Source organism: Camellia sinensis, chromosome 3, assembly GCF_055761805.1.
Source record: "Camellia sinensis isolate YWXY chromosome 3, ASM5576180v1, whole genome shotgun sequence".
NCBI classification, from domain to species: domain Eukaryota; kingdom Viridiplantae; phylum Streptophyta; class Magnoliopsida; order Ericales; family Theaceae; genus Camellia; species Camellia sinensis.
Window position 1 is genome coordinate 165120886 of NC_138963.1, and position 72089 is coordinate 165192974.

At 40.3% G+C, this 72089-nt stretch overlaps 1 protein-coding gene and 1 long non-coding RNA gene across 2 annotated transcripts; both read right to left on the reverse strand.

Annotated features, from left to right (window-relative positions):
• Positions 1-34269: 34269 nt before the first annotated feature.
• On the reverse strand, positions 34270-45816 carry LOC114292506 (glutathione S-transferase U17-like). Its single transcript, XM_082918566.1, has 4 exons — positions 45734-45816; positions 44839-45160; positions 36227-36234; positions 34270-34659 (listed from the first exon to the last, which is right to left on the reverse strand). The coding sequence occupies exons 1-4, from the start codon at positions 45814-45816 to the stop codon at positions 34422-34424; spliced, it is 651 nt and encodes a 216-aa protein (XP_082774692.1). The 3' UTR covers positions 34270-34421.
• Positions 45817-45917: 101 nt separating this feature from the next.
• LOC145821182 (uncharacterized) lies at positions 45918-50621 on the reverse strand. Its single transcript, XR_014363212.1, has 5 exons — positions 50303-50621; positions 49211-49293; positions 48928-49013; positions 46335-46811; positions 45918-46193 (listed from the first exon to the last, which is right to left on the reverse strand). It is a non-coding gene; the product is annotated as an uncharacterized LOC145821182 (long non-coding RNA).
• Between the last annotated feature and the right edge of the window lie 21468 nt (positions 50622-72089).

Below are 72089 nucleotides of genomic sequence, written 5' to 3' on the forward strand. Positions count from 1 at the left end.
CTATGGGGTTTCGGCGCCCTCGATCCACCATCGATTGACCATCGATCGCCCTCGTTTGACCATCGTTTGACCATCGATCGACCATCGATTGACCATTGATTGCCCTCTCTGCTCTCTCTCACTAAAATTTTCGGCGCCCTGGTCTGACCATCGATCGCTGTATTACATTATATACTAATAATAATATATATACATATATATATATTTATATACTAATAACAATAGTATATATATATTTATATACTAATAATAATAGTAATAATAGTATATATATTTATATACTAATAATAATAGTATATATTATATACTAGATATATATTTGAACAAACATCTTTTTTTTTTCTTTTTTCTTTTTTTTTCCTTTTTTCTATTTTTTAGATATTATTATTTGTTTAAATAAATTATTTTTATTTATAAGAAAATTTTAATTTGTGAATAATATTTGATATTAAAATAAATAAATAATATTTATATTTTTTAATTTTACATATAATAAATAAATAAAATTATATATATTGAACGTGTCCCCATCGTGTCGTGTCTCTTATTTTTTGAAAATTTACGTTTTCCCGTGTCCGTGTCCGTGTCGTGTCCCGTGTCCGTGTCCGTGCATCATAGACTGCACAATTGGTTGAACCCAAAGTTTTATCACATACACTCTTTTTTATTTGCCTGATAATTTCACACAAGACATAATAAAGCAACCAAAACTTCTTCACTCCACCAAGATAAGAAGATAGCACAATATATATAAGAGAGAAAGCTTGGAGGGTTATTCTTGGTGGATAAGAAAAGGATAGGGCTGAGAAAGTAATCCGTGAAATCCGTAATCCGATCCAGTCCAGTCCAGTCCAATCCGATAGGTTTGGATTGATTTTTTGAATCCGTGGTTCGATTCTGGATTGAAGAATTAAAAATCCGTAGTCTACGAATTGGTTCTGGATTGAACCCCACGGTTCCGGATTAGAACCGATCCGGACCGTATACTAATAGTCTATATTTTTATTATACATCATCCCCCATAGTATCTTCTATTAATTCTATATAAAATCTAAACTCAAACCTAAAACCGTATAATATCTTCTTTTATTACTTTTGTTTGTTGGTTTTTAGTTTTAATTTGTAATGGTTTAAATATTTATCGTGAAACCAGTTTTCTTATGGCTATTTAAATTTTAGAACAGTATGTGGCTATTATAGAAAAATATGTTGCTATTGTGGAACTAATATAGCGCTATGTTTATATTTTTATAAAATTAAAGTGTTATATATATATTTTTGTTATTTAATTATGTGAATCTGTGGTCCTAAACCGATCCAATCCGTATTTAAATGGATTGGTTCGGATTGGTTCCATGATTTAGACGGATTGGATTGGTTCCAATTTTTTAGGAACCGTTGATAACGGATTGGTCCTGATTTTATCCCAATCCGGTCCAATTCGGACCATGCTCACCCCTAGAAAAGGAAAGGAAATTGGTGGGCAATTTCCTTGGAAGATTTGGAGACTTGATAGATAAGAATAGGATGGAGACTTGATGGATAAGAATAGGATGAAGACTTGACTTGACTTGGCGGATGGAGACCTAGAAAAGAAGACTTGAAGGATTCTTCGAGAAAAAGAAAACAAATCAAACCAATAACACATTATAATATTAAAATAGTTGCTAACATATATCATTGTTACCATCCTTTTGTGATTCTGCCTTAGGCAGTTCAGTAGGTTAGTGGACCCTTTTCGTTGACTTAGTTGTTGAACTTGTATTACACTTTGATTGTCATGCTTTTATGGACCAGCTGAACATTTTCAGTACCATTTGTGGGCATCAGGTGCTCATTTGATCTGCTATCCTGATGCATTTAACATGATGATAGGACCATTGCATTGGGTGTTATTGTAGAGGGCAAGGTAAAAATATGTTTTAGTGATTGACACCGAGATGTTTTCCTCAAGAACTCGTTGTTTTGTGCCCTCTTAATATTTTAATGTCATCAAGCCACTAGTTATTGTTAGCCTATTCCTAGATTTCATATTTGTCATGTTTGATCATGTTCTCAGGATTGGGATTGCAAGACATCTAGGCTATTGATTGATCTGCTAACATTGCATGGAAAATGTCCAAAATTGTTAAAACTAATTATGGGATAGTTGTTTCATCAATCAAATCAGATGTTGAGAATGTAAAAGTAGTTACTGAAGAGATGCTTTCTCTATGGCATTGTTAGTCATAAAGTTCGTGTTTGGAACCACAAAATGATTTAGGGAGTTTGAATTGGTGGCATAAGTGTATCCTTTCCTTGGTGTCTGTGTGTTTTGTCAAACAATTATTTATGTTGCAGGTTATACAAAGGTAATATTTAAAGTTGCAGCATCTTGCAGGCTGCGTCACTCAAATTCTGTTTGTATTATTGACTTGTAAAACATAAGAAAATATATATAGTATTATAGTAGGAGCAAGCTACCTATATAAAGTATAAAACAAGGCTGAAACTAAACAAAGGCTTGAGTAAAACTAAACAATGACCTAAGCTTCCCTTCACTGTTCCTCCTGTTGTTTTTAGTTCTCTTAAGGTTTGATTTTGCTTTTCAGCTTTCTGACATATTGCCATGTCTTCTACATAAATAATTTCCATATTTGAAAATATAGCTAAAGTAAAGCATACACGCCTTTTTTTTCTTCTTTTATGTGAAAATTTATTACATCTTTTGGAAGTTGAGGTAGAGGTGTTGTCTAGTTGCGTGAGGAATTGTTTTCATTCTGTGGTACTCTGCTGAGGAAGACTTTCGGGATTTCCTTTTTGTTGATTAATACCAGTCTCATGAGAAATGTTTGACTTCTCGCTAAAAAATTTTGTTACTAGATTGTTTCTTGTTATGCTATTAATGGGAACATTCATTGCCCTTATGATTTCTTGTTGTTAAGTTGTAATTTAGAAAGGAGATGGCTTGCATTTAAGCTTCATATCCTGATAATAGAACTTTCCAAACACCCTTATGGAAGATGCAAAATGTACATAGTGGTCTTTGTTATAAACTTAAACTTAACCGAAGAAATGAAATGGCTCCTTGTCATCTAAGTTATTGTTTTTTGCACTATGAGCCAACTACGTGGAAACCAAGTCAGATTTTCTCTTACTGATTATAAATTACTTTATCCATATATATAGATATTTCAAATTTTTTGAAGAAGTGATGTAATATGGGTGAATAGTATGAGGTAGCTTATTATTTTTTGGATTGATTTCTCAAATAATAAACTTTTCCATAGGTGTTGAGAGGGAGATTTATGATTTGAGATTGGGCCGTGACGTTAGCCGGACAGATTTGGGCCGAGGTATTGGACTCCAAGATCAGGCCGTAATATTACACGGTAATGGCAAAGCCCACGTGGAACCGAGCTATATGATCTCGGTTCCGCGAAGGGCGGACAGGTAGAGGAACAGCCCAAATGAGGCTCCCCGGCTCATGCGTTGCAAGGCTGTGATGCACACACCTTAACCCGGTAGGAAGGCCGGCACTTGGAGCTTGGCCGAGAAGGTTGTTAGCTGACCGGCACAACCAATCTCCAACTCAGCTTCGCCGGAATACAGTTGAGCACGGCTGGAATTAGGCCCGGTAGTAGGAAACTATATCAACTGCATTTCGGCATGTTCAGTATGGCCGTTCATAGCTGAGATAATGTTGCCCGGCTGCCGTGCTCCCAGCAGAGTGGGCTGGCAGTTGGGTTAGGTGATGTATAGCAAGATTTGTGCTGATAGATGGGATAACAGAGCCACGTGTCGAGAGACCAATGGGAGTAGATTTGGGGCGCAGAAGGGTATATAAGCATGTCTGCGCCCCCCATACGTGACAGATGGACATTCTTTGTAAGGAAATTCTTACACTCAAACTCTCCTCTCTCCCTATCTTAAGGTGTGTGCTACCTTGATCGTCGGAGGGTTTTTTGGCCACATCGCCGGGTAGCTCACCGCTGTTGTGCTCGCAGATCGATCGAACAGACAGGAGCTTGGAAGAAAGGAATACGGGCTTGCCGGAATATTTGCTCCCCGTACAATTGGCGCCGTCTATGGGAAACTTGACAGACAAAACATTGTCTTCCAGGCTAGTCTGATCGCCGTCCATGGCGAACAACGACGAGTTTCAGTTGTCTGCCATAGACGTAGCCACACCGGAGTTCAACCGAAGGAGAGAAGGACCTCCCGCCATCCATCCAATGGCGGACTTGGAGACACCCACCGGAGGACAGACATGAGACGCGCGGGATAAGCGCGGGAGAAGTTATGGTCATTCACGAAGTCCGGACGGTCATCGGCGGCGGAGAGAATCACATGCCCGACGTCTGGAACACAAGTTGAGGGACCAAGACGCTGTCATCCGGCGAATGGCGGCGGAGATTGAGGAGCTCAAGCGGCATGTCAAAGGGAAAGGTGTAGCTGGAGTGGGTGACCACAGTGAGCGCATCCCATCCCGCCATTCAGGCGGTCAGAGTCAGTGACGCACTCCATCCATTTCTATTACCAAAAGTTACCAGGTTGGTGATTTCGACGTGCATGCAGAGAAGTCTAGCGCGCAAGACAGCACCTACCGGCCCTCACGTCCGGTGACGACGTCAAGGTACTCTTACTCCGCTCATTCAAAAGATTTGCGGGCGGTCTTAAAGGAGCGGGCTCGCCGGCACGAAGCTCAGAGGATACCGGCGTTCCAACGGCTATCCTACGGGGTTCACGCCAGCGAGGAGGTCGGAATGCCTCCACCCCGCCAAGTAGCGCCACTCCTAGTGGATTTAGATTTGGCCAGGTTGAGTGCCACCCCTTTCTCCCTGGAAATAGAAACTACACCGCTTCCGGCAGGCTTCCACCAGCCAAAGTTCACGCTTTACGATAGAAAAATCGATCCCTACATGCATGTAAGTCATTTCCGACAGGTCATGGCTGGACATAGGCGGAATGACGCTCTTATGTGCCTCATCTTTCCGTCAAGTTTGGGTGAACTGGGCTTGAAGTGGTTTGAAAGGCTGCCGGAGGGGAGTATTGAGAGGTGGCATCAGCTGGCCGAAGCCTTTGTCACGCGCTTCAAAACCAACATAAAAACACCAAAGGAAGTCGATCATCTACTGAGTGTCAAGATGGAACCGAGCGACACGTTGAAGGCATACAACTCTAGGTATTGGGAGACCTTCAACGAGATCTTAGATTGCCCGGTCAACCTTGCAATCACTCAATACAAGCGTGGTCTCCCGGTCGGATATAGACTGCGGGACTCGCTTACCATGCACCAACTGACGTCCACGGGCCAGCTCATGCAGCGCATCAATAAACACATCCTAGTTGAGGATGATGCGTCAGCATCTACCGTGAAGGCAACTCCGGTAGCAACAGACAAGAAGACAGCAGGCAAAGTGCACGCAGTTGGGCAAGAGTCCAGCCACTCAAGTGACCGAGCAGAGGAATCGGACCGTGGCTCGAATCGCAAAAACTGGGGTAGAGGACGTCGGAATGACCGGGATGACTACCCCCGAGATGACGTAGCGGATGCAAACAGAAGGTTGAAGGCAAGGACTGGCATAACCACGGTCTTCAAGATTCCGATCTATCGCATACTTAGTGAAATTCGAGACGAGGAGTATGTCCGATTTCCTGCTAAGTTGGGCGATGGACAAAAGGGCTACAATCCGCGGTATCGTTGCACGTTTCATCGGGAGCGAGGCCACCGAACTGAGGATTGTTTGCCATTAAGGCAACACCTGGAAGAGCTAGTCGCGGCCGGGCACCTAGATCTTTACATTGATGGGGGCGTTAAGGCATCAAGTTCCGGTTGATCCGCGGGGACCGGATGACCGGGATGCACCACCTCAAGGGGTTGTAAATGTCATCCACGGCATAGTGGAACCGGCGCGTGTTTGCGAGCTCCGTGGTATGATCAAGAAGGTAGAGCACATGAGGAAAGTTTTGTTAGTTCAGCCTGCGCTCAAGAGGGGGAAGACAGAAGCAAAAGATGTGATCAATTTCTCCTCAAGGGACCTGGAGCGTATTTAGACACCGCACAATGACGCCTTAGTAGTTACACTCCGCGTCAAAGATTTTGAAGTGAAACGGATCTTGATCGATCAGGGAAGCTCGGTCGAAATCATGTACCACGACGCTTTCCAACAGCTCAAGCTTCGAGATATGGATTTGGCCCCGGCGACATCGCCGTTGGTTGGTTTCAATTCACAACCGGAGTGGCCATTGGGAAAGATTATCCTGCCAGTCAAAGCGGGATCTGTGGTCAAACAGGTGGAGTTCTGGGTATTGCAGGTGCTATCCACTTATAATTTGATCCTTGGAAGGGGGTGGCTTCACGCAATGCAAGCCGTGGCATCGACTTTCCACCAAGTAATGAGATTCCCCTCGGCTATGGGGGCAATCGAGGAGATTTGAGGCGATCAGGTCATGTCAAAGCAGTGCTTCGTGGCAGTCAACGGGAGCCGGGCTGCCAAAGGATTTGTTCAAATGATTGAGGGACCGGAAGACCAGGGTGTCTTGGATGATGTGGGCACCAATGCCGAGGACAAAGCTGTCGAGGAATTGGTGGAGGTGCGAATTGATACAGAGCAGCCAGACAAGTTCTTCTTGCTTGACTCAAACCTTACAGCCACAGAACGGACCGAGATGGTTGAGTTTTTGATGGCCAACATCGAAGTTTTTGCATGGTCGCCTTACGACATGCCCGGCCTCGATCCAAGTTTTATTTGCCATCATCTCAATGTCTTCCCCGGAGCTAAGCCAGTCATTCAGCGAACAAGAAGATCGGCGCTGCACCACGCCGAGGTAGTTGCGGAAGAAGTCAAGAATTTGCTGGAGGCACGAGCAATTCAAGAAGTACACTATCCTCGGTGGATCTCAAATACAGTGGTGGTACCGAAGAAGAATGGAAAGTGGCGGGTTTGCGTTGATTACAAGACCGTCAACCGAGCTTGTCCGAAAGATAGCTTTCCTTTACCTAGAATTGACCAGCTTGTGGATTTGACGGCTGGACATAACAGGCTAAGTTTCTTGGATGCCTACCACGGCTATCATCAGATTTTCATGCATGGCCCTGACCGAGAAATCACCTCGTTTACTACACCAAGGGGACTCTTTTGCTATCGAGTCATGCCTTTTGGTTTGAAGAACGCCGGGGCAATTTTTCAGAGGATGGTGACCAAGATGTTTGCTCCTTTGTTGGGCCGGACAATGGAAGCCTACATTGATGATATGGTGGGTAAAAGCCGGCATCAGGTAGATCATTTGTCCGACTTGGCCGAGATGTTCGCCATTCTCAAAAAGCACAAGCTACGCCTGAATGCGTCTAAGTGTGCCTTCGGCGTGGGATCCGGAAAATTCTTGGGGTTCCTAGTCACGAACCGAGGTATCGAAGCAGAACCTACACAAATCCAAGCCGTGCAAGAATTAAAACAGCCTAGCTCGGCAAAAGACGTGCAGCATCTGGCCGGAATGGCCGCCGCGCATAATCGATTTATAAGCTGGTCATCAGATCGCTACCGCCCTTTCTTTCAGTCCTTAAAATCAAAGTTCTCCTAGGAAGAAGAATGTGACCAAGCCTTGGCCGAGCTCAAGGAGTATCTTTCTTCAGCGCCACTGTTGGTTACACCGGTGCCTAGAGAAGAGCTCTATCTTTATTTGGCCGTATCACAGTATGCAGTCAGTGCGGTGCTTGTCCGGGCTGAAGGAATCAAGCACCTCCCCATCTTCTATGTCAGCAAAACTTTGCTACCAGCAGAGTCGAGATACTTGCCGTTGGAGAAGCTTGCTTTGGCATTAATGATGGCTTCAAGAAAGTTGGCGCACTATTTCCATGCACATACCGTCATCGTCTTGACCGAATTCCCCCTTAAAGCTTTATTCGAGCGAGCAGACTTCTCAGGTCGAATTCTTAAGTGGGCGGTCGAGTTGGGACAGTTTGATGTGAAGTTCCAACCGCGCACTGCCATCAAAGCCCAGACTTTGGCCGATTTTGTCGCCAAATTCTCACCTGGAACTCATCCGGTATGCCCGGTCGATATTACCGCGACAGATGATGAGGTGCACGCAAGAGCAATCGAGATACAACCAGTTGGTGGAGGTAGCGACGCAGAGTTTGCGCGCACCACTGAAGCACCCTCAGTTTGTACGGTTTTACCACCTGGTAATGCGTTGACGGAGTTGAATATCACCGACCAGCTCTGTCCGATCCCGCATCACCAAGGAGGGAAGAAATGGAACCACACAGCTTAGAACCTGCGGCCGGCATAATACCGCAACCTGGTGATTCGCCTACGGACTTGAGCATTGCAGATCAACTTGCTGAGTCCGGTGCCGAATCATCAAGGGTGACTGAATTGGAACCGATCAACACAGAACTTGAAACCGCACGGCCGAGCAGTCGTGATCCCATCAACCTTCAAGCCTCTCAGGACCCCTCAGAATGCTGGAAGCTCTTTGTAGGGGAGATGTGGAAACTTTTTGTTGATGGAGCCTTGAATCGTCACGGCGCCGGGCTAGGTATAGTTTTGATATCCCCAGACGGGTTGACAGTTGAACACTCTATCACCCTTGGCTTTCCAGCATCCAACAACGAAGCTGAGTACGAGGCGCTTTTGGTCGGTCTCAAAAGCGCGCTTCAGATGCAAGCTTCCGAGCTAATGGTGTACAGTGATTCCCAGCTTGTGGTTAACCAAGTCGCTGCGATTTACGAAGCAAAGGATGACAGAATGGCAAAGTACCAAGCTTTGGTCAGGGAACACATCAAGCAATTTCAGGCAATCAGAGTTCAACAGATTGGCCGAGAAGAGAACAACCGAGCTGATGAGCTGGCCGGCCTCGCTTCCATGGTTGATTGCGCATCTCCTAACCCCCTGTTAATTGAATTTCTTTCGCGGCTGAGCATAGAGAAAGCCGGACAGACGGATGTATTCTGCGCCGTGCTAGGTCCTTCCTGGATGGACCCTATAGTCCTGTTTCTCAGAGATCGGATTCTGCCAGCCGAGAAGAAAGAAGCGCACAAAGTCCGGGTGAAATCAGAACGGTTTTGTCTCTCTCCATCTGGAGCGTTGTATAAAAAGTCCTTCACCGGTCCTTATCTGAAGTGCGTGCACCCGAGTAGTGTGGAGGCCTTCTTGTACGAAATTCACGAAGGCATCTGTGGTAGTCACATAGGGGGCAAGTCCTTGGCCTACCGCGCTATTTTGCAAGGCTATTGGTGGCCGTGCATGCAAGCCGACGCCCAGAAATATGTTCGCAAGTGCGAGAAGTGCCAGACGTTTGCGCACCAGATTCATCAGCCGGCCAGAGAACTTCTTCCCCTAACCAGCCCTTGGCCTTTTGCAATGTGGGGATTAGACATAGTGGGGCCGCTCCCAACAGCACCAAGCAACCGGAAGTTCTTCATCGCGGCAACAGACTACTTCACCAAGTGGGTTGAAGCCGAGCCCTTGGCAACAATCAAAGAGAAAGATGTGAAGCGGTTTGTCTGGCAGAATGTGGTAACACGGTTCGGCGTCCCTAAAATTTTGATCTCTGACAACGGCACCCAGTTTGACGGTCGCCTATTCAAAGAGTTTTGTGAAGATTTGAAGATTGAATTCTACAACTCCACTCCGGCTTACCCGCAGTCCAACGGTCAAGCCGAGGCGTCAAATAAGACTATTCTTGACGGACTGAAGAAGAGACTTGAGAAGGCCAAGGGAAAGTGGGCCGAGGAACTTTCCAGCGTCCTTTGGGCATACCGAACTACCCCTCGGCGTTCTACCGGGAAAACTCCATTCGCTTTGGCTTATGGCATGGAGGCGGTCATACCTTTGGAAGTAGGTATGCCCACTCTCAGAAGTGAAAGTTTTGAACCCGAGCTAAACACTGAGGCCATTGCTCTGGAAATGGATCTGGTAGAAGAGCGCCGGGAAAAGGCTCTCATCCATATCGCTGCCTACCAACAAGAGCTCTCAAGGAAGTACAATAAAATGGTGCACCCCAGACCGTTCAAAGTAGGTGATTGGGTTTTGAGGAAAGTTATGGGCAACACCCTGGTGCCAGGTGAAGGTAAACTAGGGGCAAATTGGGAAGGACCCTACAAGATAACCGGTCTGGCGGGCAATGGGGCATACCACTTGGAGGATCTCGATGGTAAAGGAATACCCTGGCCATGGAATGCGGCCAACCTCAAACTGTACTATTTCTAGCTTTTGTTTTCTTTTTATGCAAAGGAATTTTTTGCCTTACACTTCAGAATGTAATTCTTTTTGTCAATATATAGAGGTGTCTTCTTTGCCTTAGCATTTTGATTGATTGCTTTGAATACTTGAGATTCTCAACCGAGATAATTACTCCGATTGAAAGAGTTGATGTTTTGTTTAACTTAGGTATTCCCAACCGAGACGAGTTACTCCGGTTGAATGAGTTGGTGGTTTGTCCAACTCAGAGATCCCAACCGAGATGAGTTATTCCGGTTGAAGGAGTTGGTGGTTTGTTCAACTCAGAGATCCCAACCGAGACGAGTTACTCCGGTTGAAGGAGTTGGTGGTTTGTCCAACTCAGAGATCCCAACCGAGATGAGTTATTCCGGTTGAAGGAGTTGGTGGTTTGTTCAACTCAGAGATCCCAACCGAGATGAGTTATTCCGGTTGAAGGAGTTGGTGGTTTGTTCAACTCAGAGATCCCAATTGAGATGAATTACTCCGGTTGAAGGAGTTGGTGGTTTGTCCAACTAAGAGATTCCAGCCGAGATAATTTACTCCGGTTGAAGGAGTTGGTGGTTTGTCCAACTCAGAGATTCCAACCGAGATGCCCTACTCCGGTTGAAGGAGTTGATGGTTTGTTCAATTCTCATAATTAAAACCGAGATGGTGTATTCCGGTTATACAAGATGTTTTGTTCAGTTCAGGCATGCTCAACCATGATGAGTTACGCCGGTTGAAGGAGTTGATGGTTTGTTCAACTCAAAGATTCCAACCGAGATGAGTTTGTTTACCGAGGTGCCAACTCCGGTCAAGCTGGTGATTTGTGCAACTTAGTCATTCAAACCGAGATGTTTTGCTGAAGATAGAGATGGAGAAAACCGTGCAAACACTTGATGAAATTAAAGCTTTTCATTGATAAAAAGTTAATACAAAAGGTGGGGAACTTAGCCCGGTTACATTTGCAGACAAGAAAGAAAACTAAACTAAAGGGGAGAGGTCTGGGAATTCCTCCTCAGCTTCCAGGTTGACCGTTGCTGTCTGGTCCTGGACACTGGTCCCAGTCTGGCCGGTCTGCCCTTGCTCGGTTTGGTCATCTCCCTCAGCGTCTGCCTCGACTTCTTCGAGTCCTTCCTTGGCCTCTGCCTGCAGCGCGCTGAAGACGTCATTGGCGTATGGAATGAGGTAGGTCGGTAAGAAGACCGTCGGTGGAGAGGCAAACTCGTCAGTGTCAGGACCTTGACCGAGCTGTTGACAGGCAGCCTTCCATCCAGCTTTGAAATATATGTCCTGGGTGGTGAAGACTTGTTTTTTATAATTGTCTTCCGTCTCTTTGAAGCCGACATTATTGGCGTCTTCACAATCCTTCTCCCTGGACTTCTTGAGCGCGTCCAGCTCGGCCTGGAGCTCGTCCCTCTTTTTCTCAGCTTCATCGAGTTGGCCGAGCAACCAGTTGTTATCGGCATTGGCGATTTCAAGTGAGGACTTTGCTCGGTCAAGCTTGGTTTGGAGGCCTCGGACTTGGCTGGCAGTGTCGGCTGCCTTTTGCCGAAGTCGATGGATGCGCTCCATGACCAGGTGCTGCTTTTGGATGGCCTATAAGGGGAAAACTGGATCAAATTAGAAACCGTGCAAACACTTAATAAAAATTTCAGCAAAGGATGGGGACTTACCCTGGCCATGGACTTGATTGAAGACTTCACAAGCCGAGTGTCTGGAACGTGGTCGCAGCTGACCACATCGCTCGGTAGGAGCAGGGCTTTTGAGAGATCAAAGGCAAGAAGGTGCTCTTTGTCACCCTTGATCGAAACGTTCGCCGGGATGTCTTTTCCCCGGTGTTTAAGCTGTGGTCGCCAGGCTGGAGTTGGGTCTGCGGTTTCTGTGGGTTGCTCGGTGGTGAGCTCGGCAACCAGCTCGGCCGATGGGTCTGCGTGAGGCCTTTTGCTAGCCCGGCGAGCTTCTTGCTTGGATTGCCCGGCAGCCGGCAACGCCAAAGCAACTACAGGGCCGCTGGATTGACCGGCAGCTCAGGAATGGGGAACGATGCTCGGTATTTCGCCCGAGGTCGCAGTGAGCAAGTTCTTGATGCGACTCCTTTTCACCATCTCCTCGCCTTCAGTTAACCGGATAAATGGGATGTTTGGCAGAGTTGGATCTCGGGGAGGAGTTGGAGCACGAAGAAAGTCTGTAACTTTACTCCGACGGGGTGCTGAGTATCTATAAGTTGGAACGTAGCGCAGCAATTCGTTGCAATCTCGGTGGCTGTAGCGGAGCGCGGTTCGGATTGCTTCTGCGTTGGGGTATTGGTAGTTTGCTTGCAAAGCTTGAATCGCTGCAGGAGGAACAGGAAAAATGGTTAAGTGCAGAATAAAAAAAGCGAATTGACCGAACAAGACAACACGGCTTACATGTGGAACCGAAGTTCTTGCTTATGAACCAGCCCGGTACCTCGGCTGTTTCATAATTGCCGGTTACCCAGAAGAAATCGTCATCGTGCAAGTCATTGTCTGGTGTTCCGATCATGATTTTTTCTTTGCCCAGCCTAATCTTAAGGTAATAGGCGAGGCCGTCGCCGGTGTGCCCCAGGGTGTACTGCCGCAGTATCTCGGCTAAACCTAAGTTAATGCCTAGCCGGTTGTTAAGCTCGTGCACACCGTTTATTATTCGGTAGGTGTTGGGGAACACTTGAGTGGGTGCAAGCCCGGTGCGGCGGAGGAACTTGGTGATTAGTGGGTTGAGTGGAAAACGAAGGCCTCCTTCGACGATTGATAGCATGGTGAAGGGGCACTCCTCTCTGCCCCAAGGCGTTGTCTCAATTTCTGCAAGCTCAAGGTGGACATCGGCTGGGATGCCGTACTCCTCCCTAAACGCAGCTAGGGCAGCCGGAGTATCTACGAGGAAGCGAAATTTCCCTATTTACGACCGGCTAAATTAGCTGGGCTTTGGTTTGGCACAGTCAGGTGATTTATGACTGCTTGGTCTTTGGGAGCCTCAAGATTGGACAGTGGTCCCCTTGGACTCTGCAGGAAAAGGAGGGCAAGTATAAGAGGGAGCGCGGTCGCTCAAAGCGAGCTTGACTTTAGCTCGGTCGTCTAAAGTGCCAAACCACATCGGTCGTAGAGGCTGACAAGGAGCTCGGCCGCCCAAGCAGACCAGATTTAGCCCGGTTGAGCGGCCAAGACCTTTGTTGTCCCATTTTTTGCTATGGTTATATCTAACAGGTTATTTGCTCGGTCGAGATGGTTTTTTGGATCAGACGAAGACCTGGAGCCCGGTCCGCCCCAGTTTTTCGAAGTTCATCAGCGAAAATGAAGAACACCATGAACAGTGGGAGGTTTGGGATGATTTCTATGGCCTACGTCCTAAGAACTATGTTTTAGTGCCCTAATGTGTGAAATATTTAAGAAGATAGCAACAAAAGAGGAGTTGAAGGACTTACCAGTGAAGGGCAGGGACTATTCCTTTGAGCACGAAGAATGGCAGATGAGGCTTGGAGAAAGTTGCTTGAGCTCTGAAGCATCGGATTGCAGAGAGGCAGTAGGAGCGAAATGAGGAAGAGGGGGCTTGTATGTATAGACGGAGAAACCGCCAAGAATTCAAATTCTGGCGGACGGCTGGGTTGGCTGCTCGAGGTCCAATGGAAGCCTGCCACGTGTCCCCATTTATGACGACGTCAGAACTGAAAGGACAGGTTGAAGAGTCGAGGAGACAACCGGGCAATTTTTGAAGAAGAGGACGTCTACCGAGGAATATAACCGAGCAAGTTTGCAGACAGGAATGTCAACTAGCCCGGTCGCCATTTCACATTCTGCGGACTGAGGAAGTGTTATCCCGGTCGAAATAAGTAATCCCAGTCACGCTTTTGCGGACGGAATTACGGGGCAATTGAGAGGGAGATTTATGATTTGAGATTGGGCCGTGACGTTAGCCGGATAGATTTGGGCCGAGGTATTGGACTCCAAGATCAAGCCGTGATATTACTCGGTAATAGCAAAGCCCACGTGGAACCGAGCTATATGATCTCGGTTCCGCGAAGGGCGGACAGGTGGAGGAACAACCCAGATGAGGCTCCCCGGCTCACACGTTGCAAAGCTGTAATGCACGCACCTTAACCCGGTAGAAAGGCCGGCACTTGGAGCTTGGCTGAGAAGGTTGTTAGCTGGCCGGCACAACCAATCTCCAGCTCAGCTTCGCCGGAATACAGTTGAGCACGGCTGGAATTAGGCCCGGTAGTAGGAAACTATATCAACTGCATTTCGGCATGTTCAGTATGGCCGTTCATAGCCGAGATAATGTTGCCCGGCTGCCGTGCTCCCAGCAGAGTGGGCTGGCAGTTGGGTTAGGTGATGTATAGCAAGATTTGTGCTGACAGATGGGATAACAGAGCCACGTGTCGAGAGACCAATGGGAGTAGATTTGGGGCGCAGAAGGGTATATAAGCATGTCTGCGCCCCCCATACGTGACAGATGGACATTCTTTGCAAGGAAATTCTTACACTCAAACTCTCCACTCTCCCTATCTTAAGATGTGTGCTAATTTGATCGTCGGAGGGTTTTCCGGCCACACCGCCGGGTAGCTCACCGCTGTTGTGCTCGCAGATCGATCGGACAGACAGGAGCTTGGAAGAAAGGAATACGGGCTTGCCGGAATATTTGCTCCCCGTACAAGTGTGTATTCAAGTTTGGTTCTTTAGGTTCTAGTTGGTTCTTAAATTTGTGTAGAAGCTGCATTTGGATCAATGAATATTTGTAAATGACAGCAGAATTATTTTTTTTTAATGCTATGTTTGATTGGCGGATTTCGGGAAGGGGAAGGTAAAATGCGAATAAAATATACCTATATTTCATCTAGTTTCACACCTATTTTTCCTTTTCCTTTCCAAATCCCTTCTTAAATCTCTCAACCAAACATGGCGTAAATGGTTACAATTGTGTTGGAGTTCTTCATAGTCATTGATTTTTATTTGCACAAGATTGTGTATAGGAGATATGGAAGGCTTTTATTATAAAATATGTCTTGAGCACATAAAGGAATAATTTGCAACTGAAAAATTAAATCTGTCATGCTGGGAGCTGTACTTTGTACTCAGTTACTATTTATCACAAGGAAATACATTCTGATTTTTCAGGAATTTTTTTTGTATGCAACTTTATTCAATTATGTGATTAGAATTTCTTTTGAATTAGGTTACCAAAAGAGAAAGAGCTTAACAAATCAGTTAAAACTGAATCTCTTAGGAGGAAAAGATTTAGTTAAATTTATTAAATTGGTTGCTGATGCTGGTTTATATGCTCATCTAAGGATTGGTCATGCTTGTATTGAATGGAACTATGGGTAAAGCTTATAAAATTTTGTTCCAATCTATTGTATAGTATACAAACCGACAATTTATCAGTGAACTTTGCCTTGTAGACTCTATTTTTGAACAGTGGGTTTCCTCTTTGGTTGCATTTCATACCTGGAATTTAGTTTCAAACTGATAATGAGCCATTCAAGGTATTCCCTCTCACGTTGTCCTGCTGTTAAATTTTAAATTGATGGCCTAAATATGCTCGTTGGACTTCTTTCTGTTTAAGGCGGAAATGAAGCGATTTACAGCCAAGCTTCTTCATATTAAGAGTATGATATGTTTTGGGATTTATAGAGATTGAGGTCTTAATTTATGTTTATTATTTGCTGCAGCTTTTTTTTTTTTTTTGTTTTGTACTTTGGTAAAATAAATCTTAAACATGTATCAAATGAGTTGTAATACTCTGAAGTTATTGAGGTCTTAATTTATAGAGATTGAGGTCTTAATTTATGTTGATCAGTTCTCTATCAAATATAGTTGCATATGATATGCCATAGCTAGCATTTGGCCTATTGTTCCCTTTTGTTTGGCTCCTGTTCATTTGAATGTTTGGCAAAAATAAATCTTGTATGGTATCCTATAAGCTAACAGCTCTGTGGATCTGCTTCCTGCAATATGTTCTGCTTTCATTGGGGTTTGCTAGAGCTACTTGCTTCTGATTAACTCACTCTATTACAAGATTTACCTGCTGTTCTTCTTGTCGGTGTAATTGTTGTTTGTGTTCATTGTTATAAAGCTCTAGATGGTGTCCATCTCAGAGTGAGTTTTATCAGATTTTTTTATATCTGTGCTTGATATCTGAGTTTCACTAGTTAATGGATTTGTGGAAGCAATGAATATCCTACATTGTTCTAACTGAAGTTGGTTTTGTTAATTTGGTTGTGCTGCGCTGGGCGAGCAGGTTATGTGTACAGAATACCTTGAAGAAAGAAAAGTGTTAATGTAAATTGTAAATAGTAAACCTACTCTACTACCACCCACTCCACCTACCACCTCCACTACCACCCACTCCACCTACCACCTCCACTACCACCTACACCTACCACTACCACCTTCACCTACTCCCAAATCCTCTCCTATATAAATCCTTGTAATATACCTTGTAATATACAACAATATATAACAATCTTGTAATATATACACATCAATCAATAATACATCGATTTTAACATAGTATCAGAGTTATAAGATTTAGGCTTGTATTTTTTTCTCACCGGCGGGCAGCCGGCCGGCAACCTTGCCTTCGCTGCCCGCTGGAATTTTTTACACATACCTTCACTCCTCACGGATGGCAGCCACTCTCTCCTCCGTTCGATTCACTACCACCATCTTGGTGTATTCTTTTGCTACCAAGTGCTTGATCACAAGCCTCTCTCACCTTCGGCCACATTTCCGACTGCAACTCCGGCACCTCCTACTCCTACAGCTTCTCCTCCTACTTCAAATCCAGCACCACCGACAACTCCTGCTCCGACCACCAGCCCCACGGCGGCGCCACCTCCTGTGGTGTCCGCTCCACCGGCAACTCCACCACCATCTCCTCCGTTTTTCCCGAGAGAGTGAGAGAGTGAGAGAGCAGATGCATGTGTGTCTGTATTCATCTCCCAATACATGCCGTGCGTGCTATGTGCATGGTGTGTGTCGTGTCTCTGGAGAGAGCCGAGAGGAATGAGTTGTCTGTGTTGTATCTGTTGTCTCCTCTCCCTCCTTGTATCATGTGTGTACCTATATCAATTGTAGAGGGAGAAAGAGAGAGATGGCAACCTTGTCTTTTTTAATTGACCCACCCCAACACCACTCACGTGATCCCACTCAGCCATGCACTTTCATCTCTCTCCTCTTTCCCCTTTCCACCTCACAATTCTTTTTTTTATTCAACCCACTTCCCCCCATTTTCTATACACTTTTTTATTCTAAACTGTTCTCTCCCCACCGAGCCACAAAATGATCTCACACTCTCTCTTCCTGGACCCAAATCATCATGTACCCCACACACTCTCTCTCTCTCATTTTTTTTTTTTTTTTTTACTTTCCAACCCCCAGGCACATGCTTTTGCCATTAATATATTATTATTATTCTTATTATTTTTATTACAACACAAAAAAAAAAAAAAATACCACACACCGACGGGAATTGCCTCTTCCCCTTTAATACATTTTTATTATTATTATTCTTTCCAAAAAAAAAAACAACAAAAAAAAAAAAAAAAAAAAAACTCATCCACCGTCCAAACTTTATTTTTTATTCTAACTTTATTTTTTATTATCCAGCTTCAGTGGTGCTCTTGATTCGCCCTGTTCCCACTCCCACCTTTATTATTTTTCTTTATCTTTATCTATCAAACATTTCCAAATTTGCACAACAGCCCATATTTTATTCATGTCGGGGCTCACCCCGATCACCATTTTACATCAAAAAAAAAAAAAAACAACAACAACCCAACACACACAACCCCAACAACCACATCCACAGGCGGGATTTTTCTTCTCTACTCTGCAGCCGGTCTCTTCTTCTTGCCTCCGTCCTGGGCGGCCCTTGCCGGTGTTGCCTCCGTATTTCCCACTCCACTGGGCATGATCACTACTCCCTGCTCCTCCACTGCAGCATATGGCGGACCTCCAAAACGGAACATCACGGTGGCCTTCCGCTTCAGCTCCTTGTTTTCCGTCTTTAGCACGCTTATCTCTGCTCGCGCATCCTTATACATGCGTTGGAGCAGAGCCAGTTGGGCGTTTAATTGCTGCACCTCATTTGTCCTACTCTGCAGCCGGTGCGACAAGTTTGTAACCGCCGTCATGGACTCCACACATGCCTTCAAAGTATACTGATTAGCCTCCACATCCATTTGCACTGCCATTTTTTGCTCCACCGACTGCATCGGAAAGTTCAACGGAGCAAACTCCGGGGCGCTTGGTTGAGGTTCCAGTGCCACCGCACTAGTTTTCTCTCTTGTTGCCTCGTTGAGGTCGGGAAAGAGAGTGAGCAGCCCACGGGACGACGAAGCCATTTTCTGGGCAACAGAGTATTACAGACTATCTCTCGCAACAGAGTGTTACAGACTCTCTCTCAGCACAACGAAGAGTTTTTCAGAGAAATTCGCAGGTTTTTTGTCTCAGCCTCTGCCTCAGCCTCAGGTTCAGTCTTGGTTATATAGCCGAGGCAGCCACGCGCATCGCGCGCCTCTTGACGCCAGACAAACCGGGCACGCCAGCCAAGGCACTCACGTGCCTCGCCATCATATCTGGCACGCCTTTTGATGCATCGAGCACGCCTTTTGATGGCACGCCTTTTGAAAGATTGGGCACACCTTTTGAGGACACGACTTTTGAGGGCTCGATATCTACATCCATGTATATCTTTTGGGCAGCCTATATACACACTCATACAGTGTCTTCTACACCGGTTAGCTTTATCAATCCCTTTTTCAACCTCAAATAGGTTTCTATCTTCACACCTATTTGAGTTTGAGGGGGGGTTATACATATATCATACATATATCATGTATCATGGTGAGCATGGTTACACATCATGGGAACCACCCAAGCCACCCCATGGCGCACTCCCTAAGTCGTCCCCTTGGTGCACCACCACAAGCTTCTACAACGGTCCGACATGACCCCATAAACTGTCCCGACATTGATTCCGGTCAGCTTCTACAACGGTCCGACATGACCCCATAAACTGTCTTCTACAACGGTCCGACATGACCCCATAAACTGTCCCGACATTGATTCCGGTCAGCTGCTACAACGGTCCGACATGACCCCATAAACTGTCTTCTACAACGGTCCGACATGACCCCATAAACTGTCCCGACATTGATTCCGGTCAGCTGCTACAACGGTCCGACATGACCCCATAAACTGTCTTCTCCAACGATCTGACACGACCACACAGTGTCTGCTACAACGGTCCGACATGACCCCGTAAACTGTCTGCTACAACGGTCCGACATGACCCCGTAAACTGTCTTCTACAACGGTCCGACATGACCCCGTAAACTGTCCTGCTACAACGGTCCGACATGACCCCGTAAACTGTCTTCTACAACAGTCTGACACGACCACACAGTGTCTGCTACAACGGTCCGACATGACCCCGTAAACTGTCTGCTACAACGGTCCGACACGACCATACCGTGTCTTCTACAACGGTCTGACACAACCATACAGTGTCTCCTATCCTATTTTTTAATTTTATTTGTCAGCTTATTTTTCTGTTTTGTTATTCTCTCCAAACTCAAGTTGGCTAGTACCTATCCTCCTTGAGTTTGAAGGGGGCTGTTAATGTAAATTGTAAATAGTAAACCTACTCCACTACCACCCACTCCACCTACCACCTCCACTACCACCCACTCCACCTACCACCTCCACTACCACCTACACCTACCACTACCACCTTCACCTACTCCCAAATCCTCTCCTATATAAATCCTTGTAATATACCTTGTAATATACAACAATATATAACAATCTTGTAATATATACACATCAATCAATAATACATCGATTTTAACAAAAAGAATTGATCCAAGCATTTGCACAAGGACAGGAAATTCTCTGACCTTCCCAACATAACCCAGGTTTTCCCCCTCTCTCTCTCTCTCTACATGTTGCTCCTGCTCTATTTCTTGGATTCAAGGGTAGACATATGGGGGCTAATCTTCATTGCTTAAATTCTGTTTTCCAGTAATGATGCTGCGGTTCATGCATTTTATCTTTCCTTCTCATTCTTCCCACATGGGGGATTTCAGATTTTGGAGGAGCCATTTCAAGTTTATTTGATTTTTTAAGTTTTCTTCGGAATATTTTACTATATTTGTATCTATGTTTTGCTTTATGCTTCAAATTGTACATTGGGTTGTGATAAATTCGTCTTAGTTTGGTAATAAAATTAGGTCCGTGCCTTGAGGTCATTGTACTCATCTTTATTTTGGTAATGAAATTTCTTGCGCAAAACAATTGTTTAGTAAAATATAAAATGGCTGAAATGAATAGTGAGAAAATGTGTTGAGAAAAATATCTCAGTTTTTCAAAAAAATGAGATCTTTTTATTAAATTAGATCACATTTTAATAAAAATTGAGATTATAACTTGGCAAATAGTCATAGTTTTTTTACACAATAGTGAGATCTTATTGCTACTATCACTCGTACTTTTAACATGTGATCTCAGACTTTTAAGTTTTTTATCATGGTTAAAAACTGTGATGGAAAAATTGTACAAACAATCACAGATTTTATGTTAGAAAAAATTGAGATTGAGAGTTTAAGGTCACAGTTAAAACTTAGGAAAATTTACCCATAAGTCCTAGTTTCTGAAAAGTTGAACCATTTAGTCCTAAAAGTTTTCTTATGCTCCATTTAGTCCCATTTGCACATCAATCTAATGTTTGAAACATTAATCTGATGTTCGAAATCTAATATTTGAAACATTAATCTGATGTTTGAAACATTGTAATGGGACCTTTCAGTCTATAAGAAAACTTTTAGGACTAAACAGTGTATAAGTTATTAATTTGGGATTTATTGGTGCATCCCCCTAAAAAGAATATGACTCATTTGTAAAAAGATACAGTAAAAAGAGTGAAGAAAATAAAATGTCACTAGCATATACTAATGTTAATAGCATATAAATACCCATAAAAATATGCATAGAAGAATTTAATAATTACGAAATATGTGCTTACCTAGACATCGGATGCTCAGTATGCTTGGGAAAAGGAAACTCTTTCCTGAGTATATGTAGAAAAAAACAAAATCTACCATTAATAGTTCAAATAGTACAATAATCCATAAAGACATTGTGAAAAACTTAATTATAGAAATTAATTCCATCACCTGCATAATTCCTAAACTTTGAGTAATCGATCAACCATCACATGATGTAATCATAGGAAACAATTTTCAACGTTTATATAGCCCTTTTACTCAAACATTACACTCGGTTATCTTTACAAATAATGATAAATCAGTTAAAGTCTTAAGATAAAAACGGTGGTTGCACAGCACAGTATTGACTTTGTCTGCAGCAAGCGTGGCGATGAGGTAATCTCACCAACTAAGCGTGAAACTGCACTAAGTATTAAAGAAATTAATATTAAAAAAGAAATCCAAAAAAAGCAAAACGAAAGATGTAAAAATTTATATAGTGACAATCCCTTGAAATTTTGACATAAAGATAAAAATATAACTAAATTAGATATAATCGACCAAAATAAAATAATTAGAGTAAAACAAATGGTATATACTTATAATGATATAGAAGAATTCATAAAAGAGATAGAAGATTTCAAACGAAAAGGTCTAATTAGAGATAGTAATAGTCCAAATAGTAGTCTAGTCTTTATGGTTAGAAATCATGTTGAAATTAAAAGAGGAAAAAGTAGAATGATAATAAATTACAAAAAGTTAAATGATAATACCAAAAGAGATGGTTATCTTATTCCAAATAAGCAAGTCTTTTTTAATAGAATACAGGATACATTCTGTTCTCCAAAATAGACTGTAAAAGTAGATATTAACAAATCAAAATAAATAAACAAAAATATACCACTAACAGCCTTTAGTGCACTACAAGGACATTATAAATGAATAGTGATGTCATTTGTATTAAAAAATGCACCCCAAATATTCCAAAGAAGAATGAATAACATCTTTAAAGAACTAAATAATATTTGTCTTATATATATAGATGATATTTTAATTTTCTCTAAATATATAAATCATAGAATGGATATCAAAATAATAATAAAAAAATGTGAGGAACACATAATAGTTTTGGGTGAAAAGAAGTATGTGTATGCGCAAAAGGAAATAGAATTTTTAGGACTTGGATTAAAGGCAGGGTCAATAAAAATGCAAAGTCATGTTCTCGAAGAAATTAATAAATTTTTAGATAAAATCTCAGATAGAAACAATTAAAAAGATTTTAAAGATGTTTAACTTATACCTCAGATTTGTAAAAGATTTAACTAAAATAAGAAATCAATTACAAACGAGGGTTGTGTGTTAGGTAGCTGACAGCTAACACTTAAAAAAGTCGCTCGTATCTCTTATGACAAAGAATCTTACTTTGAATTGATTAAATGCTAGGTCATTCCCCTCAAGTGATGCGCTATGCCTGCCTCCGGGTGTTTCTAAAAGTGAGTAAGGGGCACCGCATCGACGCCTGGGTGTGGTGAAAAATGGGCAAATGTTCGCGCATTTTTCTGGACGAGCATGGGTAAAGAAGCTAGTCCAAGACTATAGGTTTAGGGTAGCCACTTGGAATATAGGAACTTTAACTGGTAAGACGATGGAATTGGTAGATGTTATGATTAAGAGGAGAGTTATTATAGCATGCGTACAAGAAACTAAGTGGACGGGTGAGAAAGCTAGGGAAATTGAGAATATTGGTTTTAAACTGTATTATAGTGGTAAGGATAAATGCAGGAATGGGGTAGGAATCATAGTTGCCAAGGGTCTTGTGGAAAATGTAGTAGCGGTCATTAGGAAAGTGGATAAGATTATGTTAGTTAAACTAGGTATTGGAGGGAATATAGTGAACGTTATTAGTGCATACGCCCCTCAAGTAGGATTAGATGATTAGACTAAGAGGGATTTTTGGGAGCAAATGGATGAGATCTTACAGAAGATACCCATAGCGCAAAACCTAGTTATAAGTGGACATTTCAATAGCCATGTAGGCATAGATAGATTAGGCTATGAAAGGGTGCATTGTGGATACGGTTTTGGTGACAGAAATAAGGCTGTAGAGAGTATCTTAGATTTTGCGTTGGCTTCTGACTTGGTGGTGGCCAATACTTTGTATAAGAAGAGGGAGGAGCATCTAATAACCTTTAAGAGTGGATCAGTTAAGAGTCAAATAGATTACTTTTTAGTGAAAAAAATGTAGGCTGCCTAAAATATAGTGATTGTAAGGTGATTCCTATAGAGAGTCTGGCCTCTCAATATAGGATTTTGGTACTAGATTTATGTTTTAAAGGGCAATACCAAGCTAGGAAGGATGATGGGCGTCGTAGGACGAGATGGTAGGACCTAAAAGGGGATAAAATAGAAATATTTAAGTATAGAATGGATAAGGAAAGTACTTGGGACTTGAAAGATGATGCTAACACTATGTGGAACTCGATGGCCAATTGTATGAGGAGAATCTCAAGGGAAGTGCTTGGAGAGTCGAACGGAACGGGACCCAGCTAGGGAAGAGGTTCAAGCGATAGTTAAGGCAAAAAAAGAGTGCTTTAAAAAGTGGCAGAAGGATAGAACTGAGAAAAACTTTAAGAGATATAGATTGGCTAATAAGGAGGTCAAGAAAGTAGTGAGAGATGCTAAGTTGAAAGCTTATGATAACCTATACACTAGACTAGATATTAAGAAGAGAGAGAAGAGGATCTACAAACTTGTTAAGATACAGGAGAGGAAAACAAGAGATTTTAATCAAGTTAAGTGCATCAAGAGTGAGGATTCTAAGGTATTGGTGAAGGATGAAGAGATTAAGGAGAGATGGAAGAACTATTTTGAGAAACCATTAAATGAGGAACATGGAGGTACGTCAATAGAGGAAGAAATAGCAAGTAATACGATAAACGAAGACTATAGGTTCTATCGTAGGATTATGAACTTTGAAGTGGAGATTGCACTTAAGAAGATGAAACCAAATAAGGCTTTAGGACTCGATGATATCCATATTGAAGCTTGGAAGTGTTTGGGTAAAAAGGGGATTGCTTGGTTGACTAGGTTGTTTAGCAAAATTTTGTTGACTAGGTACATGCCAAATGGGTGGGGGAAGAGTATTTTAGTGCCAATCTATAAGAATAAAGGAGATGCCTAGAATTGTAACAACTATAGAGGAATCAAGCTAATGTGCCATATAATGGGTGATGGAATGCCGATTACGAGATATAACAGAGGTGTCAAAGAATCAATTTGGGTTTATGCCTAGCAGGTCAACAATGGAAGCGATCTATCTTTTGAGGAGAGTAATAGAAAAATATAGAGAGAAGAAAAGAGACATTCGTATGGTGTTTATCAACCTTGAGAAAAACATATGATAGAGTGCCTCGGGATATAATATGGTGGGTTTTAAAGAAGAAATGGGTGACAAAAGGTTATATTGATATGATTAGGGACATGTATGAAGGGGTAGTGACCACTATTAGATCGCTTGTTGGAGAGACAAATGAATTTTCTATCATTGTAGGGTTATACCAAGGATCTACTTTAAGTCCTTATCTTTTTGTTTTAGTTATGGATGAGTTGATGAGAAATATTTAGGATGACGTGCGATGGTGTATGCTTTTTGCAGATGATATCATGTTAGTGGATGAGACTAGAGAATGAGTTAACACAAAGTTGAAGATTTGGAGAAAAACACTTGAATCTAAAGGATTTCGGATAAGTAGAACTAAGACATAGTACATGGAGCGTAAATTTAGTAACAGTAACAATGAAAGCAGAGGAGAAGTGAAGAGTGAGAACCGAGAATTGATGATTAAACATTTTCGTTATTTAGGGTCGATTATTGCAACGGCGGGGGAGATTGATGTGGATAAGGACCATAGGATTAAGGTGGGATGACTTAAGTGGAGAAGTGCATTTGGGGTACTGTGCGATAAACAAATACCCACTAGACTAAAATGAAAGTTCTATAGAACGATTATTAGACCAAGAAACAACATGTAGATAAGATGAGTATTGCTGAGATGAGAATGCTAAGGTGGGTGTGTGGCAAGACCAGATAAGATATAATTAGGAATGAGTGTATTCGGGAATGGGTAGGAGTAGCACTGATAGAAGATAAGCTGAGAGAGAATCGATTGAGATGGTTTGGTCATATTCAATAGAAACCAAATGAGGCAGTAGTGAAGAGATGCAATGCAGTGACGGTAGATGGTAGTGTTAGGAGACTAGGTAGACCTTGATTAACGTTGGCTACCGTTGTAAATAGAGGTATGGTCTACTTAATTTGACTAACAAAATGGCCTTTGATAGAGCCGCGTGGAGAAGAAGGATTCATGTAGCTGACCCCCATTTGATGGGCCTTAAGGCTTGGTTTGGTAATTACAAAAGAAATCAAAAAAGGATGAGAGTTGGACTTGGAACTCAGCTAACACCGCATTAGTAAATTTCTTAAAAAAAAATTGTAAAATTTGCCTACCCTAACTCTTCCTAATGAAAATGATAAGCTAATACTAGAAACGGATGCAAGTAACACTAATTGGAACGCGGTATTAAAAATAAATAAATAATTAGCTATATAGGTGTTGTAGTGGAAGTTTTAATCAAGCTGAATGCAATTATCCCACCATGGAAAGAGAATTATTAGCCATAATAAAAGGAATAGAAAAGTTTTTAAATATTTTTGGATCTAAAACTGTTTTTAATAAGAACTGATTGCAAGACCTATTAGGTTCTGTAAATAAGAATTTATCTAACATATAGATGCAATGGAGTCTTTTACGATCACAATTCTGGTTAAAATATTTACCTTTGATATAGAAAATATTAATGGCAATGAAAATAGTTTGGTTGATATTCTAACTCGAGAACTTGCAGAAGTCATCTACATCCACAAGACTAACATTGCTAGAGAAGGAAACACTTTTGGCAAAGACTCAATAAGTGCTGAACTTGATGACACAAGACAGAGCTGACAGTATCAGAAAAACGCAAGCTGCAAGGAAGAGTTATTTCGTGAACGAGCTCATTAGGACCACTCCACCAACTTGTCTCTTTTTCATCAATAACATGTGATCACCTGACCACAACCACATGCTTGTCTTTTGTTTGTTTTATATCAGTCATAAAATATAATATATAAAATATTTTATGTTTATAAATTAGGTTGAAGTTTAGACTACAAGTGCCTATATAAAAGCCTAAAGGAAAAGTAAAATGAGACATAGATTACTTAGAATATACTTGAGATTATGAAAGAAGTTTAGATCTCAAGGTTTCTTAGAGCATACAATACTCTAGCAATTCAACAGTTTATACAGACACCCCTTTCCTTATAAATTTTTTGTTCAATAAATAAAAAATATTTTCTTTTCAAAAAGAGTGTGCTACTTTTATATGACAGATTATTGGTCTTAGGTCTCCTATATAACCAAAGAAACAACTTCTGAAGTTACGGTTTGAGGTATGAAACGAAAAAAATCTGTGTTGAGCCTGATCTAAGGAAGGAAAGGTTGAGGTTAGCCACCTCTATAAATTGGATGCTTGCCAACGACAAAGCCCAATGCCACTATGTTTACCTAAAGTCAAAGCCTCTAATATTATTTTTATTTTGGAAGTATAGTGGGCCTAAATTCAAAACATCTTAAATAATATAAGAAGTAATAATAATTAGTTGTTTTTTATTTTTTTATTTTTATTTCTGTGAGTATTTATCACCATTTCTATATCCATACCTGTTGTTAGATCATAATCAAGTAATAGTATTAATAGCAAACTGTCAACAATGATGTAATTTTCTACAAAATCTACTAAATACTGATACTACTAGAGATATAGAATTTACTAGAAAAATAATTAATAAATAATTCAATAAATCATATATTATTAACAACAATTAGATATAATGTCATAAAAAAATAAAAATAAAAAATATTAAAATTCCACATCAGCGCCACATAAGCAATCCACATCATTTGGGCAACTTGGGCTATCTTATTCATATGGTGGATCTAGTACCACCCTTTTCTATTTCAATTAAAGTATTTTGTTCCTGTTTTTCAGTTGTGTTTTTAAAAAAGTGTCCTGCTAATAAGTGTTTATAGGGCACAAATAAAAGATTTAAAAATTAAAAAATATAAGATATTTTTTTTTACTAAATTTGATGTACTTTTATATTTTTAGATTTGTAATGTACTTTTATTGAAATAAATCAATATATATTTTTAATATTTTTACATATTTTTAAGATACTTTTTATATACTTTCCATCATTAAATAATAGAAAATAATATAGAAGTTCACTTTTTAGACCCATTAGCATTTGTATAATGAAAAGTTTAATAACATTGCTACTTTTATATCACTTTATTTTTATAATAAAAATATAGCTTTTGAAAATTGAAAAGTGTTTTTTACATAAGGGTGTTCAATTTTATTGTTTTTGAAAATTGAATGTAAAAAATGAAAAACGATACTCACATTCGAGGATTGTAATCCTCTCCATACATTATCTAATGGTGAGTGTAATAACATATATTTTTTTAATTTAAAATAATTATAAATTTGTATTTTTATTTCATAGCCAATAGATATGGAATGAAAATTCTTCATTACATGAATGGAATGGAAAAGATCAAAGTTTTTTCCAAATAAATGTTTATAATTTCAAACATAATTTTTGTTTTTATTTTTACAAAAAAATAAACTTAAATATTTTTGGTTTTTTCTATTAATCAATAATTGTAAAACTATTAAAAAAAAAAAGAAGAAAATGTTATCAAACGGTTAGAGGTTGGGTTTATGGTGGGAGGTGTTGGGAGATGGCTAGAGCAAGTTGTTGATAAGAGGTAGTTGTTTATAGCCAAAGATGATGGTTGGAAAAGCAGGTTGGATGAGGTCATTGGTGATGGTGGTTAGAGGATCTTGTGAAATACAGTTGCTAGAAGTGGAACTAGTTAAATGTGATGGTCAGTGGTAGTGATGAGTTGTAGGTGGTGGTAGAAGGCGACAGAAAATATATAAAGAAATGAAAATTTAATTTTAAAACAAATTAAACAATTTTTTTTGGTTACAAGAATTTATTAAATTTTTTAATTTCTTTAGAATTTTATTGAATCCAAACGAATTATTAATACACAATGTTTTTGCACGTACTATTTTCTAATCATTTTGGAGTAAGTTAAACAACTAAGAAAAAATTACAAAAGAAAAAAAAAATCCTAAGATTAACAAATCAATCTCTGAATTTTATTTTTTTCAATTTAAATCCCGAACTTTTAAATTAGTTTCAATTAAAAGTATCCATCTATTTTGCCGTTAACTGACCAATGGAATTGGATAGTGTCAGCCCCAAGGTTATTTACATTTCAATTTGATTGATTTTGATTATTGACAAATATCTTGAGCTTATTCAATTATTCAAAGTTTTCAAAATATTCTCATGACTTTGCTCTTTAATGATTCTAAAGAATGTATGCTTTTAAATTATTATATTCTCATAAATATTGGCACCTCAAAGCCCTAGAATCAATATACTTGTGCACAATGTTATTCTTGATTAAAACAGGTCAAAGGGTCGATACCAAGATATGATAGGGTCGACACTAAAAGACAGACAACAAAGCTTAAGCTATTCAGCAGCAAAGGGTCGACAACAAGAGATGATAGGGTTGACACCAAAAGACAGTGAACAAAGCTTAGGCTATTCAGCACCAAAGGGTCGACACCAAGACATGAAAAAGTTGACACTAAAAGATAGGAATAAAGCTTAGGCTATTCAGCAACAAAGGGTCGACACTAAGACATGACAGGGTTGACACCAAAAGACAGAGAACAAAGTTTAAGTCTTCCAGCAGCAAAGGGTTGACACCCATTTAAGTAAGGGTTGATGCCAAGAACTTATGGTAGTCAAGGCATAAAAGAAAAGAAAGAAAAGGGTCGACACCAAAACTGTAGGGGTCGACACCAAAACTGTAGGGGTCGACACCCTTAAGTCTGGATTTCAAAACCTAGCTGCCATTTTTGATCTGTGAGCAGACTTTTCTAACACAACTAAGGAGACATGTCTTATCCTATCTAAAAAGAGTTATGGACAGCAACTTTTGACTGAGTGGAGGAAGAATATTCTATCTACACCATTCCCAAATTTGAAAAGATAAAAAGTATAGAGACATATCTTATCTCCAACTACCAAGATTTGAATTATAAGCATAGGCATCACATCTTTTGAGGAGGCTCCATGTCCAAACTCTTGATGAAAACCTGTATACACCCATGCTCTGCTCCAACATCTAGAAGATATCACCCTTGCTCTACTCCAACGGCTAGAAGACATCACCCATTCTCTCCTCCATCGGCTAAAAGACATTGAAGTCTATAAATGCAAGTACCTCCCAAGATCTGCTGGGAGAACAACTCTAAGCATTCAAGTATTATTCATAATCAATCTTTGCTACTGTAGTAGACAGATCGGAGACAACACCATGATAGATCGGATAGTATACTGCTCTTGAGCTCAAAGACCCACAGAGAGAGAGAGAGAGAGAGACGTTTCGATGATGGAGGAGGAAAAGGGAAGAGGAGAGTGAGAGGGAGAGTGCAGACAATGAATAAATGTGAAGATAATGGATTGGATGATTCTAGAGAAATCATCTCAACCGTTGGTTTGTACGTGGATGGTGGTGATCATTCTTGGAAATGAAAAGAGTCGTTGTGTTCTATTTGCCTAAAAAAAAAAATAAAAAATAAAAAATAAGTACAAACAACAACTATCTTCAAACGGTCATCTTCAACTGCTATTATCTTCAAAACGAAATATTTTGCATTCCTATAAATAGAAACCCTCTGAGGGTTTGTTTAGGATGTGAGTTGGCTTTTTGACTATTTTAGCCTGGAGTTAAAAAGTCTCGTTTGGGATAGGTTTTTTAGTTTTTTTTTGACTTTTGCAAATGAAAAAAAATAAAATGATTATGGTTTGGATGTGATGTTTTGTCTTATTGGGCTAATTAAGCCTATTTTGTCTTTTTGAGGCAAAAATAGCAAAAAAACCATAAAGTCTGGCATGCCAAACGAAGGCTCAATTTCATTTCATAGCAAACAATTCAAATGTCATTTTTCTTTTCTCCTCTCTTTATCTTAATTTCACAGCAAACCTCCAAAATTGTTTTCTTTTTAGTTTTTCATGCAATCAATATGGAAGCTTCATCAAAAATAAAGAATAGAAAATCATTCACCGTTGATGCAGATGTGGCAATTTGTAAATCTTGGTGTCACATTTCTAAAATTATTGGCAATTCGCAATCGTATGCTCACTTTAGGGGGAGAATTTATGAAAATTATTGCTTGATTCAGAATGATCAGTCAAGAACACAAGTGTCTATCCAATCTCGATGGGGTATAATTATGAAATGTTCCAACAAATTTTGGGGGTGTTTAGCACAAGTCAAAAATCTTCACTCAAGTGGGATGTCCCAAGTTGATACGGTATGATTTTTTCTTCATTTATTATGCTAGTTTTTTATTTTGGTATAGTATAAAAATTAACTGATTAATTAATTTAATATTTTATTGATACATATGCCTCAAGCAAAACTATTATACCATCAAGATGAAATCAAACATTTTACTTTTGAACAATGTTGGCCAGTCTTGCAAAAAAATATCAGGTGGCAAGATATGGCCACTACGAACATGGTGAAATCAATGATACATACACCGTTTTCCCCTAACAACTCTTGATTCCCCGATAGATAACTACATTTCTCTTGGAGACAATAACAGTCCAAGTGTTGGTAACAATCCAATTGTTAGTAATAATCCAATCGGTGAGGGTAGTGTCTCTGCAAGGGGTAAAAGGTCTATCGGTAGGAAAGTTACAAAAGAATTGTTTCGGAGAAATCTAGTCGTTGAAGTTAAAGTCCAAAAAATGAGCATACAATTGGAGACATTTAACCAACACCTTGTTGAGAAAGAAAAGAAAAAAGCTAAAAGAGAAGAAAAAATGATTCAAGCACTATAGGAAATGAAAGAACTTGAGATAAAAAAAGAAGAACATTTAATAATGACTACGGACGTTTCTCATTTGGACCTTCAGATGAAAACGTATTACACAATGCGAAAAAATGAAATTTTCATCAAATGGTCCGCACATGTTGTTGGTGAATAAATGTTGAGTGAATGATGGATGATTGTTGGTAGGTAGTTGGTGGTTGTTTATTTTTTATATGTAGTTAAAAAAAAAAAATTGTTTTTATTTTTTTATTTTTTTATAGTGATATGTTTTTTGGAGGGGTGAATTATATTAATTTTTTTTTTTCATTTTTGTATTTGTTTAGTGGGGAATAATATAAATATATAATTTTTTTGTACAATAGTTAAAAAAAAGGTCACAAAAGACAAAAAATAAACAAAAAAAAAGAAGTCACTAAAAAACCTATATCCAAACAATACCTATAATTTAGAGGGAAAGTTAGTTGAGATTTGCCAAAATAGCAAGTGACCATTAGAGATGCTCTAAAAGATTTATCAATTTTGTATAATTTTATATTTGGTGGATAAAAAATAATTTTTAAAAATTCAAAAATAACTTTTTGATATTTATTTTTGTCAAACTATTTTGTATTTGATCAAATTAACAATCTTGCCCTTGAAATTGAACATTTTTCGTTTGGAAAAAAGAAATGATATCTTCAATTATTCATATTTAAAACGACATTCAAAATTTAAGATTAAATATGTCACAATTGAAAAGTCAAAAATTAAATTGACACAAATCTCAAATTACAAAAACCTTGTAATTTGCCTTTAAATTTAATCACTAACATTGATCCAAAATTTCTCATTAATCACCAACAAAAACAAAAACAATTAACTGAAGAACGAAACAATCAAACAAATCAAATAAAAAACGAGAAAACATGTTATGTTACAAACAGAAGCAACTTCCTAATTGCATATCGACAGCCATCGCATTCAACGTCGCTCTCCCAACTTTTTCTTCCCCATCTCTCATGTCGATCATGGTCGTCTCACATCATCGCACAACAAGTACTGGGTCCCTGTTTTGGAACCATTGGGTTCGCTACCCAAATGATCCTAACGATTTCTCTCAAGTTCTCGCAACAATCTCTGATCAATATTTTTCTTCCTGATGTGGGTTTTGATTTCTGCATGCTGCTGAGAAATGAAATGCCTGTTTCTTGAAGTGATCGTCTTCGCTGAAGAGGAAGATGATGTTGAGTACGTACACAGCTCCTCTCTACTTATCAAATACAATTCATTCATGATGTTTGATAAATAAACTAAATTTAACTCATAGTTCCACAGGTATTAAATATGTTAGGTTTTTATTCTTGACAACCCCGTTTGACAAAACTCCTTTCAGTTGTATTTGTTTTCGCACTTTTATTTCAGTGAGACTATGAGTTTATTAGATGCGAATCCAACCCGAATCGTGTCTTTGTCGATTTCCATGGATCAAAACCGAGGTTGTAATAGGATCTAGTTCTTCAAATTTTCCAATTTTGGTCGTCCCACTCGAGCGGGGAAAGTGATGCTTGAGCGGGGATTGCAAGCTCACAGCATCTCTGCTTTGCTTGAAAAAGTACTGGATGGTGTGATTCGACGCTCGAGCGTGGAAACTTCCGCTCGAGCGTGAAGCCTATATGAATCACACAATTTTGAAGCCTCTACTCGAGCGGGAATTCCCACGCTCGAGCGGACCGCGCAAACACAGATTCTATATATTCGCGTATTGGGTCAAATCTAGGATTACTTTGGATTTTTATAAGGAATTGGTTTTCTTCCAAAACTAGGATTACTTTGGATTTCTATAAGTAGTTGGTTTTCTTCCAAAACTTTGATTACTTCTCCAAATCTTCTTTTTGGGTTCTAAGGTTTATATCTGGGGATATTTTGCTAGTTTTCTTTAATGTTTTGATTGAGTATTCAACTTATGGTTTTAAGAGTATACATCAAAGGATTATTTATTTGTTCTACACAAAAGAGAGAGTTGTTCTTCGGTGGATTCTGAAGAATTCGAGCCTGAAACTTTGGTGGATTCCTGAGTGGCTCATCGTCAAGACAATTCCGAGGTGAAGACGGGGTTGGAAGAGACACATAGAGGTTGGTTCAATTCGGGCGTGGATTCGCTAGGTAATTGAGAGAATACCTGTGTAATTCCTTTATATCTTCTTAGTGGATTGTTTTGCGGCTGTTGCCCGTAGTTTTTTTTATCACAATTGAATGTGTTCAATTGTGATTTTTTCACGTAAAATCGTTGTGTCGATTTGTCTTGATTGTTTGATTGGGATTGTTGTTTACTGCTTAAAATTGATACATAATCACTAATCAACATCTAGGGGATTTTTAGATTTTTCAATTTAGCAATCCAGTGGGTAGAGAATTTATAACAAGAAAATGTACATCCATACCACTGTTCTTTTTTATTTTATCAGCAAAAGGAAATTTTATCGAGGGTTGTGATCCTCTTTTTTTTTCCCCTCTTTTGTGCATTATTTAACAATTTAAATTTTTATTCAAGCTTTTCTAAATTTTTATTAGTGTTAAATGTTTATTTATGTTAAGAGATAATCAAATCACAAAAAGCAGAAAGGAAAGAGATGCGATAAAAACATGCCTTACAATTATTCAGCCTTCTCATAATAAAATATTGACAATATGCTCACTTAATAACAAAAACTGTATACTTTCAATTTTTTTTTTTACAAAATACCGTTAATCAATCACACAATCACGTAGAATTCCAGATCCGAATTTATGTGTTTATTTCTACATGTGAAGAGCTTCAACTTTTTCTAATTTCTTATTACGTTTTTCCCTTGGGTGTTTTCTTCAAAATCACCCCCCCCCCCCCAAAAAAAAAGAAAAAGAAAAAGAAAAACAATTGTTTCCTCGCCGGGCATTATTAAAGCAACATCACAAGTTTATTTATATGATAATGCTACATACCAACAAAATGGTCAACCTTAACTTGTATTGGTCAGTCGACCAATCAACCGCCACAGTTTCACATATAATTTTCGCGAAATATTTTTCACGTCTAAACTTATTTTTACTTGTAATAGAAGGAAAAAACAAAACAAGATTATTAAAAATGTTCACAATGAAAACTTCCCACTTCATGGACTTCCCAAGTAACCCAACCCAACTCAAGGCATTTCAATTAGACTACTGCGCATTTTTCACTTCATCAGATTTCTTTTAGCAAACTCCATCAGATTTTCAGTCTCTGGAATAACATTCTTCACTGCATCATCTGAGCAAAACCTCTCGGCCCACTCCACCAGACGCGGCGTCTTGGCTATGTCTAGCACCTTTACATCGAACAACTTCTCCGACTCCTTGAACCAACCCAAGAAGCACCCGAGTGCTATGTCGACGTACCCAATGCCGTCGCCACCGAAGAAATTGTTGGACAATCTTCACTGTATTTAAATAGATTAAATTCTGTTGTGTACAAAACAACAACAAGAATATAAAGAAATAAAGAAAAGGAAAGAATTTGTTTGATTACAAAAATCAAACTCGAAATAAAAAAAAAAAACAGATTTTATTTTGTTACAAAAACAAAATTAAAATCTGATTAAAATAAATAAAAACAACACTGAAAATAAATTAAATAACTTACTTGATTTAATTTCTTCGAATTATTTTCTGATCAAGTCCAGTGTTTGACACTGTGTCCTTAAGACAGATTCGTCCTCTCCACGGTGCTTTCAGAATATGAACGTCTATTTCCCAAGATGAAATGATCTACCATAAACAATAGCAGCACTACAAATTGTTTGCCTTACAAACACGCTAAGTGTTTACACTCTTTCTTTCAGAAATAAAATGCAACAAAATGAAGAATAGAATAAGCAGAGGTAAAATACGAAATTTCTGAATGAATAACATCAAATGAGGGTGGTCTTATTTATAGATGTAAAGGTGGCTCTTGGTTTTAAATTGAACAGGTATGATACCTGTTGGTTTTGAATTCAAACAGATTTGAATCTGTTAATAATTCAAACAGATAGCAAAAAAGGAAAGGGCCTTGTTTGGGTGTGCACTAATTCCAAACTAGTTTATTTCTGTTTAAAAACGGGAAGGGCCCTGTTTGGATGTAAAGGTGGCTCTTGGTTTTAAATTGAACAGGTATGATACCTGTTGGTTTTGAATTCAAACAGATAGCAAAAAAGGGAAGGGCCCTGTTTGGGTGTGCACTAATTCCAAACTAGTTTATTTCTGTTTGAAAACGGGAAGGGCCCTGTTTGGATGTACAGAAAAATCCAAATCAGTTTAATTTGAATTCTGGATTTTATTTTACCAAAAATAAAATTAAATTCAAATATTTTTGGCCCAAAAAGATTATTATTGGGTCGAATAAGCCCAACCGAACCACACATCACGCACTAGCGCCCAGCCCGCCCAGACGGACGGCGGCGCGTGGTGATTTTTGGGCCCAATGGGTCTACCCCATTTTGCCCATAACCTCTCCCTCTAAAACACTTGGGTACCCCTTGGGGCACACCCCAAGTACCAAACCCATGCCTTATAAACCCTTTCAAAACTTCTCACCAAATCAATGTGGGACAAGCCATTTTACAACCTTAAGGAATTTCCACTAAAACTCCATTTCCATGGAGCACACTTTGGCTTCAATTTTTCATTCACTCGGTAATGGTTTTGAGCAACCAAATATACCACGTGAATCACAACGCGGCATAGAACGCGTTACCACTTTGACCCGAGTAAATCGATACTCAGGGCCCACCTAAAAAATAGACCAAACTTGAGAAAAAATTCTGATTTTACCCCGAATTTTTCTACCATTTCGAGCAGAAATTACCATTTCCTTTAGTACTGCTGCAGTTGATGAAATACTGTTCTAACAACACCAGCATTGCTGCCAGTTTGTCTACTTGATGAAAAATTCTTTGGCGCTAGACCTCTTTGTTGTCAACGTCTACTACATCAACTTGCAAAATATGTGCGTTCATTGTACCTGATTACCTTTTTTTGGATATCAATACAAAAAAAGCTCTCAAAACCTCCACCCCCGGGCCTCATTTTTGGCCGGCCGACCGCCGCCTTCGGCTATGGCGGTCGGCTGGCCCAGCTCTCTTTTGTCTTTGTGTGCTAGTTTCTGCTGTTAATAAACTTGATTCCCACAATTTCTAACCACTTTGATGTCCTTTGTTGTTTCATCTGGGGTGCTTCGGGTGTTTGTTATGTATCTTTGGGGCGTTTTGTTTTGCTGTCTGTTTTCCGTTTTCTACCTTGGGGTTGCTTGTTCTGTTTCAACAGGGGGTGGATCTTCATTCGGGCGCTCTCTTGCGAGTGGGAGTTTGAGGGATGAGCTCGGTTTCGGATCTATGGAGTTGCTTCGGTGCTTTGTTCAGGGGGAACTTGGGTGTTGAAGTTGATTCAGGTCTGTCTAAGATTTCATTCGAGCGCTCCTTTTCGAGTGGGAGTTTGAGGGGTGAACTTCATCCAGATGTACGGTGGTGTCTCGGAGGTTGTTCGATGCTTCGAGGCTTTGGGTTGTCATCACCGGGGCTTTTGCAGTGGGTGTGTTCGGTGTTTGGATCGGAAAGCTGTGTCCGACCATGGAAGTGGTGATGGCAGTGGGTGTGCTCGGCTGCAATGAGTGCTGGGTGTGGAGTTTTTTTCCAGCCATGGAGTTTTTCCGGCCATAGGTGTAGTTTCAGTGTTCCGGCCATAGAGTGGGGGAAGCCCGATGGAGATGTCAGGCGTGGATGAAGGCTGGTGGTAGGAGTATCAGGAGCAGGTCAGCTAGGCGTGGTTGGCAGCAGCTTAGGTGTGGGCTTGGCGTGTTGCAGAAGCTTAGGCGTGGGTGGCGTATTCAGATGGGTGGTTGGCCTGGGGAGTGCAGCTTGGGTGTTGAATTAGTTGTCTTTAGTTTGTTGTTTAGAGGATTGCAAGATCTGTTTGGGTGTTTTAGTGGGATGATTTGGTGGGAATCATGGATTTTATTTTCTGTTAAGTTCTTCTTAACTTTTATGTTTTTTAAAAAATTCGTGAGGCAAAGGGGTTGGTTGTATGGCTGCGAGTAGCAGTAGTAGGAGTATTTTGTACCTTCCGAATCTCTCTCAGTGCATTTCATCTTCCTGTACCTTTAATTTCAACTTGATTAATGAAATTTTTCTTTGCTGATCAAAAAAAAGTTTGTCTACTGCTGCCAATCTCTCTTCCTCTCCTTTTGCCTTTCGAAGTTCCACTAATGATGGAAAACACTGCGAGAACAAAAACATATACATGCTTGGTATGTACATAAATATATTTTTGGGAAAATGGGAGAATCGGAAAAAAATGGTATAAAGTCACAATAATTGGAAAGTATCAAAGTACAAACCTTAGTTACACAATCTAATTCATAAATTATTTGTACTTCCATAACATTGTAATTATTTTATGTTAATATCATTTTTTTTTGCAATTTTTTGAATATTTTTTTTAATAATATATGGACACCCTTTGTTCTACCATTTCATTTCACTACATAATACACCACAAAATAAAAATAAAAATAAAAATAAAATGCATATCATGCTTGGTTCTAGAAAATTAAATTTTTTATTTTTTGTATTTTTTTTTTGTTTTTGGTGAATTTTTTTTCATATTTTATGATTCTTTTTTTTTTATTTTTTAGATACACATAATTTAAATACGCTTGAAAAATATAATGGGGGTGTCTGGGAAGTAGTTTTTTTGGCTAAAATAGTACGAAAAGACAAAATATGCTAAAATAACTAATAAGACAAAATGTCACATTAAATTCATAATCATTTTACTTTCTCTCTCATAAACATCACATCCAGCTACAAAAAAATCCAATAATCATTCCAAATACAAAAATTTTAGCCTTCTAAAATAGTCAAAAATTAAAATAGCCTACTAAAATAACAACTTTCCAAACACCCACAATATTTGTGAAAAATAACTTAAAAAAATTCACTAAAAAAAAAACAATGAAAATTCAATACATTTTCATATTTTATTTTATTCAATGAATTTTTTAAACATTTTTGTACAAATTTATTACTTTTTAAGTATATTAAGATTAAGTGTATCAAAAAAAAAAATTTAAAAATTATTTGAAATATTTAAAAAATCATTAAAAATCAAAAAAATACAAACTTAAAATTCAAAAGTCAGTTTTTGAAAACTCAAAACCAAATAGGGTCAATAAACTCGACAAATGAGAAAAAGATGTTAACATAAATTTCAGAACATAAACCTTACACTTTGGATCATTTACCATGTGTATTATCAAGAAATCAAGACAAAATGACATACTTGAATCCATCAATGAACGGTTAAACGGAAGCGTCTGATTGTCAATAAAACCTTGATATTGACTATGTTATTGCCTTCTAATCCTTTCCCCTTTGGTGCCTTATGTTTCTCCTTGAGAGGATTTAGAAAAACAAAACAGTGTTCTTATTTTTTCACCTTAGGAAGGAATAGGGACCATAACCTTTTAAAGGTTGTAATTGGTTTTCATAACTGAAAGATAATGAAAACCAATAAATTAACCATTATTGGTTTTAAAACTGAAAGGTAATGAAAACCAACTTTAACTAATATGTTTTAATTTCTATTTCTGCCCCTCATAGAAATAGAAATTATACAACTAGTATCTACACATTAGGTCCATAACACATATACCCTTAAGCCTATTAACTAAATTGAATCACTTAAATTGTAGGCTTTTTATAAATGATAACACCACATTTAATTATGTGGTCCCATTGAGACATTATCTAACAATCTCCCACTGGACCACATATGTATCTTGAAAAATGTGCTTAACTTTAGTGAGCTTAGAAATTTGTTATCATAACTTGAGGGTATCCAAACAATCTTGTCCATTAACTATATTAATATAGGATCAAAGCGGTCGTCGTTACATCAATCGTAACTCGACCCACCAATGGTCACGTATACAAATATAGCTAAATGACATAGATCAATCATGGATGCGTAGCATGGAAATTACATGTGATGTGATCCATACATCCCTATGTCCAACTGGTCCTACTTAACTTTATTGAGATCAATACTTCACAATACGTAACAGAGAGTAATAAACTGAATACTTCATTTCTGCAGAAATTAATCTAATTACATAAATAAAACTCAAGGCTGACATAAAGCAGTAATATAAATACAAACTCCCACTAAACCAGAATGTTCTCAAATAGAACAACACCCATATGAGCAGTGTGCTCATGAAAGACCTTGGGTGGTAGTTTCTTCGTAAGTGGATCCACTATCATGGAGTTTGTCCCAATGTGCTCTATGGAAATCTGTCCACTCTGCACTCTTTCTTTTACAACTAGGAACTTGATATCAATATGCTTTGATTTTGTCGAGCTCCTGTTGTTATTGGAATATAAAACTGCAGACTTATTGTCACAATATATCTTAAGTGGTCTTTCAGTGCCTTCCAAAATACGCAACCCAGTGACAAAATTCCGCAGCCATATCCCTTGGTTTGATGCCTCATAACATGCTACAAACTCTGCAGCCATGGTGGATGAAGCTATGAGCGTCTGCTTTGCAGACCTCCAAGAAATTGCTCCGCCAGCTAACAGATAAATATAGCCTGATGTGGATTTCCTACTGTCTTGGCATCCAGCAAAATCGGAGTCGGAATATCCAATGACCTCTAACTTATCCGATCTCCTATATGTGAGCATATATTCTTTTGTTCTCTGTAAATATCGCATAACACGCTTGGCTGCTTTCCAATGATCCATGCCAGGATTACTTAAATATCTGCCTAACATGTCAACTATAAACGCAATATCCGGACGCGTACATACTTGAGCATACATTAGACTCCCTACAGCTGAGGCATAAGGAATCTTCTACATTTCTTGAATTTCAAGACTGTTCTTCGGGCATTGGCTGAGACTAAACTTGTCTCCCTTAGCAACCGGGGTTTCACCTGATTTACAATTTTGCATGCCAAATCTAATGAGTATTTTTTCGATATAGCTCCTTTGTGATAATCCCAGAATACCCCGAGAACGATCTCGGAGTATTTCGATTCCTAATACAAAGGAAACATCACCAAGATCTTTCATTTCAAAATTCTTAGATAGAAATCTCTTGGTGTCATGCAATAAGTTTATATCGTTTGTGGCAAGCAATATGTCGTCAACATATAAAACCAAAAATATGTGTTTACTCCCACTGAACTTGTGATACACACATTCATCAACAACGTTAGTTTCAAAACCATACGAAGTGAGAACTTGATGAAATTTGAAGTACCACTGATGAGAAGCTTGTTTGAGTCCATAGATGGATTTAGTCAATTTGCAAACCATATTCTTTGGGTCTCCTGACACAAAGTTTTCTGGCTGCACCATATAAATTGTTTCTTTAATGTCACCATTAAGAAAAGCTGTTTTGACATCCATCTGATGCAACTCAAGATCAAAATATGCAACAAGCGCCATAATTGTCCTAAAAGAATCTTTCGAAGAAACTGCAGAGAAAGTTTCTTTAAAGTCAATTCCTTCTTTTTGAGTAAAGCCTTTGGCTACAAGACGTGCCTTATACCTCTCCACATTACCATTTGAATCCCTTTTGGTTTTAAATATCCATTTACAACCTACGGGTTTCGCACCAACTGGTAATAAGACAAGTTCCCAAACTTTATTGTCTTGCATAGACTTATATTCTTCATTCATGGCTTCTATCCACTTATGAGAGTTGGAACTTTCCATGGCTTGACGAAAGTTGATTGGATCATCTTTCGACATTCCATTTTCTACCTCATGTTCCTGGAGATATACAATATAATCATCTGAAAATGTAAGTCTCCTTTCTCTGGTGGATCACCTTAATGGCATAGATTCTTGAGGTTGAGGTTGTAGAGTTTGTTCCTCAGGAATAATTACCTCATCTTGAATGGGGGTTTGAACTATATTATCTTGAACAACATTGTCTGGCTGAGGATTCGAAATTACTTCTCGAGCAATGACAGGTATAGGAACCTGTGATTGGTCAAAAGTAGTAGTAGGAAGTGGGATTACTCCTGCTTCCTCCTCAAAGACAATGTCTCTAACTGGATTTCTCCCCCCAAACTCAACATCCTCAAAAAATGTTGCAATTCCCGTCTCAAATATTGACCTATTTGTGGGATCATAAAACTTGTAACCCCGTGATCGTTCGGCATAGCCAATAAAGTAGCTGCTAATGGTTTTAGAGTCCAATTTTCGTTCATGAGGTTTATAAGGCCTCGGCTCAGCAGGACACCCCCACACATGCAAATGTTTTAGACTAGGCTTTCGCCCAACCCAAAGCTCATAAGGTGTTTTTGCAGGTGCTTTAGTTGGCACCTGATTTAAGATATAAGTTGCTGTCTTTAGAGCCTCACCCCAGAGGGACTCTGGTAAAGTAGAATGACTGATCATACTTCTTACCATATCCTTAAGAGTCCGGTTTCGTCTCTCAGATACACCATTCATGCTAGGTGATCCTGGCATGGTGTATTGTGGGACGATTCCACATTCCTCCAGTTATTTTGCAAACGGTCCTGGACGTTGTTCACCTGATCCATCATATCTGCCATAGTATTCACCACCATGGTCAGACCTGACACTTTTAATCCGTTTGTTGAGTTGTAACTCAACTTCGGCCTTAAATCTTTTGAAGACGTCCAAAGACTGTGATTTCTCATGGATAAGAAATAGATACCCATATCTGGAATAATCGTCTATGAATGTGATAAAATATTGTTGACCATTCCAAGACGCCATAGGGAATGGGCCACAAATGTCCGTATGAATTAGTTCTAAGACATCTGTAGTCCTATGGGCACCATATTTCTTTATTTTGGTCTGTTTTCCCTTGATACACTCAACACAGACATCAAAATCTAAAAAATCAAGAGAGTCCAAAATTCCATCAGACACAAGGCGCTCAACTCTAGATTTAGAGATGTGACCTAGGCGTTTGTGCCATAATGAGGCTGAATTTTCCTTAGTTAATTTACGCTTTGTACCTCGTGATTCCACGTGCAAGGTTGCATTATAAGATGCAATAGTTTCGAGCAAATATAGATTATCAAACACATTAAGTAAACCAGTACCAATAACATTGGAATTAATAGACATACTAAACTTCATATTTCCAAAAGAACAATAATATCCCAATTTGTCCAATACAGAAACAGAAATTAAATTCTGTCTAAAGGACGGTACAACAAAAGTGTCTAATAAATCCAAATAATAACCAGTTTTTAGTAATAATCTAAAGTGCGCTATTGCCTGCACTTCTATTGACTTGCCATCACCCACAAAGATGTATCTTTCAGTATCAGTTGGCTTTCGGTAGTTCAGGCAAGTGTTGCTTGGTACTGAAGCTAAATTTATTTCAGAACAGACCAAAACATGAAATGGACCTTTCTTTATACGCCAGGCGACGTATTTGGCACAATCCTTCTTTCTGTGTCCGGGCTTGCCACAAAAGAAACAACCATCCTGCGTTTTCTGTTTCTTTGGTTCCGAACCCTGAGGAATAGCAACTTCCTTTCCCTTATGCGTTCTTTTGCCCATATGCTTGGAGGTGCTTGCTAGATGAGCACTTTCAGTCCTTTCTTGCTTCAATCTCTCTTCCTCTTGCACACAAAATGAAATGAGCTCATTGAGAGTCCATTTCTCCTTCTGGCAGTTATAACTGACCTTAAATTGGTTAAATTGTGCAGGAAGAGAGATGAGAACTAAATGCACGAGCAAATCATCAGATAGGTCGAGCTTTAGTGCCTTAAGTTTTGAAGCAAGATGAGACATTTCCATGATGTACTCGCGAACATTACCCTTGCCTTTATACTTTATTGAAATCAAGCTTGCTAAAAGCGTGCTTGTTTCAGCCTTATCGTTTTTAGCAAAACGCTTTTGAATTTCTAAAAGAAATTCACCGGCAACGGTAACATCCTCTGTTATTGCACCCCAAAAAACTTCTGGAATCCCACGCTTCATGATCATAAGACTTAGCCTGTTAGAACGATCCCACTTTTCAAAGTACACAGTTTCCTCAGGAGTACTTTGTGTAGTGAGAGCATTCGGTTTTGGCATCCTTAATGCCAAGTCTATGTCCATGCAGTCGAGAACAATCAATATGTTCTCTTTCCAGTCCTTAAAGTTTGTTCCATTTAACATTGGAACATTGTTCATGTTGGCAGAGATTAAAGTAGTCGACATTAAAGCTGAATCGAAAAGAAAATAAAAGGAATAGACAATTATACTCACATTAAGTTACCAAACAGATAATCTCTAAATAAATTAATTTAATGACAACATCTCAAGATACCTAGCACAACATTAATACCAAACCTTTGGGTAGTGATATTAACTGTAAGTGGTATTCTTGTTGTAATGATCAAACATTGACAATAAGTTATGTCAAATAACAAATCTATCTTTCGATGTATTTATTATTCACATTAGGTTTCCTTGACAATTGGCACATGTTTATCACCACAAAATGCGTGTGTAATTCTGCCAAGTCTTAATCATGTCTTTGGACCGATAAATACCCGCATGAGATACACAGACATGAATTTCAAAACATTCCATATAAAACAATCTAGACAAGAGAGATCACTTTTGTGACATCTTGTTTGAATTGACTTATATTTAGAACATTAGAAAATTAAATTTCCGTAGACGTTGTATGAAATTACATTAAATTTAAAGATTTCTAAATTTGTTACCCCGTATATGTTATATAATCTGCAGCAATCCCAATTATATACATATATATATAAATACATGATGTTCACCATTTGAAAAATGAACCGCCCATCCGAATTATGTTCCATTTCCAGAAAACAAAACAGAATTTGCAGCAGAGGGAAAAACAGAAATACAAAAAACAGAATCTGATTCCAAGAAACTAAATAGGATGAATAAAAGCATATCTATTCTGATAATACACATGATATAACCGCTCTGATACCACTTGTTAACATAAATTTCAGAACATAAACCTTACACTTTGGATCGTTTACCATGTGTATTATCAAGAAATCAAGACAAAATGACATACCTGAATCCATCGATGAACGGTTAAACGGAAGCGTCTGATTGTCAATAAAACCTTGATATTGACTATGTTATTGCCTTCTAATCCTTTCCCCTTTGGTGCCTTATGTTTCTCCTTGAGAGGATTTAGAAAAACAAAACAGTGTTCTTATTTTTTCACCTTAGGAAGGAATAGGGACCATAACCTTTTAAAGGTTGTAGTTGGTTTTCATAACTGAAAGATAATGAAAACCAATAAATTAACCATTATTGGTTTTAAAACTGAAAGGTAATGAAAACCAATAAATTAACCATTATTGGTTTTAAAACTGAAAGGTAATGAAAACCAACTTTAACCAATATGTTTTAATTTCTATTTCTGCCCCTCATAGAAATAGAAATTATACAACTAGTATCTACACATTAGGTCCATAACACATATACCCTTAAGCCTATTAACTAAATTGAATCACTTAAATTGTAGGCTTTTTATAAATGATAACACCACATTTAATTATGTGGTCCCATTGAGACATTATCTAACAAAAGATACCTTATCATCAATGTAGGCTCCCCAAAATCGAGCAATGGCACGATCATAGGGATCAGAAGGAAGGATTGAGGGACCAGATGTCCATAACTCATCAATGTATTGAACAATGATGAGAGACTCACATATAGGCTTGTCATCGTGAAACAAAATCGGTATTTTCTTGTGAACCGGTTTTGATTTAAGAAGAAGCTCACTTTTCGCACCAAATGTCTCTTGTAAGAACTCATAGTTGATTGATTTTAGGTTCAAAGTGATTTGAACCCGGTTCACAAATGGGCTTGGTGAACCTCCTATAAGCTTTACACCTGCTATGGCCAATTCTCTAGCAATATAATGGGTTGAATATGATTGAATTCAGATATGAATTGTTAGCGTTTTGATATGAATTGAAAGAGAGTGTGGGCATATATATATATATATATATATTCAAGAGCATATAAATATTTACAGAAAATTAAAAAAAAAATGCAAATATGCGTCATCCAAGTTGTCACGAGCATATCACTGCTACAAAAACAGATAAAGATCACACTTTTTTTGTGTGATGTATGTTATTTAATCACACATTTTAAGTTTTATTAAAGTGTGATCTTTGGGAGTGTGATTAAAAGTGGTCATTTTTAATCACACTTTTTAAGTGTGATTAAAAATATTTATATCACACCTTTTAAGTGTGATTAAAAATATTTTGATCACATCTTTTAAGTGTGATTAAAAGTATTTAGATCACACCTTTTAAGTGTGATCTTTGGAAGTGTGATTAAAAAGGGTCATTTTTAATCACACTAAAAAGTGTGATTAATAACATTTCGATCACACCTTTTAAGTGTGATTAAAAATATTTACATCACATCTTTTAAGTGTGATTAATAACATTCACTACTAAAAAAAATACTTTTTGCGACCGTCACATGCCGTCGTAAGTAATAAAAATACAGTCGCAAAAGACTTTTTGCGACGGCCTATGCGACTGCACATGGGGTCACAAAAGACTTTTTGCGACAGCTATTTTGCCGTCGCAAAAAAAAATAAAAAAATAAAAAAAACAATTTTAGCGACCATTGTTTTACTGTCGCAAATAATTATTTATTAAAAAAAATCATGCATGGGTTTGCTACAACAAAAAAATCAATTACAAGCACCAAACAATTTTTTGTAAATGAAAAATAACAAAATTAACAAATTAATTAAATTTATAATAGACATTATCCATTAATCATCTTTAAATACACTGTACTAAAAAATTCAAGTCTTCAAAAAAAAAAAAAAAAGAAGAAGAAGAAGAAGAAGAGCAACATAATCTTTGGCTCCCAACATCAACCGCTTGATCATATCAACTATTCCCTCAACAAAATCTGCAAAAATATATATCAAACTTGACTTGAAAATTTAATGCACTTAAATGTGTTAGTTTAGCTTAAAATAATCAAAATAAAACTATGTCAATGACCTATCTCTATGGCAGATCAGTGATTTGCAACAAGAGTTTCAATTACCTTAAGAGCAACTTCAAGCTTAACTATGGGATCACTTAATTATGGCGTTCGGAATTATATAATAGTATTGTGGCGAGAGATTTCCCTAAGAACTCCACCATCACCACCACCTACAACCAAAACCTGCATCAAGTAATTCAATTAAATTTAGCACAAATACCTGACAAACAAAATAATTATAGATTGCATAAACATGAAGAGTAGAAGATAGCTAGCTCTGCCAACAATGTTTTCCTCAATCATTGGCAACTTAAATTACAAGTTCTCTTTCTACTTGTAAATATGATGAATTGAGGCTGAGAGTACATAGAAATATTATTTGTTCACAATTTAACAATGAGACAAAAACAAGGTGAGTCTTATATTCAATTCTAGAATTAAATTTGTCATACAATGCCTTCAATCTAAATTGCCATTCTCGATAAATTCATAGACTAGAAAAAGAGAGCCCTCTACGCAATACCCAATCAAACGCACCTACATTAGATGCCAATGTAAGTTACAATGTCTATATAAATACATATATGTATATATACTTAACATCGTCCTTTATATTTCAAAGATCAATCAGTTAAAAGATAAGAAAAAGTCGCTTAATGATATCACAATCAAAATTAGAAGACAATTGGACCCTCAAGTTTCCATCAACAACAAAATTGTACTGTAACAACCAACCTATTGAAATTCCATATGATAATACACTTTAAATATTCATCTCCTACTGTAGAAGACTAAACCTGTGAATACCTGAACCACAGAGACTTTTAAACAATCAAAAAAAAATCATGATAAATTAAATGGCGCAATGTAAATATATTGGTCATCAAATTACCATGAAATGATAAATTCTGGAGGATTAAAAATAAAAAGGATTCCCCAAAATGGAAGTAAATATCAATCAATTCCAATTACTCCAGGTTCTAAATGTCAGTGAAGTCCATATCAAATCAACAGAAGTGCATGTGCATATATTTACTAACAAGATAACCACATTTCAGATTTAAGCATGATGGTGTGTCTGTAAAAATCTGTGGTACACGCACAAAATATCAAATCATGCAATGACAATAGAGAACAGACTAACCCAACCAAGACAATTAAACAATATCTTTCACACTGGTGAAGTGAAACTTAAAACTAGTAAATTGCCAAAAAGTCGCAACATCAGCAATGCACAAGAAGCCAATAGAAAGAGGGCACAACATTCGCAAAGTCTAGTTTTGAAAATGTAAATTTCTGCATTTCGCTGTTTCAGTAGGGAACAACTGTATACTTGAGGTTGGAATCCAATGTAATGATTAATGACCCAATTGTCGCAATGCACATTCATAGTCATCAACCAGTCTCTGTTAACTTCTCGAGAATAGTATAAAAGTGTGTTTAAGAAGAAGTTGCATCTACATGTGCACACAAAAACATGCGGGTGATGTGGCTGTATTTAATAAGCCACTGATTACATTTTTAAGGGGATATGCATTGACTGTGTTCATAACCAACTAATATAGTCTAAATTTCCAAAACCATCCCTCTATTTTACTCTATTAAATGCATTCATACTCAATAGAAGGCTAGCAATTCTGCTTTGTAGAAGAAAGTGTTGGGCAACTGAGATGAGAATGCTTTGGATAGATTTGTGGTAAAACTAAAAAAGATAGATTAGAAATGAATATATTCATGAAATGGTAGGAATAGAGAGAGAACTACTTAACATGGAAGACTTGAGCTGACATCTGATGCATACTCACCACAATCAAAGAAAATATAAATTTATTTAATTTAACAGAACATACAAACTTTGATAGAGCTAAATGACCACAAAAAAAAAAAAAAAATTATGTAGCCACCCCCACTTGATTGAGACACAAGGTTTAATTTGTTTCGGTTTGGTAAATGCATTCATACTCATCCAAAAATAATGATATTGTAAAATGCAAAATAAATACATTTCTTTTAAAAATGGACAACAATATTGGAATATGCCAAAGGCCATTAGTGGACAAAAAGAATGGAAAGTGGGGAATATAAACAGGCATGAAAGTAGCTATTTTGGAGGTAGATTGTCCTTCTTTATGCTTTAACAAGAAAAATGTTTTGCCCACCCATACAGTCAATTTGGCAGGGCATCTAATTTCTGGCATCTTATATTATAAAGGAAAGCACACTTGGATATTACAGGGTTTTATGAACTAGAGGCCTCATGAATTAGTTAGGTTTAATATTTAAAAAGGAAAAAATAAAAATAGAAGGAGCAAGAACCACCAAACAAACAGAACATTTTTCAATGAAAAATATCCTCATCTGTTTGTATGTGAGCATGGAACAAAGAATTTGGACATCCCGGTTCTTTGGAGTTAGGCCAGCACGCACAACAATGTCTGAAGTTTCCATGCATTCAAGACACTCACCATGTTAGCCTACATGGACTTCATTTGCCCCTAGATACAATGCTTCACCTAGTTTAAGCTTCACATAGTTAAAGAGGAAAGCTAATAAATTGGATTTTCCTCACATTAATCAGAGAGCACAATTACAAACTAGAAGCACAAAGTTAAAAGTCAGTGAATAACATGAAAAAAAGATTGAGAGGACTTACCACTCCGTCCTAAAATCCTGTCTTCTCTAAAAGAGTCAATATATCAACAGGATCAACAAGTTCATACTCATTAATTTCCTGAGGAGCTGATAAACAACACGGATATCAGGTCCAAGCATTCAATGGAAAAAAATTAATACATACTTCTAAAAAAAAAAAAAAATTAAAACAAGCATTCAATGCCGAAATTTAGTACTATTTCTTTCAACTTCGTTTCATCCATCCAATACTTTAAAAAAAAAAACAGACAAATTCTAATAACTTCACAGGTTGGATCGCATACTATCTGTAACACATTCTTCAGAAGGGCCAGAGCCCACAACTTCAGACACAGTTACTTGCTCTGGCTCCTTGTCTTGCTCAGATCTGGGGGTAAAAAAACCAAAAGATAAATTAATATAGAGAATAAGCACGTAGTTTGTGGTAATGTCCTTTAGCTTTAGCCAGTAAAAGAATTAATATCAGAGATGCGCTCTGTGTAGCATTACAAGAATTGAAGACATGCAAAAATTCAAGCCCAAGCAAATCAACAAGAAATGAGCCCATTCCAGTTTTGAACCAATTCAAAATGAGGATTGATCCAAACCAATAATAATAATAACACAAAAACAATAAGAACAATTATATGAACCTGCAGTCACATAAATCTAGTCCATGTGAGCAACTACAGAGACAATTTGTAGAAAACAGATATGATGCAACAATATGATTAGCTAAACATATGAGCAAAAAGGAAAAAACAGTATCAATGAGAAAAGTGGCCATACAGGAAAATTAACAAATTGTCAAAAAGAAAAGAAAATGTATTTTCCAAATGGAAATGACTGAAGACATCACCAAAAACAACACAAGCTCAAATCCTAATGAAAACTACTCTACGAAATGCCAACAAATTAGCCAATAAATTGAGAAAACAAATCAATATTCAGGAATTCTTTTGATAAAAAAGATGCCTGGATTCTCATGGGATGTTAAAGAACCGACTCATCCATGGCCATTTCCACAGGCTTGGGATTCGTCCGAAAGGTATATTCTATTATATATATATATATATATATATATATATCAAACCTTCTTTGTATAAACATAGATTTGTAACCATTAATTTCATTTTCATGAAGGTTCGATTAGGCTCTGTTGCAGCATTTGAAACAGTTGATGAACCAGAGTCTCAATGTTGACACCCAAACAAACCCAACACTCAAATAGATCCAACAACCCATAACATTAATCCATCGATCAAAATTCTACAAACCCATAATCGAAATTGCAATTAAAAACACCAAATAATCGAACAAATATGGAGTGAATGTGTGTGTGTGTGTGAGAGAGAGAGAGAGAGAGAGAGAGAGAGAAGGGTAGAATCCGAACATACCTCAAGAATCGAACTGATACTTTTTTTGATCGAAGAGAAGAGAACGAAACCCTTCCATCATCGCCGCCGCCCAAGCAGTCTCGCCGCCGAAGAGAGAGCACTGTTTCCAGGTTGAAATCTCGCCGCTACCGAAGGGGTCAGAATCATAGGCAAACTGATCGTCTAGATCTTACTCGGCCTCTCAAACTTCATCTCCACATATAAACCCTTCAACAGTCGATCGATCGATAGAGAGGGAGGGGTAAGAAGAGACTAGGGTTTTTTGGTTTTGGGCGGGCGGCGAGGAACAGAGCGGGAATGGAAAAAAAAGGGGGGGGGGAGGAAATCAAAATCTTTTTAAAAAAAAAAAAAATTAAACAATAAAATAACACTGTTTAATTTATTTATTTTTTGCGATAGGGGTTGTCGTCGTAAAAAAAACTTTATTTTTTGTTAAAATAATTTTTTTTAAAAAAAATTATTTTATTTTGGTTACTAATTAAGCTTGAAAATTTATTTGTTTCATTTTTTTTAATAAAAAAAAATTATTATTATTTTTTATTTGGTAGAAGTAGGGGTAATATTTTAATAAAAAATATTGTACTGGTAGTCGTAGTGGTGAAGTGGCGACCATGGTAGTAGTGGTGGTAGTGAAATGGCGTTTGCAGTAGTAGTGAAGGTGGTAGAGAAGATGGGTGGTGAGAGAGAGGATAAGTGGGAGACAGATAGAGGAGAGAGAGAGAGAGAGAGAGAGAGTGGTGAGTGAGAGAGAGACAAAGTGGTGCTAAAAGTGTATTTTCTTGTAGTGGATCGATAAATTGAGAGGGAGCTCAGTAAATAGAGAAGACGGAAGGGAAATAGTGAGCAACGCGAACACAATAGGGGAGAGAGAGAAAGAGAGAGAGAGAGAGAGACAAATAGACAGACAGGGAGAGAAGAGTGATGAGTGAGAGAGAGAAAGAAAAGAAAGAAAGAAAGATGAAAAATAGGTGAAAAGATATATATATATAGAGAGAGAAAGAGCGAAAAGAGATAAACGAGAGAAAGACAGAAAGAGATGAACGAGAGAGCGAGAGAGAAAAGAGAAAAGAGACAGAGAGAGAAGATAGATGAAAGAGATAGAGAGAAGAGAGATGGACGAGAGATACAGAGAAAAACAGAAAGGCAGACAGACAAAGAAAAGTGATGAGTGAGAGAGAGAAAGAGAAGAGAGACAGAGACATAGAGAGAATGAGAGAGACGGACAGACAGAGAAGAGTGATGAGTGAGAGAGAGAGAAGAGAGACAGAGACACATAGAGAAAGACAGAGACAGACAGAGGAGATGGAGTGGCAGTGGTGGAGGAGAGGTAATGGTAGTAGTAGTGGTAGTAGTGGTAGTGGTGGTAGGGGAGTGGTGGCGATGATGGTAGTAATGGTAATCGTAGAGGTGGAGTGGCAACAGTGGTAGTAGTGGTGGTAGTGGAATGACATTTGCAATAGTGGTAAATGTGGTAGAGGAGATGGGTGGTGAGAGGGAGAGATGAGTGAGAGACAGATAGAGAAGAAAGATAGAGAGATAGAGACAAAGTGATGAGCGAGAAAGAGACAAAGTGGTCGTTAAAAGTGCATTTTCTTGTAGTGGATCGATAAGAAAAATGCCCTAAACCCCCAGTGAAAGTGACCCCCACCACCCCCATTGTTTTCTGATTGGTTCAAAAAATTTTATTTATTTATTTATTTTCACTCTTGCTCTCACAGCCCCCCACGTGGAGGTGGGGGTACTGGGGGTCACCGCCCACTGGGGTTCCCCAACATGGTTGGATCGATAAATCGAGAGGGAGCTCAATAAATAGAGAAGAGATGAGGGAGAGAGTGAGCAAGGCGAACACAGTGAGGGAGAGAGAGAGAGAGACAAACAAACAAACAGACAGGTAGATAGAGAAAGAGAAGAGTGATGAGTGAGAGACAGAGAGAGAAAGAGATAAAGATAGACAAAGAGAGAAAAAGTTAGAGAGAGTGAGACAGAAAAAGAGAGAGAAACAAGAGATGAACAAGAGATAAACAAAAAGAGAGAGAAAAAAAGCGAAAAGAGATTAACAAGAGAGAGAGAGACATAGAAAAAAGAGAGAGAGAGAGAAGAGAGAAAAACGAGACAGACAGAGAGATAGAGAGAGAGAGACAAAAAAAAAGAGAAACAAAAGATGCTCGAGAGATAGACAAAGAGAGAGAGAGAGAGAGAGAGAGAGAGAGAGAGAATAGCAAAAAGAGATAAACGAGGGAGAGACAGAGAAAGAAGAGAGATGAGCGAGAGACACTGAGAGAAAGAGAGACAGACAGATAGAGAAGAGTGATGAGTGAGAGACAGAAAGAGAAGAGAGATAGAGACAGAGACATAAAGACAAATTGTGTCGTCTCAAAAGGTCACATTTTTTGCGACGGCAAATTGTGCCGTCTCAAAAGGTCACATTTTTTGCGACGGCAAATGTGCCGTCGCAAAAAGTTCCGTCTCATAAGCCTACTTTTCTTGTAGTATTACTTAAAAAGTGTAATTAAAAAGTAGTAGTGTATATATAATCACACTTTAATTAAAAAAATGTGATTAAAAAATATATAAATAACCACACTTTAATTAGAATGTGTGATTAAAAAATATATATATAATCACATTTACTTAAAAAGTGTGATTAAAAAGTAGTAGTGTATGTACAATCACACTTTAATTAAAAAAGGTGTGATTAAAAAATATATAAATAATCACACTTGTTTAAAAAGTGTGATTAAAAAGTAGTAGTATATATATAATCACACTTTAATTAAAAGGTGTGATTAAAAAATATATAAATAATCACACTTTAATTAGAATGTGTGATTAAAAAATATATATATAATCACACTTACTTAAAAAGTGTGATTAAAAAGTAGTAGTGTATATACAATCACACTTTAATTAAAAAGGTGTGATTAAAAAATATATAAATAATCACACTTTAATTAGAATGTGTGATTAAAAAATATATATATAATCACACTTGTTTAAAAAGTGTGATTAAAAAGTAATTGTGTATATATAATCACACTATAATTAAAATGTGTGTTTAAAAAATATATAAACAATCACACTTTAATTAGAATGTGTGATTAAAATATATATATATATATATAATCACACTTTGTTTAAAAAGTGTGATTGAAAAGTAATAGTGTATATATAATCACACTTTTAATTAGAAGGTGTGATTGAAAAATATATATATAATCACACTTAATTGAAAAGTGACATAAAAAATAAATATTATCACATTCAATCAAATTAAGTGTGATTAAAATATCAATATAATTTTTTTTATCACACTTCCAATAAAAGTGAGATCTTTTTTTTTGTCAAAGTGTGATCTTTAACTATTTTTGTAGTAGTGTATAAATATTTATGGAAAATTAAAAAAAAAATGCAAATATGTCATCCAAGTTGTCACAAGACAATGGGGGAAAAGTCGTAGTTAAATACCAAGAATTTGAGACTAGTAGAGGTGGGCCTAGTTTTGTAATTGTTTCAATTTGACCATGCTCAAAAATAAACAAATGAAATTGAGTTCTTACAAAATTTTAATCAAAATACGTAATTACTCTCAAATCTATAACAATTTAAAAATTATAATATCTGAATCTTTTCACTTGTCCAGATACTCCACTTGTCCATTGGCGTTGCCTGCCGATGACTTTTCCATTGACTCTCCCGACACCGACAAGTTTCCTGACCACTTTACCTGCGAACGGGGCTGGATAGTAATGTATGAAAAAAGAAAAATAAAATAGAGATAAAAAATGAATAATGTGCGAATATCAATACGACCGGGATAACGTGGCCATGCTAAAGCCGCAGACTAGACCGAGCTCCACCTAGCTCGGTTCTTCCTTTCACAGCGTGTACCTCAATTCGACGTACTCCAACTAGGCTGTTGAGATCATGCTAACCATACTGAGCTAGGACCGAATTAACCCATAGCATGGTTCTGAGGAAAGCTTAACATACTTTGGCTCAATATGGTATGACCGGGCTAACTGTTACCGCGCCGACCGTGGTGACCAAGCTAACCACCAAGTTCTTTCGGACCAGGCTAACTGTAAGGCTCCTCTGGACCGGGATAACAATAAGGCGTTCTTAGGACCGGGCTAACTCCAAGCCCCTGTTTATCCAGCCCTTCTTACCGTGGCCCAATGAACGGCCCATTACCCAGCTCGGCCTAATTTATATATAAATTACCCTCTCAATTGCCCCTTAATTTCATCTGTATAGCATGATAGGGATTACCTGTTACCAACCGAGCTAAAAACTCACTATCAAGCTAAACACTTTAGCCTTTCCAACCGATCTCAAAAACTCTTTAGCCTTTCCGGCCGAGCTAAAACTCTTTAGCCTTTCTAGCCGAGCTAAATTTACACTGGGTTCTATCTGTCCGGTCAAAGTGTCTCTTCAATCGCTTCTTATTCCAAGGACACGTGGCATGCTCTCATTGGCTGAAGGCAGCTGTCACGCCGTCTTCGTACCTCGCGTTTTTTGAACAGTTCCCGCCTTTTCATTCTTCCTTCTACACAAAACAGACCCTTGTTTTGAATCACTCTCATACTATTCATCTCCTTCTCTCTTTCTCGTCTCTAAGCCTCTTTTGTTCCTCAATCTTGTAACTGTGAAGCTCTTGCCTCCTAGTGCCATTTCCATCTTCCAGTGCTGCTTGTCCTGGTAAGTTACTCAAATCTCTCTTGTTTTTGTTGTTTTTTTGCACTTGCTTTCTACAATCCATAGCATAGTGTTTGTGTTTTTGCAAAACATATTACTACCATTTTTTGCTTGGGCTTGCGTTTTCTGGAAAAAAACTTAGTAATAGAATCACTTGTATTCACGAAATAATCTGAGAAACACTGGTGTAGACGTCCCCGAACGCCCCGGGAGGGTGAGTCCCGTTCTGTTCATTTTGGGGTTACTACAGCTCGGACTCTCAAATCGTCACGGTTCTTAATCTGAACCAAAGAGTCCAAATCTGGCAAATCGTTTTGAGAAACAGATTTTTTGAAAAGAAGTGTCAAACATGGACTGCTTTGCCAGATACAGAGTCGCCACCTAAATATTTTTTATGGGGGAATTTAGGAAACCCTGACTCGGTGCCGAAGGCCACATGTCCGTCATCACCAAAGTTGCCTCGGCTCGGGAGCTAGGATACGATTGGGGAAGGTCAGCTATGAGCACCCCCTCTCACCCGATCCGAAGATCGGCCTCTACTAATCGTGATATCCGTTTTTGAAAACGTTATGTGTTCTTATTCCATTTATTAGCCTAGAATTACTACGTTATGCGCACAACAAACAAGTATAGACTAGATTGCCTAATTTGGAAACAAGCATTGCATATCCGTTTGTTTTGGAAAAATGTTTTGGAATTTGCTACTCGCAAGTAGGCTAAAATACGGATTTCAACGAGTTTTTCCAACTCAAACAATCCAACCTTCACCCACAGGCATTCAAACAGTTTATAACACATAAGCATCTAGCCACATGGTAAGCATATTGTCATGATAGCACTCACACGCATGCGATGATGCTAAAGCATAAATACTTACATCGTACTCCGTGCCGAAACAACAAACTGGTTAGCAAACATGCATGTCCTAGTTCATGTTAAAATGACTAATGCAACACAAGCAAAATGTGATTAGGATAGGCTCGGCTAATCTACGATGACATGTGAAATGCTACAACTAACACGTATTCAATTTGGAAATTGAAATACAGATGCAGTTAGAATGATGCGCCGAGCCCGGTGCATGTAAGACAAATGAATGAATGCACGCATGCATTGCATGAGGTATGCTAATTTAAACGTGCCCTAATACTAACCATCAAAGCAGGTAAATAAAAGGGAAGAAAGAAGTGGGGATTGGAAGACATACACACCACTCACACACACTTATTACATATTTACCCTCGCCCAGAGGGACCAAATAAATAATACAAATTAATTAACTACGCAAGCTAATTAAATATTACAAATTGCCTAATCAGTCAACAAACTAATTTAAACTAGGAAAAGCAGTAAACCACCTCGGGAGGAGAGCCAGATGCAGCGCATGCTCGGGTCCTGCTCGGAAGTGCATGGCCATGCATAGTCCGCCTCTGTTTTCCATGCTCTGCCTCTCTGAAGACTGCCAAAGTCTCAAGGATGCCGCTCTGGATACTGGGAATCATCACCGGCTGAGTAGAATTACCACCGGCAGTGAATTGTGGTCACCGGCACAAAATGAATCCATCGGCTGGTGATTTACTGCCGGTCGGCAATGAATACTGCCGGTCGGCAAAGAATGCCTGCAGAACCTGCAACTCATAGCAGCAGAGGACAGAACTTGCATGGCAATACAATTCAAGCAATGTATGCACCAATCATGTCCCCTATCATGTTTGTGACTCAAAAGGGCATGTGTCTCGATTCTCGGACCGCCAATCACGCATTTCCATGCATGATGGCCCAAAGAATCAAGTGTGCAACTTTCATGTCAAATGAAATGCAAACCAAACAAACGAACCAAGGCCAATTCCTATCACCAAGTCAAGGAACAAGGCATGCATGCAAGATGCAATGCAACCTAGGCATGCAAGCTAAGGATGCAACATGGCATGGCAAGACACTTATGCAAGCATACAAGCAAACATGAGGCAATGCAAACTGATGAAAATGTGGACTTATACATGATTTAGGCAACTCTAAATAGGCCTAAAATAGTGGCAAAAAACCAAGGAATTGGGATCAAACCTACATACACACATGCAAGTAAGTTGGACCAACACTTAGGCATTAAATAAGCAACTCTAAGGCACACTTGAAAAGGGATATCATGGACAATTAGCATGCAACATAAGCTCTGAAAATCATGTTAAAACATGGTGCCAAACCAAGCAACAAGGCAAGCTAAACATGCAACAATGGTCCAAGCATTCAAGCTCACCAAAGAGGCAATGGACTACACTTAGTACAACCACACATGGCAGGACTTAGGCAACCAAAAACAGAGTTTTAACACATGAAACTAAGCCCAAAAGACCAACTAGATAGCATCTAGATGGTTTGAATTTAAAGGCATGCATAAATGCTAAAACATGGAGCATGCAAGGCACGCTTCCAAAGCTTCAAAGAGGCATCCAAGGCAAACATATGAGCATGTCAAAGGGACTGAAATAACATGTAGGGTGGTTCCAAACCACCGAAATGATGCAAGCAACACATACTACACATTCACATACTTGAAGCATACAAGCTCAAATACAAAGGAGCTATACTACGCATGCCAAGATCAACCCAAACAACTATGGACAGACCAAAAACATGGCAAAATGAGCACAAAACCTTCACAAGGCTAAACCTAAAACATGCTAGAGCAAAGACTAACAACCTAAGGCATATTAAGGCAATAACAAGGCATTACATGGTAGGTATGCTAAGTATGCATGGTGTACCAAAACCAACACACAACAAGGTTATATCATGGCATAATAAGCATGGAAAACAGCCAAGACATGATCAATACACACTCTAACATGATGCTCCCTCAAGAAGCCAAAAAGGGTCTCCTTTCAAGGACAACAAGGAGAGGGGGTGGCCCTCCCCTTTTGGAGACTTCAAGGCGCCATCTCCGCCACTGAAATCCCTCAAGATTTCAGTGGTGAAGAGGCCCAAACACCAAAGTCTCGAAACTTGCACAAAAATAGCACAAAAAGGAGCCTTACAAGGCTTAGGAGGGGTCAAACAAACCCAAACCACAAAACACTCTTAATAAATAATCAAAAGGGCTAAAAAATAGAACTTTTTTGTATTATACAATAAGCACGAAAACAGCTCTAAGATGGGTAGAAAAGCAATGCGAAAATGGGGAATAAAAGGGAAGTTTCTCACCCTTGTAGATCACCTTCACAAATGATGCTCCAACAGCCCTCCTTGGCTTGAATCCAGCTCCAAAAACACCAAAAGCAGCCTCTTAGAACCTCAGTAGCTAAGGGAAGGTGAAACACTATGTGTTTGTGTGCAATAGTAAGACACAAACACAATTAAACACACACAAAGGTAAAAAGAGAGAGGTATAGAGATAGAATGTGTATGGATCCTAACCCTAGAACTCAAGACCCTAATATGGCTGTCTAAACTCTCTAAAGTGTCTAACCTTAAGCAAGGGAGAGAAGGGCTCCTCTTATAGAGCTTTTTTTGTCTTGTAAAGCTTACAAGACAAGCTTCTAAAGAGGGAGATCCCTCCATACACGTGTATGGAGGGGAGCCAAATGCAAGACAGCTGTAATAAAATATTTGCAAAAGCAGATGAACAGTAGTCAACTGCTCAAAAATGCCATTTTGGCAAAAGGGAGTGCCGACCGGCAATATACATTGCCGATGGCAGCAAAAACCAGCCGGTGGCCTCTGGCCATGGCCGGTGGTGTGTGGGGATGCGTCACAAGGCATTCCCTGCCCCTCCAAGGCAAAATGCAAGTGTTTGGTGCAAAACCAGACACTGAACAGTCAAGTTCGGAGATCCTGAGGCAAGGCGCGTAGCCGAGACCTTCGGGAACTCCAAACGAACACAAACATAGATAATCACCAAATGTTCCAACGGTGACGTCCAAATCTTGAGGACGGTCAAAAATGGGGTGTCTACAGTTGCCCCTCTTTGATAGAACTCGAAAGTCATAATGATGACGGGAGTGAATGTCAAAGCCCAGAGACGACCCATTTTTGACAAGGCCGAAGACTCAGACAAACATGCAAGACAAACAAGGTATGCGCCCGAAGGCAGGGGCAAAATGCAAGACAATGCACGAAGCCGAGCATAACTTATGATCATGCAAAGAAAGATGTAATGAAGCATACATGCGATAACTTTAAGCTAGCATACACCAAACTACACTACAATGCAGAAAGGATCTAAGAGAATTATGCAATTCTCGATACTTCTCACTCGGAGGATACAATACCTGTGCGGCTCGTCTGGTTGCACCAGCCTTAAATGAACCGTACATACAATATCATGCCTGCAAAGAAAACAGACTTAACAGGTACAATATTGTTAGCAACATGCATAACAATGCAAAAATGGATGCAAAATGATATGCAATATATACAAAACAATGTATAAATAATGCAAATGAAGATGCAATGTAATTGAAACAATGCAAACTATATGCAAAGCAATTGAATCATGATCCAATCATGAGCGGTTCGAAACCACACCTATGTCAAATAGATTGATGGAGGTAACGAGTCCACCTACCATAGAACGGTCAACTGAACTATGAGTAACGTAGGCAGACACAAGAACAAGTATTGGGGGGAATTGACACAAGTGGGAAAACGACCCGCTGAAGAAAGGACTGCGATCCTAATGCCGGATGCGATAATTACACTACAATGTAATATATGTATGGATATGCTGGGGAGATGGCAATGGATATGGCACGCGGGCCAAACCAAATCTTGCCTAGGCAAGGCATGTACACATACAAGCCACGTCTAACATAGAACGGTCCACTGAACTATGCTTCGACACGAGAAGTATGGGCACATACCAGACCAAGCTCAACATGGAAAGGCGCAAGCCATAGGCGGAGGTGATGTAATGAGTGCATGCAAACTACAATGCAATATCTACAAATATGCGATGGAATGGAAATGCAATATAATGGATATGGCCTTCGGGCCAAACCAAATCTTGCCTAGGAAAGGCATGTACACAAACAAGCCGCGGCTAACATAGAACGGTCCACTGAACTATGTTTCGACGTGAAAAGTATGGGCACATACCAGACCAAGCTCAATCATGGAAAGGCGCAAGCCATAGGCGGAGGTGATGCAATGAATGCATGCGATCTACAATGCAATAGATATGGCACGCAGGCCAAACCAAATCTTGCCTAAGAAAGGCATGTACACAAACAAGCCGCGGCTAACATAGAACGGTCCACTGAACTATGCTTTGACACGAAAAGTATGGGCACATACCAGACCAAGCTCAACAGGGAAAGGCGCAAGCCATAGATGGAAGGTGATGCAGTGAATGCATGCAAGCTACAATGCAATGTACACTAAATTCTAATGATGCATGACAATGCAACTATTTACGATGATGCGTAACAACGCATGCTTTTTTTTTGTTTTTGAAATGCAAATGATGTATAAAATGCATGTTGCATGGAATGCGCGACAACACGTGGCTTTAAAATACATGTATAATGCAACTTATCGAAAGTCATTCGGGCACGACAAACACCGAAGGACTTGCACCTTCCGAGGATTTAGGGTCTCCTAGACCGTCGAGCACGACAAACGCCGAAGGACTTGCACCTTTCGAGGATTTAGGGTCTCCTAGACTGTCTGAATACCTGTGCGGTTCGTCTGGTCGCTCCAGCCTCAAATGAACCGTACATACAATATCGTGCCTGAAAAGAAAACAAACTTAACAGGTACAATGTCGTTAGCAACATGCATGACAATGCAAATGAAAGCAAGACAACGCAGGTCGCAAGGAATGTAAGACAATGCAAATGAGGCATGCATGCTAATGCAAATGACGACACACATGCCAACGAAAATGTGACACGCATGCCAATGGAAATGAGGCACACATGCCGATGAAGAAGATGGGGCACACCTGCCAATGGAAATGAGACACGCATGCCGATGAAGTTGGGGCACACATGCCAATGGAAATGAGACACGCATGCCGATGAAAGTGAGGCACACATGCCGATGAAAATGAGGCACACGTGCCAATGAAAATGAGGCACACATGCCAATGCAAATGAGGCACACATACCGATGCAAATGAGGCACACGTGCCAATGGGAATGAGGCACACGTGCCAATGGAAATGAGGCACACGTGCCAATGCCGATGGGAATGAGGCACACGTGCCGATGGGAATGAGGCACACGTCCGATGAGAATGAGGCACACGTGCCGATGAGAATGAGGCACACGTGCCGATGCAAATGAGGCACACGTGCCGATGAGAATGAGGCACACGTGCCGATACAAATGAGGCACACGTGCCGATGAAAATGAGGCACACGTGCCGATGCAAATGAGGCACACGTGCCGATGCAAATGAGGCACACGTGCCGATGCGAATGAGGCACACGTGCCGATGCGAATGAGGCACACGTGCCGATGAGAATGAGGCACACGTGCCGATGCAAATGAGGCACACGTGCCGATGAGAATGAGGCACACATGCCGATGAGAATGAGGCACACGTGCCGATGAGAATGAGGCACACGTGCCAATGAAAATGAGGCACACGTGCCGATGCAAATGAGGCACACGTGCCGATGAGAATGAGGATGAGGCACACGTGCCAATAAAAATGAGGCACACATGCCGATGCAAATGAGGCACACGTGCCAATGAAAATGAGGCACACGTGCCGATGAAAATGAGGCACACGTGCCAATGCAAATGAGGCACACGTGCCGATGAGAATGAGGCACACGTGCCGATGCAAATGAGGCACACGTGCCGATGCAAATGAGGCACACGTGCCGATGCAAATGAGGCACACGTGCCAATGAAAATGAGGCACACCTGCCAATGAGAATGAGGCACACGTGCCAATGCAAATGAGGCATGATGCAAGTGTGACACGCATGCCTCATAAGATGCAAAATAATACAAATGAGACACGCATACCTCATAAGATGCAAAATGATACCAATGAGACACGCATGCCGCATAGGAATGGAAAATGATACGAGTGTGACACGCATGCCACACGGAATGTAAAATGTAAATGAGACACGCATGCCTCAGGGAAATGCAAAATGATGCAAGTGTGACACGCATGCCACACGGAATGTAAAATGTAAATGAGACACGCATGCCTCAGGGAAATGCAAAATGATGCAAGTGTGACACGCATGCCACACGGAATGTAAAATGATGCGAACGGACTTAAATGCATAACAACGCACGTGTTTCGGAATGCATGACAATGCATGGTAAGGGAATGCACGACAATGCGAACGATGCGCGAGGCAATGTATGTATTGAAATACATGACAATGCTTGTAATAAAAATGCAATGACAATGCAAGGGGTGCGTGTTACAACGCATGTAGTATGTGCATAACAATGCAACTATGAGGCGCATGATAGCACGATGTAATGCACTGAAATAGTGCGATGAACGCGTGCAACGCACACGGGGTAACTTTTGGATCTTGTAAAAGGCAAAAAGGATACCAAAGGATACAACATTGTATGAGTTGGAGTGCTACGCACAGAAGACGCGGTCCGAGGTCAAAACGGAGGCCGGTTGAGCGTCGAAGATACACTTTCTTGCACTTTCTTGAGCTATGAAGACCAAAAACTACTCATATGGCCTAAACAAGGTTGTGGGAACACCACCGGCCGGGAGGGGAAGCCACCGGCTGCAAAATAATTTCATCGGCACAATATTCTGCCGGTCGGCACAAAATGTTGCCGACCGGCAAAATGTTCCTGAGTCGGGGCAGATTCGACATTTCGCCATGGGTGTTTTAAAATAGGGTTTCTAAACCTTATTTCTCACTTCCTCCTTCGCCGAAATTCCACACCCTCTCTCTCTAGAGTGTTTTGCTCTCCTCTTTCCTCCGTTTCTTCGCGTTCTACGCCCGTTTCGTCGTCGGATTCGCGATTTTCTTCGCGTTTCAGACATTTTCAACCGAACAAATCTTTATTTCGGTGCCTCTTTTGCCGTTCCCACCTTTTTGGGGTTTGTTTCCCTCGCTTTCCTCTTGATTTCCGTACCCTTTTTACATCCCGGCCTTTTCGGCCATTTTCGACCTTCTCAGAGGTTGACTTTTCAGTTTACTTTCCATATTCTAGCCCGATTTTCCTCCCTCCGGCTATTTTCTCATCATTCTTGACATGACGGATGACATTCCACGCGGTGGGACTCCCCCGGATCACGAGATGGATCCCGGGGTCGAGCTCCTACCTTTGAGCGAGCGCCCGTTTGACCCGGCGACCTACCGGCCGGCGATTCGTGTTCTGCCCCCTGACGGACTGCGCCAGTTCAGGAGTTTCGACAGGCACGTGCCACCCAAGCTATTACTGCGTGAGCCTACCTCCCACCTGTCCTTCGGCGCTTCCGAGGTAACTCTCTTTTCTCTGCTTTATTTTCTGCAATGTAGGATACAAAACTGTCGTAGCTAGTTGTGCTCTTTAACTGCTTTAGCTCAGATACCCTGTATATTGTAGTTGATTGTAAACATACGTGGAACTGATATCTGCTTGAGACTGACACATGCACACACACTGCACTAGCCCTGAATCACCCGAACACACGGCACTCACTGTATTTCACTGCATACCCACTGGTACCCAATATTTACTTGAGTCTGAACATATGCACACATGCTATACTGTACTGAACTACCCGAACATGCTGACGCATCACACGTTGCAGTTCACTATAAGCACACCGGCACCCGGTATTTGTTTAAATCTGTTAAACTTGCACGTATGCTACATCTGCCCTGAACCACCCGAACACGCTGATACATCACGCGTTGTAGTCCACTGTAAGCACACCGGCACCCGGTATTTGTTTAAATCTGTTAAACTTGCACGCATGCTACATCTTCCCTGAACCACCCGAACACGCTGACAAATCACACGTTGTAGTTCACTGTGAGCTTCTTAAAACTGCATTTTGAATATTGCCTTGCAATTGTTGTTTTTGATTACAAGGGGATTCCCATACCATCCGCGGGTATGGGAATACCGGCGCTCGGGACTGGTATGCCGAGCTTCTCGATGCGGTTCGCCACATCGTGGACCAAGCGGGCTTCGGCGCTTTCTGCAGGGGACTATCCAGACTCATGACTTGCAGGCCCTTGCTCGCCGCTCTAGTGGAGAGGCAGTGGGACACCACTGACTCGTTCTATTTATCTGCGACGGGAGACATGACGATGACTCCCTACGATTTCTCGATGCTCACAGGCATCGGGGTAGGGGTGATCCAATCCCCTTTGATACTGACATGGACGAGTGGACTGCCGCTCAGATCTATCTGCTTGGTGAGGTGCCACCTCTCGCCCGTCCAGGCTTTGTTCGTTACTCCTGGTTCGAGGTGTAGTTCAGGGTCCAGCCCGCGTTGATGGAGGAGGCGCAGATGACTCAGGAGGCCGTGGAGAGGTATGCGCACTGCTTTCTCATGTTCCTGCTGGGGACGACTATTTTTGCCGACCGGGAGAACACTGTGCCCCTCTGCCTGCTTAGTGCTTTGTTGGACGTCAGGCAGATCTTGCACTATGATTGGGGTGGCGCCGCTCTAGCCACACTCTACGGGTATATGACCTCGGCTTCCCGTGGCAGCGGACAGTTGCTCAGAGGCTACTGGCGTGCTTGGGAGGTACGTTTCTTTCCCGCTTTTCATTTCTACTTTTCTGTCTTCTATACTCTGTACTGTATTCTGTATTGCACATACTGTAGTCTACTTTTCACTAACTGCATACTGCACACGCGGCACACACATACACTCTGCTTTACACTGACTGTACACTGCTCACACTGTACACAATATACCATACACTGTACAACACAAGGTCCTGCCATTTCTGCTTTATTCTGTATTTTGCTCTTATCTAATAATCATATTGATGTTTTCTCTGCAGTTGTGGGTCTACGCCTACTTTTCCAGGCTTGCACCCATGCCAGACACAGAGACCCCCCTCGTCGTCCCATTCTCGCGATGCTTCGACGGGAGATGCGCGCGGAGGCCACGAGAGACATTTAGCTTCTTTCGCCGCTACTTCGACACTATCACCCCTGCCGAGGTATGTTTTATTTCAGAATTTATCTAAGCTTTGCTTTTCACTGCATACTTCAATAATGATGGATAACAAACTGTATATCACTTTCAGATCACTTGGCGGCCTTGGGCTCCGTTGTCGGCGACGATTCGAAACCGATTTGCCGATGCTGTGGAGACCTCGCGTTTTCGGATCTTACTGGAGGGCCCGGTCTGTCGGGCTTGGTACCTGGGTGAGCATTTCCTACGCCAGACCCTAGGGTTACCGGAGCAGATAGCCCCGGTTCACCCTCCTAAGGACATGAGGGAGACCGAGAGGCTCACTACTGAGCAGATGGCCGATTATACTATCGGCTGGGAGGCGACTCGCTTCAGAGGCATCGGCGACTACAGAGAGTACGTGCAGACGTACATTATGCGGTCTCTGAGTGGTGGCCGTTGAGCTGAGGGAGCCAGGCCCGTGGCGCCAGTAGTGAGGGCAGGAGCGGGAGCTGGTGCAGGAGCATCGAGGAGGGCTCGGGTTCGTGGTAGGGGCGGAGTTCAGGGAGGACGGGGGACCGGTTGGCCTGCTCTGCCCACTTTACTGACATACAGAGGGCAGGATGGGGCGACCTACCAGATTCCCTTTGCTCCTCCCCCGGCTGGTCATGAGTTAGCCGGCATCCCCGACTTGCCTCCGGTATGTATTACTTCATTTTGCATCTTGCATCCGCATTTCATTTCAGTTTGTTTGATATTCCACGGAACACTGATATATCTTGTACTTTTGCAGGCGTCTTCCGAGTACACCCGGCAGTCCGTGGAGCTGAATGCCTCCATGATGGGGATGCTACAGCGGACCTTTGACCTCCTGGCCCTCTACAGCATTCCGGTATGTTCTTCTGATCACGACCTCAAATCACTCACAAGCTGATTCACGTAATCTGATGCACGACACAATATCTGGCACACTGATCTCACAGCGTCTGATACACTGCATACACTGCATTCTGCGCTGTACTCTGCACTGATAAACTGCTCACGGCATTCATACATTGTACTCATACACTGCATTCTGCACTGATAAACTGCTCACGACATTCATACATTGTACCCATACACTGCATTCTATACTGATAAACTGTCCACAGCATACTGATGCATTTGCCTTTTATGTACTTTTCAGCCTCCCTTCCAGATTCCCGTGGTAGGAGGTGCTCCAGCTGGACCTTCCGTCCTTGCCCGAGGGAGAGATGAGGAGGGCAGAGTATTCCCCCGCACCAAGGCGGGGCACACTCATGTCGGGAGTAGTTCGCGGGCTCCCGTCCCTGATGACGACGATGATGAGGATGACGAGTCGGAGGCGGAGGCAGAGTCGGAGGCGGGGTCATCGGAGGAGGAGACCGGAGGCGGCATTAGCTCGGGCTCTGACGACGATGTTGATGATGCTCCTGGACCTTCGTCCAGGAAGAGGACTAGGACAGACCGATAGCCCCTGGAGTCGCTTCACATGGATACAGATTTTTGTTGTTTTTTCTTCTTTCTTGTACTTTTCCTTTTTGTTGGTAGTTAGGATACTCTGTACTACCGTAGGCAGATTTTTGTTTCCAAAACTTGTGTACTTGAAAAGATGATGAAATGAAACAGGCTTTTTATCTGAAAAAATGTTTACATCCGTATATCTTTACATTCCATACTTTGCATTGCATCACACCATATTACAACTCAATGTAAATGAAATTGATTGGTTGTCTGAAAATTGAACACTTGCACTGTAATAATCAGATAACTAAACCAAGTAACAACAAAGCAACCCATACAAACCACTGCTTAACCTGAACACACGGTCCATACTCTGCTGAGAATTAATCTGCATACAGCCCATAACCCGACACTTGGTCTATTCTGCACTCAGCAAACTTTAAACAAAACAGCCCAATCTGACAAGACGGCCTTCAAAGGTGAAACCGGCTAGGGTTGAAACATGCTCAGATGCCCCAAATTTTCCCTTCCTTCTTTTGGTTCGCCCAAATGTAGAGAATGGCACAGCATTCTGAGCATAAATGATTTTTGAACTTAAATAAGGGTTTTCAACCGGGGTATCGAGCCTACAACTGGACACAGCGGGGAGGACTCAACAAAGGTACATGACCTAAACACAACGAGACACGCTTGGAAGAAACGTAAAGCAAAGGTTGAGGTAAACAAAACAAAAGATACAACATACATGCGCGTTAACGAAGGCGGGGGACCTCGGCTCACGAGGAGCTAGTTCAATCTGGGTATAGTTTCCCACCCTTTTCTCATTTGTGATTCTCACATCACTCTGGTACTCAAGCTCGGTTTTTCTCTCAAAACCCTTTAGCTCGCTTTTTCTCTCAATTTACACCTCTCTATTCTTCATTCTCTCATTTTTCGTCCCTCCCCAAGGTGATTAATGAATGAATAGGAAGTTGCGGGTTCATGCCCGATGCCGTTAGCTCACAGCTATTTCTCCTGGTGGGTAGAGTGCCCTCCTGGCGAGTATGTTGACGATGGGGGGGAGACAGAACGCCTGGCTCAACTGTGCCCCTAGTTCATCACTTTGACCATTTTTTGTTTTTGCTTTCTACTAAAACGGTTTTGATCAAAATGAGAGTCAAATTAACGTACTTGTTCGACTTTTGATTTGAAAGCCATGCAAGTTTGGCTGTAAGTACTGAAAATTTTCCTTTTTGGGTCCAAGAAAATGGTCCAGTTTTGGAAAATGGAATAGTTTTCGAGAGAATAATCAACCTCAGTAAAAATTTTCAAAAAACTATTTTACAAACAGCCAATGCTCAACGAGCATGGATCATACTCTCTGAGATGCGCAACCTCGGATCGGAGGCAATGGAAAATTGCCCCTGGCTTAAAGGGGGTGGATGGCAACGGAAAGTTGCCCCTGGTTTGAGTGGCGGCTCACGCCGACTCGTGGCAACGGAAAGTTGCCCCTTGTTTGGATGGTGCCGCAACAGTCCGCAAACAGTCTTTATTGGCGGTGGTCGAGCTTTTGGACACAGAGATGACGAAGACGGTCACAACAAATATATGGACACAGTCGCCTTGGAGGGTGTTGGCGACTGGACTTTGGGATGAAATTGAAACCTTTGCATGGACTGAGACGCTATGAAAGCAGTGGGGGCTGGACTTCATGATGAAGTTGCCTATGTATCCCAAACATGGGAATCAAGCCTCACGTAGTTCCGGTTAGGGTACACTCGGGTATTTTAACCTTCACTTTTTCAGGCTCTAACTTTTGCCAAGGTGCCCAATGCGGGTTTTCGACCTTGCGAGCTTCTTTTCATTTCTTTTTCTTTTTTTTTCATTTCTTTTTCTTTTCTTTTTTGTATTTTTTGCTTCTTCTTTTTTTTTTTTTTTTTTTTTTTTTTTTTTTTGTGCTCTAACTTTTGCCTGGGTCGCCCTTCCGGCCCAGCGAGCCTCTCAAAGGGTAAAAGTGTAACAAGTTCATGCCAAATGGTTTTTGGAGTTGAAGCCTCTTTGTATTTAGGAGAACGGCTGTTGCAATGATTTGCAGAAGAACCCATCATGGTTGCTGCACGAGCTTCTTCTGGTGAGAGCTAATCTTTTGATTCGGCTTTGATGCCTCCTGCTCGAGGGCTGCTTCTGATCTGGCCATACAGACCTTACATGGCGTTTGACCGTTGAACTTTCTGAACGGGTTCAAGGTTTGAAAACGAACGGGTTGAATCTTGAGGCTGAGAGCGATCCTAGGCTGCACAATCTCAAGAGCGATTCCACACAGGTCTTCACAGGGCCGCGTAAAACATTTGTTTTTGAAAGTTTTTAAGAAAACGACAAATCACTCGCGCCGAAGATAGTGTGGAACCAATCTGGATCAAGCCAGGGTCCTTCCCAGTACTCATGCTGACATACATGATTTCATTCATAAAAAGGCTTAGCACGTCTCTCTTTCTCTTAAGATGATCAAAATTTTGCAAAACCTGAGGAATTCCTTCCCCTTCGTTTTTATCACCGCAGTGCTCAAAAGAGGTTTTTTTTTTTGAAAAACTTAGGTTAATGCAATGAGTTTGGCGCGCAGGAGAGCAGGCGAGATGTACTGTCAGCCCAATCAAATTCTCTGGCACTTATACTGAAAACAAGCATGAAAGTGAGATAGCAACAGCTGTTTCATTCAGATTTGTTGGTGTAACTGGCCCCTCGGCAGAAACAGACTCAAAAACAAAAATAGGTAATTACAAGACAAAACGGTGTTCGGGACAACAACCCCAGAATCACCTGGTATTCTATACAAAAGGGGACTGACTCGCTACAACAAAACAGACCTTTAAGCAAAAAGACTGACTCAAGACAAAGAGACAGACTCAAAACAAAAGATTGACTCGATACCCAAGCCAGAATTTACAAAGCTAGCATTCACAAATGCTCAAAAATGCGTGCCAGATGCCACATCCAAAATATACCAAATGCCGCCCGCAGGTGGTTCACGTTTTGATTACATACTTGCAGTATCTGTGTCCTCAAAATCCAATAACTGGGTGGTAACGGACTTGGCTGAGGTAGGCGGGAGGATAACCTCGTTGTTAATCAAATCTTGCACCTCATGACGGAGGCGGAAGCAATTGTCGGTAGCATGGCCTGTCTGCTGGTGGTACGCGCAGTACTGAGCAGCATCATGCGTAGCAGGGAGATTCTTCGGGAGAGGCCGAGGCTCCAAGGGTTTAAGGTGTCCTCTCTCAGCAAGGATCTGAAGTGCCTTGGACAGAGGCATGTAGAGAGCATGAAAGGTCCTGCGCCCCCGGGGCAGGTACTTTGGAGTCTGAGCGCTCTTACTAGCCGCACAAGCGAAAGGGTCGGCAGGCGCCACCTTAGCTTACTGATCTTTCCTAGGTGCGGGGGTGGGAATAAGAGAAACTGTTCTGGCATGACGGGGCCTATCCCGATTTTCTGACTGACTTGAACTATCCTCAGGTGGAGTGGGGAAAGCATCCTCCACAGTTTTTGCCACAACCGCGGATATCTGTTGCTTGTTCATCCCCCCGGCTTTCAAAGCCTCGACTGCCCACAGCAGTTGTTCAATGGGATCGGCATCTGCCTTCATTTTGTCTTTTCCTCTGGCCTCAGCCTGATCAAGGGTTTGGGTTGATGTTGATATGTCATTGCCGTAGCTGGAGGCCATCTCCGGTTGGCTAAGTTCGATCACAATTCGCCCCAACAGCGGGGGCTCTTGGGGTACAAAACTCCCGGCATATGGTGCGGCTGGAGGTGAAGCTGACATTCCGTAGGCGAGATCCGCCACAGACCTCTGGAGATCACCTATCATCCCCATTAGTTCAAATATAGTAGGCTCGCGAGCCTGGTATAGTTGGGGGGCCCAAACCGGGTGCGCAACAGGCAACCTGGGTGGATGTGGCATATCAATGTTGGTCTCACTTTGCAGAGTGATCCCTTGCTCTAATGTAGCTGTCATAACCACGATCTCTTCTGAATTCTGCGTCATCACAAGTCTTGTCTCGGCAAGGGGGAACACTAGCTATTCTGTATCAATTCTCTGGACACTCTGAACTGAAAGGAGAAACAAACAGCATTTCAGCCCAAACAGACCAAACACGGGTGTAGCCGAACGACTGCACTCTACTACTGATCACTGTTCCCCAGAAATCACTGTCCCCAAAAACTGAACCTGATGCCCGCAGATAACTGGTTTCTCAACAACACTGATACTGGTGCCCTCGGGCCCGATATTCAACCTTGCAAACTGATATGTACGTTCCTGTAGAGATACATTCTAAAAGCACATAGCAAGTAAAGAGAGCCAAAACACCCCTATGCTGGGCTAGGGTTTCCCTGTCCTATTTTGTCAGGAGCTAGGGTTTCACTATGCACGCAGCAGTTTCAAACAACCTATAATCGGGTAAGCAACCTGTCCTACCTTGGAATGGTCACTATGGATTCCGAATATGCACTAGGTCGAATGGTCAAAAGGGTGCCCCGGTAAAAACCGGGGTTTGTGTTCCCATACTGTCAGAGCCCATAACCGTCAGCCTTATGGTCATGCCTTGACAAGACAAGCCTCTGGCAAACCGTTCAGGAATGGCAGATGGCAAACACGGTGTCCTAGGCGCACCAATGCACATGCAATGCAAAGAGACACATAAATGAGATCAAAATAGGATATCACGAGTTCGAGTCAAGCTCTCTAAAATCCCAAGCAGAGTCGCCAGAAACTGTAGACGTCCCCAAACGCCCCGGGAGGGCGAGTCCTGTTTTGTTCATTTTGGGGTTACTACAGCTCGAACTCTCAAATCGTCACGGTTGTTAATCTGAACCAAAGAGTCCAAATCTGGCAAATCGTTTTGAGAAACAGATTTTTTGAAAAGAAGTGCCAAACATGGACTGCTTTGCCAGATACAGAGTCGCCACCTAAATATTTTTTATGGGGGAATTTAGGAAACCCTGACTCGGTGCCGAAGGCCACATGTCCGTCATCACCAGAGTTGCCTCGGCTCGGGAGCTAGGGTACGATTGGGGAAGGTCAGCTATGAGCACCCCCTCTCGCCCGATCCGAAGATCGGCCTCTACTAACCGTGATTTTCGTTTTTGAAAACATTATGTGTTCTTATTCCATTTATTAGCCTAGAATTACTACGTTATGCGCACAACAAACAAGTATAGACTAGATTGCCTAATTTGGAAACAAGCATTGCATATCCGTTTGTTTTGGAAAAATGTTTTGGAATTTGCTACTCGCAAGTAGGCTAAAATACGGATTTCAACGAGTTTTTCCAACTCAAACAATCCAACCTTCACCCACAGGCATTCAAACAGTTTATAACACATAAGCATCTAGCCACATGGTAAGCATACTGTCATGATAGCACTCACACGCATGTGATGATGCTAAAGCATAAATACTTACATCGTACTCCGTGCCGAAACAACAAACTGGTTAGCAAACATGCATGTCCTAGTTCATGTTAAAATGACTAATGCAACACAAGCAAAATGTGATTAGGATAGGCTCGGCTAA

What these genes read in the sequence shown, in the direction of transcription:
- LOC114292506 (XM_082918566.1), bottom strand. Translation starts at nt 45,816, where the DNA reads ATGTGCAGTCGCATAGGCCGTCGCAAAAAGTCTTTTGCGACTGTATTT. An exon ending in GCATGTGACGGTCGCAAAAA is followed by an intron (nt 45,161 to 45,733) that starts GTATTTTTTTTA and finishes TTATATTGCTAG; the next exon opens with AGAATTGGCCATAGCAGGTG.